The sequence below is a fragment of the Engraulis encrasicolus genome, chromosome 2, assembly GCF_034702125.1.
Source record: "Engraulis encrasicolus isolate BLACKSEA-1 chromosome 2, IST_EnEncr_1.0, whole genome shotgun sequence".
Taxonomy (NCBI): Eukaryota; Metazoa; Chordata; class Actinopteri; order Clupeiformes; family Engraulidae; genus Engraulis; species Engraulis encrasicolus.
In genome coordinates, this window is record NC_085858.1 from 28913144 (window position 1) to 28985232 (window position 72089).

Here is a 72089-nt window from a genome sequence, read left to right on the forward strand (position 1 = left end):
TCTTGTATTTAAGTGTCTTATTTGGGGTTCGTTTTTTATCAGCTATTTTCACACATATTTGCCTTTTTATTATGCCGACTTTTAAAAAAGCCTAAGCTCAGGGTACTGGGTTAGCCTAATAGGCTGGCGACCCGGGTTCGATTTTCCAGTCCTTCCCTGTTTCTCTCTCCCCACTTGTTTTCTAACTTCCCTTCACTATCTTGTCACAAAATAAAGGCACCAAAGCCCTAAAATGATCATAAAAACCAAACAAAAAACAAACGTGCACATTGAGGGAGAGGAGAAATGAAGGAGGGAGGGGGAGGAGAAATGAAGGAGCATAATACAGTATGAATGCAATATGTATTCAGTGCATGTACGTATGCAGGGGTGTGGGTGTCTGACCTTTGTGTTGCAAGGTAATGAATTATGAATTCATGGCAAACTTTTCTCAACTTAAAACAATCGGACTACTGTCCAATCAGATACAATGCCTCCCTTTGAGGAGAGATATACCACTTCCGTAGTTGCATCTGGAATGTCATTGTGTCACTGGGATTTCAAGTGGACTGTTATGTTGCACTTCTGCCACGAGATTGCCATGCTCCACCACAGCAGTAGATGTACCCATCGGTGTGTATGTGTGTTTGTGCATGCAGGGAAGTATACCGTGGGGGACAATTGGGTCAGTTATCCCATGCCCAGGGAGAGAGGGGCCCCAGAATTTGGTCCTCATTACATTGTATACTGAGTTTGGGGCCTTTTCAGAGGACTTTGTCACCGGCCTGACCAAAGCTGCCCGTGACCTGTGTGTATGTGCGTATCGCAGAGTTTTCAGTTTTCTGTGGAGTTTTCAGTTTAACCATACATTTCTTGTAGTACTTGCATGCCACTTACCATTCAGACACATTCATGACTTAAAGAGTTGAGTGTGGCTCTTTGGGTGATTCTGTCTCATACCCAATAAATCTACAAAGGCTGGTGGCAGAACATATTCTCTACCTTGCTCTAGATGAGCAGCATATCATAGGTGGTAATCCTGGCTGCAGCATGGCGTTGTGCCCGCGGCATGGGTCAGTGCTCCCACATGTATGGTAATTATCATATTTGTACTGATATTGTCGTCTGTATGATAAATAATGTGAATAAAAACCTACGATGTACGATAATTTCATTCAGCTTGGTGTTTACAACTGAACTCTTTGGCTATCAGGACCTGGATGAATGAGAATCTTCACAGACATCCTGAAAAAGGCAAGAAAGTGAAAGCCCAACTGGGAAACTCCAACTCCCATTGTCATTGTGACACAACACAGCACACAAGTGCATGCAACAAATATGGATTTATGCCTCACCTGTGCAAGGAGGCAGCCCCCAAGGGAGCAGTGTGGCGGGACAGTACCGTGCTCAGGGTACTTCAGTCATGGAGGAGGATGGGGGAGAGCACTGGTTAATGACTACCCCCACCAACCTGGCAGGTCGGGGGCCGAACTGGCAACCTTTGGGATACAAGTCTGATGCCCTAACCGCTTACCCATGACTGCCCACTGCTTACCCATGACTTACCCATCCTGTATAATCAGAGGCATGTTGATGTAGTATGTTTTTTGGTAACACTTTCTATGAAGCCCATATCTATAGCGCATTATGAGCGCATTTATAACAAATTATAATGCACATTGTAATTACTTGCAACGCATTACGACTACACACATGATGTTTCATGATGTTTTATGTTAACCGTAATGAATAACCATGAATCTAGCTTATAATGCTTTTATAAATCCAAGGGTGTTATGAGTGCTTGTGACTGGATATAAACTACAGGCTGCCTGATGAGGCTTACAGTACATTATGATGCATTATAGATGTGCATTATACAATACATTATAGATGCATCCATATGAACTTCACTTTACTTACAGCACACATTGACGACTTATGATCTGACACGAAACGTTATAGCATCTTATGAGCCCTTATGAGTTTATTATCCAGGTCTGCGCATAGAGGGGTATAGGAACTCATAATGTACTATAAGCCCCATCAGGCAGCCTGTATTTTATAGCCAGTCATGAGCACTCATAACACCCTTGGATTTATAAAGCATTATAAGCTAGATTCATGGTTATTCATAACTGTTAATATAAAGCATCATGAAGCATTATGAGTGTAGTCATAATACGTTGTAAGTAATTATAATGCACATTATAATTTGTTATAAATGTGCTTATAATGCGCTATAGATATAAGCTGTAGGTAAAGTGTTACCTGTTTTTTCATAGGTGTTCTGTGTTCACATAATGAAACTGCATAAAAAAAATAGAAAACTCTGCATCTCCAAGTGCGGGTCATTTCTGGCATATAAGCCGCAGCCACTCAAATCAAGAAAAAGAAAAGTAATTGTATATGGTGCACCTCCAAGTCGAATGTGTCCACATTGTGACATGGTACATTTACAAAACATTTTTCATTCTGTTCACTTTGTGCTTCTCACACGTAATAATCTATAGCCTACATTAGTCGCATTGTGGTACAAGCTGCAGGGTTCAGCGCATGAGAAGAAAGTAGAGGCTTATGGGTCGGAAATTATGCTATTGCCACCAAGCAAGTTATGGGATTGCCATGCTTAGTTTGTTGGTTCGCAAAATAGTTCGACAAGGCATGGACATATAGTATTGACAGTACAGTATTTATACATTTTGACTTTATATATGCAGAGTAGCTCAAGCTGATTCTCTTTTGGTGGTCATCTGGGTGTCCCTGACGGAGGGCTGCACTCTACGAGTGCTTCTCTCATTTAGAACAGTGCTCTGCAAACAAAATACTAACTATAATAACACAATAATAACAATATGATAATATCGCAATAACATAATAAATCAACAGCAGCATTTTCCTGAGCTGTCCTTTCACACACACACACGCACACACACGCACGCACGCGCGCGCACGCACGCACGCACGCACGCACGCACGCACGCACGCACACACACACACACACACACACACACACACACACACACACACACACACACACACACACACCACATCCAGGAGAAACACTGGGAGGGAAAATCAGGCCAATGCAGGAAGCAGATACGTTGTCATGCCGAAAAGTCGGTCATTGTTCCAGGTGGAGGAGTCTGCTTAAAAAACCCCAGCAGTGTCTCCCACTTTAAAATGTGCCATATGTACATAATTTATGGTAAGCAGTCATAACGTGGTCACTGGAGTAATGTGCTGCTGAAGACTGGGGAAGTATGATTCAGCAGCCCGCAAGAGTACAGCCTGAATATTAATGTTAAAAACTTTACTGTATACAAACTCTGCTCCTATTTGCATAGACCTCCAGCCGACAGGAACCATGGTGCACTGGCGATATATATATATATGTTTTGGGTGGTCTCAGGGTTGGTCTTGTGTTGCACCATAGGGGATAATTGTGCTTGAGCCAACATGCTTGAGGCGGGCTCTGTCCTCCCGTCACAGCACTCCATATCTATGTGTGTTTTTTTGTTTTGTTTTGTTTAATCTTGTCATATCAAATTATTGATACAACTTTGCCTATGGTGAAACCCCAGACTTAACATTTTAGGTTATTTTCTTGTTTTCCGGTCTTGGAGACCTCTGCAGTATCTTATATTGTATCTGACTGTAGTGCCAGCACAGTTTTCCTTATTTTGTCAGCCCCTCCTTGCCTTGATTGAATATCTTATTTGGCAGACAAAATGGTTCCCCCTGGATAAATTGTTAACCTTTTGTGTAAATACAAACATGTTTGGGATGATGCATGTTATCTTCAATTTTTTATTTAGTAGATGAACGGTACCATGTGTGTACTGTACTGTAATTGAAAATCACATTATGTTGAAGATAGCCTTTTTGAATTGCGGCCTTCCATTGAACTTGGTGATGTTTCATTTACCTGGAAAAAGCTGAATGAGTCACATCAACTGAGTTTGCGGGGAAGAAACACGAATGTACATAAAAAAACAAAAAAACAAAAAGACAACAAAATGGCCAAGCAAACAGGCAAAAGGATAATGGATGTAAGGACACTTTACTTATCGCATGCATCAGAGTGAACATGACAATGTGATAAAAACGAGTTACTTTCATTGAACATATAAATAAATAAATAAATATGTATATATATTTATATAATATATATATATAGATTCAGGTGTCTATGTCTGTTTGTATGTCTGTGTGTGTGTGCGTGTGTGCGTGTGTGCGTGTATGTGTGTGTGTGTGTGTGTGTGTGTGTGTATAAGAGAGAAACAGAGAAGGAGAGCAACAGAGAGTGTATATCCGCAGTATGAGATAAACAGTGATACTCTCCACCAATCAGCAACAGGGGTTTTGAGGTTCGGGGGTGTACCGCATTGTACACTTTCCATACAGACACAATGAGAAGACAGCTGTGGTTGGATAATGTGTGCAAGCAGTCAGTCATTCAGGCGAGGCGAGAGGCAGGGGGGCAGGGGGGCAGGGGGCAAGAGGGAGTAACACAAAGTGACACTGGTCGGTCTGGTCTGGGAAGGCTGGTGGTATTGCTATGAGTCTGGAGGGGGACAGCTAGTCCGGGGAACTCTCCTCCGACTCCCACTCAAAGTTTTGCCCAATCATTTGGTAGAACATCATGTTAAAGGGCTTGTAGAACTTGTGCAGTCTGTGTATGACATCCGGGTCTATCCTGGGGTGGATCCTGCCTTTCGATTTGCCCAGGCAGCGCGGGGCGCCACTGTCCTCCGGCTTCTTCAAGCACGGGAACCCCTTGGTCTTATTGAAATAGAAGTGCTTGTCCGAGATGATGCGCTTGAGGCCCAGGAAGTCCTGCACCTTGCCCATCTCCCCCGCCGGGTCCACGATGAGCCGCTCGCCGCTCACAAAGTGCATCTGGGCGAGCGGGAAGTAGTGCATCCAGGTCTCCAGGTGTAGTGCATAGATGCCGATGCGCAGCGCACTCCACGAGGCGTCCACCAGCCCCAGCGTTCGGTTCTTGAACGCCAGGACCTCGAACGAGGGGATCTCCGGCTTCTTGGACAGTGTCTGGGTGTAGTCGGATATAGCCCTGGTCACCGGGTTGCGGACAACAATGATCAGTTTAATGTCTTTCGCCATGGAGTATATCCGTTTAGGCACGTGGCTTGTTACAAAATAGCTTGGGGTCTTCTCCATGGTGAGCTGGCCTTCCAAGGTGGAGGGCATCAAGTCTCTGCAAAACACAAGGAAAGCTTGTTGAAGGTCAGTGGTTCTCAACCCTTTTTAAAGAAACGCTCCCTTAACCTCATCATAAGCCTATCAATGCCCCACTTACTATTAAAAAATAATGTCACCCCCACCCCCCCCATTTGCAACTGATTGCACCCCACCCCTCACTGTCAGCTATCTTCTTCCCAACGCCCCCTGAGGGCTCCCAAGTGTTCCCTTGTCGGCTGTAGAGCCCCCTTTTGGGAAACACTATTGAAGATAGTCGTGCTGAAAAATATAATAATATATAAAAAGTGAATTAAATAATCAAATAAATGATTAAGTTATATCCATGGCAACATATACCACTCATAATAGACACACTGTTTTAGCTACTAATATTTGTAAGTTGAAATAGTTTGTAAGTTGAAACAGACAAAATATACAGAAACAATTGCTGCAGAGGATTGTCTGACACACTATGAAAAATGTATCTTCATCAACTTTATTTCAGATTGTTCACAACTGGATGTTTTCGAGAACCTCTAAAAGCAGGATCTCAAATGACATTGGACATGACTGCATGAGTGTATTCATGACATGACAATGACTTATGACTGAGCAATTACTTTCATGATACCTCCGATAGGTGGATTTTTGCAACAAAGGAATGAGGGGCTGTCATTATCTCCTCCAGTCCAGCACACATCACTTTAATTAAGAAGTCCCTTGATCTCCAACACCCTGCTCTGTTTTTTTTTCTTTTTGTACTTGTCTGCCTCTTACCTTGAAGTAAAATAAGCTCCCAAACCTCTGAGAGCGAAATACTTTTTGTGGATTCAGCACGACATCATTTTGATATCAAAGAGGGGAGAGCGTGTTGGATTGTGTGTACACGAACAGCGCTAATGGCTATCGATTCAGGCTCCCACCCCCACCTTGTACACTAAGGGCGATATCTCAGTCATACTAATCCCTTCCACACTCTGGCCCCTTAGTCAAATGCACCAGGCTGAGCCGAGTTGCCATGCCGCACGGGGAGACAGGGGACACGCATGGCTGGACTGGGCTTAGAACCGGCCAGGGCATTTTTTCCTTTGGTATAGACCAGCCCAACACAGCCCCTGGTTTTCTACGATATTATAATTGGCCCAGTCTATTGTCCTTTGGACCTATCTTTGAAGGGCCGGTCTATAAGGGGGAAAAAAACCACAACAACAACAAAAAAAGGCTAAAAAAAATCAACGGCATCGGCCCACCAGGAAAATGCCCTGTATGCCAGATGACCAGTCTCGCCATGGGGACATGTAAGAAGAAGCCAGACAAACCCAAGTTCAGCAGAACAGTTTTAAGCACATAGGCCTACGTACTACATACCGTACCTACAAACCTCGTTGTGTTCCTTGAAAAACTATCACTTCGTACAACCACAACGACTGCTATAGCCGGTGATGGGACAGCAGCCTTTGGGTGGAGTGCAATGTCATTGAATCAGGCCCGCCCATTCTGAAAGCTCTATGTGTTTTTGACTATCAATAATAAAACATGAATGTGTGTGTTTGTGCTCGGTCCGTCCACCTGATTTCTTTTCTTGGCCCCACCCTTTTTAGATATATACCTATGTATTTTAGGGCTTTTAAAGCTTTTTGGGCCACTACTTGATAGTAAAGTGAAGACCAGACAAGCAATGATTGGGAGAGAGAGGGGAAGGGCTGCAAAATGACCCAGGCCATATTTGAACCTGGGTCCCCATGGGCATGCAAGCTCATATGGTTCCAGTGTCTAAGCATGCTGCGCCACAGCACTTACCCTGCCCCACCCATTTTATGATTTGTGCCAACCCCGAACTAGTCAACTGAAAATAACTGCATCTCAATAACCTCTTGTGTTCCTTGAAAAACTATTACTTCATACAACAACAGTAGACTAATGACTGCTGTAGCCAGTGATGGGTCTTTGGAAAACAGTAGCTCTGCTGCATGTTTCCCAGATGACTATTTACTGTATCGCATTTAGCAAACGCCTTAATCCACACCAATTTATGTATTTTTAGATACAGTGTTGCGGTCCCCATATGTTACAACATGAGGGGATTCACAGGAAAAGGACCTCCAGTCTAGCCGTGCAAACGGATATGAGTCATATATTCAACAGCACAGCTCTGTTGCCAGTATAATCATCTCAGTTAGCACCTGACGCTGGTACAAACAATGACTAAGAGTGTTTGTGTTGTTCTGGAGTCAATCTCACACAGTCAAAAGACGCATTGTCTGATGAACCATGGTTACAGAATATTAAAATCCCTGGATAGTGTTTTGTTGTTTGCTCCCCAAATGTAGCTACATGTAGTAAGGTAGAGAAAAAAACTCTAACCCTTTGTTATGTCTAAAGGGGGATGGGGGTGTTCTTGCAGTGAGGCAGTTCTTCGATCAGTCAATTTCACTGAATGAATCTGACAAGAAACGGAGGCCAAATGTAATGTAGCGATTCTTTCGAAAAGGGTTACGACTTCAGCTGCACACAGCACTTCACTGGTGAAGCTTTGTCCTATGCCAGGTATTGAGGAAATCAGATTTACAGCTGATCACAGCCATCCGAATGAGTCACATCCATTTGTCGCCGCCGCGTGTAACAGCTGTCAATCGATTCCACAAGATTGATTCCGTGGCAGGTTTTAGAGCCATTGGACAGCTGTTGTGACTCGCCACGGCTCTCAAAGTTCACACTGATGATGATGATGATGATGATGATGCAACACGTAGTGTAGTAAAGATGATGCCACTTCCAGCAGGTTGTATCTAGTAGATCAGGAGGGCAATATAAACACAATGTAAACACAAGTGCCCTTCTGGACTGACAAGACTTTATTTATCCAGTCATTTCTCAGGCTTCAACGCCAGCGTGGGATGGACCATAAACGTTGAAAACCAATATAAATTTTAACACTTACTTTTTACATGCCATTTCGCCCCGTGTTTGGCGCACTTGCCTGGTGACATTACTCAGTTCCATAAACTAGGTTTGCAGTCCTTCTGTCCAGGGCTACTATGCTGGGACCATAATCAGGCCCGGGCATTTTTGGCATTGACCAGCCCCTCACCCCCCCACCCCCCCATACAACAATTATGATGGCTCAGTCCACTGCACATTAAGGATTCACTGATGGGCTGCACCATCCAAATTGTGGACTGGTCTCTCAGGGAAATTTAAAAAAACAAACAAACAAACAAACAAACAAAATCATGCCCTGCATGCCAGATTAGCAGTTCAGCACAGTGGGAAAATGCCCTGTCTGCCAGATTAGCGTTTCAGCGCTGCCTCTGTCAGCATGGGCAGGCCTGTCAGCGGCCCATGTCCAAACCATGCCGTGGCTGGGAGCTGGCTTAACAGGTGGCCCTCTGGGTAGCTGATGTCTTAATTACTCCATGATGGTTATTGGGGAACATCTGGCATGAAATGGCAGCTAAAAATGTTATAATCATGTGCAGAGACTTTAATCTCTTCCATTAAGGTCCTAAAGCCGTTCCATCATCGCAACCATTTCTAATCCAAATGGCACTTTGTATTTCGCTGGCACAAATTGCTGAGATCCCATATACCCCCCACCCCTAACCCTGCCTGCCTTAACCAGGGATACTCTGATTGCAACTCACTCACACTGTCACTGACAGGATAGGATAGCGTCCATCACATTCTCAACAACAACATGTTTTTATTTTTGTTAGAGCTCCATTTGTAGATCTTTGTATTTTTTTGTATAAAATTGTCTTTTTTAAATATATGTAATTATTTGCATTTCTTAAAAAGACATAAGCCTATTCGTTTGCTTGTTTGATCCACTTCAAACGTTTTGTGACTTGAATTTTTTTTAAATGCTGTGTAAGTGTAACCATCAAAGTTGCGCTGATGAGCAGCAAGAAAAAATTAAAACAAAAATGTTTTCGAACTTAGTAGCCTATACTTGGACAGACTTTGAACCCTCCAAATTAATATTTGGCCCATGCAGTAGTCTTGACTGTAGCGGTTGTGGAGGTGTGGTGAGGGAGGATTGGGGAACCGCTCCAAGACAACTCCTGTGCTATTGATTTAGAGATACAGTGAAACTAAACAGCCTTGTTTTGCTGTAATACAAACATATCACATTTATCAAACAGACACAAACACAAAGCAGTGTTTTACCAAAATAATAAAAAATGCATTTTCATGAATTCCAATGCAGAAAACACACACACATACACGCACGCACTCATGCACACACGCACGCACACACACACACACACACACACACACACTCACGTAGGCAGACACACAGAGACACACATGTGCGCGCACACACACACACACACACACACACACACACACACACACACACACACACACACACACACACACACACACACACACACACACACACACACACACACAAACACACACACACGCATGCACACACACACACACACACACACACACACACACACACACACACACACACACACACACACACACACACACGCACAAACAAACGATTTGTCTGGCTTTATAAACACTTAAAAATGATCTAATAAAAACTGCCCTGTAACATGTATGACCTGTTTGTGATGCCATGGGTGTTTCTATGTTGTTGAACAGTCTGATGTTGGAACACTCATTGGAAAGTCCACCATGGGAGTTCATTAAGGTTGGAGCAGGCTTCACCCAACAAGTATTTCTTCTTTTGAGAGTGCTGACAAAAGTACTGTAACCACTGAGGAAGGCAGAACGCCGAAACGTGTCTGTGTAATAATAAAGACCCTATGCATGGTGCGTCCTTTTCTCATTTTTCAAAGTCCACCATGGGCAAGGCCAAGAGACTGAGAATTCCTCGAGCGCACTTACACCCGTGGATGCCGGTAGGCTACTTGTTCTGTTCTGTCTTGTGCTGTGAGTGAAATGTAGCGTACTGTATGACTGCACGCAGGGGCGCTGCCAGAAATTCTGGGCCCCATGAAAGATCGAATTTTGGGCCCCCTTAAGGGCCCCTCTCAGTGCTTGGGCCCCCTTAAGGGCCCCTATCAGAGCTTGGGCCCTTAGAATCTGTACCACTTTTCCCCCCCTAGCGGCCCCCATGACTGCACGCGTTGAATACAAATAATATAGAAGTCTTAAATAAAAGAAGATGGGAAGTACCCCACTGGGTAGTCATGCAGTGTTTCCTGCAGAACATTTGTTAGTCAAGGTGCTGTGGGGTAAGCCACTGACAAGGTAACGATCATCATTGGGAAGCCGATACTCTGCAGTGTCATATGATCAAAAACTGACGGAAAATAAATAGCTCATACAGGTTTTTGAATTCATAATACAAAATCTTGATCTTTTCAGGGGATCTTCTCAAGGGGGTAGATGATTGTTGTCCCTAACAACCCTGGGGTGCCTAACACTAAAGTGCTGGGGGAAACCCTGTAATGTGCTTGGTGTAGCAGAGGAAAGCCTGCACCATGGAGGCAGCTCAACTGTCACCCTCATCATCCTAGGCAGGATTTGTGAACTGTGCTTATGAAATCACATGGCACAGTGTTAATCCATATTAAACATTCACACCACTATATATGCACGCAAGCCATGGCTGTGATATCCCATGATGACTACGTCAGACTTCCTCCAAAAAAACCCCCATATCCCATATCCCATATCTTATGACTGTGACAGACTTCCTCCAAAAAAAAACCTGTCTGGCAATTTCTCTGTTATGTTTTATTAATGTGAAGCCCCCTGGTAGAAATGATGCAACTGGCAGTAGTCGGTTGGTTAAGCTACAAAATGTGTGACAAAATGTTCATATATATGTCCTTGTACTTACTCGGAAAACCAATCTTTTTTTTAAGGCTTCCACACCAGACTAACATTTGAATGCTGTTGCAATGCTCTTCCAATGAAATACTCTCGCCTACTACTTTTCATCACGCGAGCATATTTGACCTTGGAAGAAACCAGTTATTTTAGTGGATCACACACACCAACATCCGTAAGTAAGACAAAATGAATACAGATGCAATATGTATATTAACTAACTGCAAGGGCCTTTAATTTTTGATGCCAAATGAAAACACTATCTTTAAAGACCAAATGCCAGACATCTTATAATTTGAAAGATTTCCAAGCTCCAAGATTTTCTAGGCTACAATTCCCTGATGTGGGGGGTTTCCGAGCTCCATTTTGGAACCTCCAAGACACTCTAGAAGTATAACTTCTGAGGTTCTGTGATCAGACCAAAAGCTTCTTTGAGGTCACCCAGTGCGAAACTACATGTGTAAAACTTGAAACATCACTCACAGATACGTAACACTAAAGGAGAATCTGACACAAACACATTGCCCAAGCAGGATCATATTTTCACAGATGTGAAGATTAACAGCTGTAATCCTCACTATCGAGACTAGAGGAGGGCTTAAAATAACATGTCAACATTCACAGATCACACAAATCTCTAAAAATTAAATCTTCATCTCTGGAGGCCTGTCTTTCATGTCGGCTGCTATGGCCTTTAAATTTGCGTTTCTACAACTATCTCCCCTGAAGGGGAAATAACCCATTTTTTTTCAACTAATCTCAAATGTAAACTGGAATGTGTTTTACTACAGATACACTAATTGACCTCATGACACCCGCATATGTCATGTGTATGTTAAAATGTGTGTTAAGATACATCATGCATTTTTGTCTATTTTTGTTATGTCTAACTCTACAGATATGGCACAGCCGAGGGTTTAAATTTTAGGAGTCAAGTCCATAACTGCACGTGTAGGCCTACAGTATAGTGTAGTAGCCTCCTTCAGAAACCCATAAATGCAAAAACTCAAAATAACAATTGTTAGCCTCTTCAGGGTGTAAAATAACATTATTTTGACAAGGCACGCACTTTGTGAGTTTATAGTGCGGATTTGTAATGCCACAAAACTAGATTTTCTATCTTCCCATTTTTTCTGTCGTTAAGTGAACGTTCAGGATTCATCAAACTCTGCTGACAATTATGGCCTTTTTAAAAAATATATATAATTATCACCAAAGAACGCCTAGTACTTCATTGGATTCGTTCTATGCTATCCCCCATTTCCACATAAATCAGGCTCCACATGACCAAAATATATTTTCATCATCCTTGAGATTTTCATTTTTTTTCTTTAAAGGGACACTGTGCAGGAAATGGTCAAAAAAGGTACTGCAACTATGCTGCTCATTGAAACTGTGTCACCTATTGCCAAATTTGACCTTTTCATGATAGTTTACTAAGTAATAAAGTAATATTTTCTAGTATGGGCCAAGTACAGTCATTTTTGCAGCTAAAAATGACTATTTCTGGAAATTCAAAATGGCGGACCATGGAGAAGATCCCCCTTTTCATGTATGAAAAGAGCAATTTTTCCAGTCATAATGAATACTTAGAATTTCATGGTGGTGGTAAATATTCATGAAAAAGGTAACATTAGTGAATGGGTAGCATGAATTCTGGAAATAAACAACTAAAAATCTCACACAGTGTCCCTTTAAGTAAGTTGGTAAGAGAGAGAGAGAGAGAGAGAGAGAGAGAGAGAGAGAGAGAGAGAGAGAGAGAGAGAGAGAGAGAGAGATGGCGTGGGATATGGCGTGGGATATGGGGTGAGAGTGGGGCTAGGATTGGGAAGTGCGCTGGCCTTATTGGATACTGTTGGATGCTTTGTTCTCATGGGACTCATGCAGTGGCGTAGCTGGACTGAGTATATGCACACCATAAAAGGGCAGCAAGTGCCCACAGTCTTATTTAACACTTGCATGAGAAGTCCACATGTGGAGTCAACACACAAAATGCCAGCGTGGCCACATGTAGGACATGCGTATGGCAATATTGTAACCACTCGTGGAGGGAAAATGCTGTTTATTAAAGACAAACTCAAGTTCAGAAGCTCCATGAATGCTAAATAAGTGTATAGCATTTTGCTGCCTTTATTAGGACAGGACAGTGCGAGAGAGTAGAAACGAAAGCAGAGAGGTGTGACAGAGGTGTGGAAGGGTTGAGAAATGATTCAGGCTGGATTCTAACCTGGGTCCCCATGGGCCATGTTGCCTATATAATAGCACTTGCATATTAGCAGTGCTGTGCCACACCACCCCTTAATAGGTTCTCAGTTACCGGAGACTATGAGGTAACTCGAAGGGGATGTTGAGGTGGAAATGGATCCCCGGAGTCTGAACTCTGTGGGAATGACGCAGTAGCTAAGCCCAGCCCACCCCCTCCAAGCCCGAACCCACCTCAGCCCAGCCATCCTACGCCACCCCGTCCCACCTCTCCTCCACACACCCCACCCCACCCCACCCCAGCCCACCCCCTCCAAGCCCGAACCCACCCCACCTCAGCCCAGCCATCCTACCCCACCCCATTCCGGCCCACCTCTCCTCTCCTCAACCCACCTCACCTCACCCCAGCCCACCCCCTCCAAGCCCGAACCGACCCCACCTCACCTCAGCCACCCTACCCCACTCCATTCCGGCCCACCTCTCCTCTCCTCAACCCACCCCACCTCACCCCAGCCCACCCCCTCCAAGCCCGAACCGACCCCACCTCACCTCAGCCACCCTACCCCACTCCATTCCGGCCCACCTCTCCTCTCCTCAACCCACCTCACCTCAGCCCTGCCCAGCTTAGCTTAATTCAGTGCACTCTCTGCTCCAGGGCAGCTTGTCTGACAGTGATGGAGCACTAGGTATCTCCTCCAACCCAAAGCTGACTCTGCAACTACAAAGGTCAGACGCGGTGTGAAGATAGATTAACATTCGCCTCCGCCTTTCAACATCTTTGTTTGGGCGTTTAGTAGTTTGCATATGGACCCGCACCAACAGGCCGCTCTGCTCAGGCAGAGGATGACGCCATGTGCCGCATAGCAGCAGGTGGGGCGACGCGTTGGTCGTTGTACAATAAACACAATGCAATATACAACATGTATTTATATAGTGAAGTATCGCAACGATGAAGTTGTCTCAAAGCGCTTTCCAAATACACATACACACATAGGCCTACACATTCCTACGTTCCCACACATCCCACATTCCCACACCAGCTCTGGAGGCTGCCGCACCAATTGTCTGGGGTTCACGTGAGAAAGTGCACACTTGCACACACACTTACACGCACACACATACACACACACACACACACACACACACACACACACACACACACACACACACACACACACACACACACACACACACACACACAAAGACAGTAATAATACAAAGACCTAAGAAAAGATTACACTGGAAGCGACCACATTGTAGCTTAATTTCACAACACCAAGACCTAGCCTACTAGTGCAGGGAGACTGTGTAGTTTCTACTTATCTGAAAGGCGTTATCAAATGTGACCAGTCCATGGTGTTGCCACGCTCCACAAGACTTTCTCAGGGTGGACATCCAGGATTTTTTCACGTGTCATTTTTAGCACATTTATTTTTGGAGGGCATATTTGTCACACTTTTGTCAGTGTTGATTCAACACTTTGATCGCAGGGCCAACTAGAAAAGTGTTAAAGTTGACTCTATTGAATTAGCACTGCATAATTTACTGTGCATGTGTTCCACTGTTTCAAAGTTTCAACGTTTTGGTATTTGGGATGAAGCCTCAGATGTTTAAGGAGGCAGACAAGAGTCAAAACAGACTGTGAAGTTGCGACACCTCTCACGTCAGTGAAGTCTGGCTGCACAAGTCAGACACATTCCATAGATGCCCATGTCAAAAACGTCAAAGCTCACTGCAAAAATAAGTGAATTTACGGCCCTGGTAAGAAAAATAAAACACTGTTGGTATAGATACATTTTGGGTCCATAATAATGCTGCAGATTTTTTTCCTTTTTCTTTTTTAGGGCTTTTGTCTTTATTTTTGTCAGGACAGTGGAGGAGAGACAGGAAATGAGGGGGGAGAGAGAGACGGGGAAGGACTGGCAAATGACCCGGTCCGGAACAGAACCTGGGTTGCCGGCGCAGTAACCCAGTGCCCAACTGCCAGGTCACGGCAGGGCCCTTAGGATTTTTTTTTTAAGTAATGAGTTTCATCCCCAGATAATCTGCATTGACATTCATGGAATGAACACCCAGAACCTTCAATTTATGCGTGACATCACAGAGGGTCTGTCCAGTTCTATTATGTACAGACTGTGAATGGAATACAATGTAACAATAAAAACAGAGGAATCTAAAAACTGTCAGATAGCAGTTCTTTGGAGTTGCCTAGCAACAGGAAGGACATGCCTTGTGTTTATAGATAAAAGAAAAAAATGATCTACAAATACTTTGAAAAGCTTTGTACATGAACCATGGATGTTATACCAGCAAATGGGAACACATAATAAATATTCATGCAATTGGCATGTAATTTGTGCTACCGTTTCTTAGGAGTGCTTGGAGGATTCTGGAATTCTTAGCTAATTTCCCCGGTGCTTGCTTCCTGTGCACCGCTGAAGTGGGGTGAAGCCTTCTGCTGGCCTTCCTGCTTAATGGAAACGTGTCACTGACGCGCTGTCTTTCCATGTTTTTGGATGAGATATGTCAAATTGGAATGGGATGTGAAATAATGTGCATGGGGGAAAAAAATATGTGCGTGTAAATGATATGGGACTGCATCACGTCTGTCTTGGCCAGCCGCACTGACTGAGAAGATGAGATACAGAGTCCCAGTGGGACCTTGCTGGATAAATAAAGGTCAAATAATAGGAGGAAAAAAACAGCCAATTTGTCATTTTGTCAAATGATAATGTCCCCTATGGAATCACCTCACAAAAATGCCCATAGTTCCATATAGGCAGGGTAGTGCTCCCACAATGAGCTCTCATGCAGGTCTTACAGCCTGTGCGCCTCTCTCTGCCTTTCAAGTCAAGGGGGCCCCTATAGACAAAATGTCACGATTTGGGGTGTTTCCAAAGGGATGCGCCTGCGACTTGCATTGATTGTGTGAGCTTTAATGACATCTAACCAATTAGGAGGCAGCATAGGCCGTATTAGTTGCTGTATAACGACGGGCTATTTTCCAAATATTGATGGATGCTGTTCCCCAACTTCAGGCAAATCACACACATGTATGCGTGTGGACTAGTTGGGTTTTTTTTATTCACGTTTTTACTACCACTATAAACAAGTTGATGTTTTAATGACCTTTCCTACCCGAGATATTGGAAATTCACACCCCCGCGCCCTCCCTCCCTCCGTGCCCTTTTGTTTTATATTTACAATCATCACCAGCTGGCACTTGGTCTGCACTACAAATCGGCATTTATGGGCAGAATTAATACATCTTGATGGGACAAACGATGTTGTTGTTGATGTCTCTGCTTGTTTCTCACAAACGCCGGCCAGTTATTCCATGAACACAGATTTACTGTAAGGCTTAGTGCCTGTCGTAATGATGAAGAAAACACACCAGGAAGATAGACAGAGAGAGGCCAGTTCAGTATGCTGTCCATTAATATTAGGCCGGATTAGGAAGATGACCATTAATATATATATTTTTTAAACCACAATAAGAAGCTTCTACCTCATGATAAATAATAAGTTGATTTGATTTGATTTGATATCGTTCATTGACACTGCAAGGTTAAAATAAAGTAAAATGTTGCTACCTTGTACACACATCAAAAGGATAACGCAAAAAGCTCAAAGGAACTTATTTCTATTGTCGTCCTTGAAAAAGACGGAAGAAAGAAGAAATCAGAAGCAGACACAGTAAGATTCCCTCATACACCAGGCGTGGTCGCCTGCAGGTCCCTGACAATATCCATGTTGCACATCCATTGCACCTTCTTCAAGTGAGGAGATTGGCTGCATGGGGGTTCAATATGGTGTCTCCCATCCTTAATGTGCTCGCCATTCCTGAACTGTCCATTGTAAATTGCGCCACCCATAGACATCCAACACAGTGCAGTGTTTCTCATGCAGACCACTGCATGCCACAGCACTACAGGATAAAAACCCAGCACCACAAATTCATCAACAGCCCCACATACATGACAATCTGTGCATGCATAATGCTTATACATGCATTGCCACCACGTCCTGTTTTTTTGCCTGTTTACCTTAATGCTTCTTGGTCTGTGGAAAGCACTGCAGTGTGCTATGTGATGGTATGTAACAAGTACTAGCATTACCAGCATGTAAGTGTTCCTAACAGCACTTCATGTGGGTAATGTATGTTCAATCAATACACTGAATGTGCCGTCTTGCACATGCAGCTACACACAATCAGATAGATGAGAGCACTCTATTACAAGGTGTTTGCATAAGGGTGACATGAGTGCTTTATAAACATGACTGAATAAAATGGCATGGCACTTATCATAGCCTAAAGATTAATGACACTGCATTTATGATGAGGCCATGGTCATTAAGTTTCAAGCTTTCGTGTCTGTCCATGCTTTCCTGACTTCACTGAATGACACAAAATGAGAATAGCTCCAAGCACGAAATGAGAGCCATGTTGTGTTTATGACATGTCATATCATGTTTATAACACGTTCATGTCACAACACCATCAAACACTACACTGTTCCTGCGCTCTCTGGTTAACAGGATCTGGCACACAGTCTGAATCAAAGCCTTGGAGATGAATGCCTGGTTGGTGACTTGTAGTTTTACAAAAGCAGTATTGTGATTGATGAAAACGGGGGCCTTGATTTGTGTGAGAAATCTACACGATTTATTCGGGGAATACACTTGTTTGAATGCCTTGAATCAAAGTCCCGCTTTGTGGTTTGGGAATTTGCATTTGAATCGCAAGAGTTTTCCCCCAAATGTGCTTATGGCGCTTTCTCGCTCAGAGGTCACAGTTTTCACTGTCAGAATAATGTCCCAAACGACTCCATTTGCTGAATAATGAAGAAGGATAAACACCCTATCTCCCTCTCTCTCTCTCTCTCTCTCTCTCTCTCTCTCTCTCTCTCTCCCTCTCTCTCTCTCTCTCTCTCCCTCTCTCTCTCTGTGATGTTAGGCTTTCCCATTTGAAATGGTCGGCTACCAAACGGCATCTGTGTCATCTGTGTCTTTGTCACTTGTCATTACTAGAGCTTGGGCCTGTGGATCCTCTTTAGAGCTTATTCACCACTTAACAGTCACACAACTGTGCAGTTACAACTGCCACACACTGCTACAGTTCATGCACTTCACGCAATCTGGAAAAAAGACACTGAAGTACATGGTTATGAGTTTTTTTTTACCCTTTAAAATAAGCACGCTTCTTTTAGAAGGAAGAGACAAGAGTTTTTATCTCTCCTTTCTCTCAAGTATGAGTATGGTTTGAAGTTCAGTGGCACCATTCAATAACCTACAACTAAAATGAAAGTTACATATGTGATTTTGAAATGAGGAATGATAATAAGATGACATATTTCAATTCCTTTCATCTTCTTTTGGGTATTTCCCAAGTCTCCATCTATAAAACTCAGTTCAAGTGTGTCTAAAACTATGAAACAATATAAATGTGGATTTGCCAGAGAACCAACATATATCTTGTGGGCCACTGGGAGTAATTTTGTCCTGTATAGCCTAGTCATTGTGGCTCAACCCTGAGAAAATAATTGATATGGAAAAAAAAGAGTTATCCCATTCACTCCAAATCACATAGCCTAAAGCAATTGGATATGTGTCTATACAGCAGCAGCCCTGGCCATGGTCCTGAAAATATGAAATGCAAATTTTCCACTTCTTTTCAATGAATAGCCTATAATATTATGCCGTGCATAATTATGTTGTGTGGAACACCCAAAACAGTGGATAGAACACACTATACGTACCTGTACCAATCCAGCCCTTTCTCGTAATTCCGATCAAAAAAATGAGGCTCATTACCCACGGCTCTCACGTCGGGGTGAACCCTTAACGCCTCGAGGAGAGCTCGCGTGCCTCCCTTCTTCACTCCTATGATAATGGCCTGAGGCAGCTTCTTCTCCCCGTACTCTGGGGTACTGTTCACCGAGGCCCTGAAAACGCTCTCCGTAGTGCTGAAACCTTGGTGTTGCTGGTCCACAATTGCGGTGTGAACCATGGCGATGGTGTTGGTGGCAGCGGTGTTCGCTCTAACCCATTCCGCTGTCGTCTCCTCGATTTTAACATTATCTGCATTCGTCGTGAACACGGTGGGCTTCTCTGAGCTGGTGCGTTCTGTGAACTGGGGGAGAGTAGAATAAAGTTTCCCCCGTAATGTCATCAAAGTCGTTTCCTCTGTCACTGGTCTTCCTTGGTACACGTAGGTTTCTTGCGCGCGGAATTGCAGTGAGGTATAACAGCTCACCAAACTGTAGAAAAGGTAGGTAACAGAGAGGGACAGGGTGAACATGAATAAGATCTTCCGGGGTACTTTAGAGGTAAATACCGTTGTACTGGACCAAAATGCCATCTCTGATAGCAGCGATCCATTTAGAGAGGAAGCCACACATTTTTCCACTGCAAGTCTGGCATGGACCCTCGATAAACAACGTTTTGCCACAGCCAACGCAGCTCACAGCTTCGTGGAGCTAGTCCAGTCAAAGTAATACCCAATAAGCATCCTTAAAATTCTAAACGTATACCTCCCCGCTTTCTTCAGTATCGATTCCTTATTTCAGAGCTGACATCCTATGTCACAATCAATTCTTTGATTTACCGGGATGCAGTCTGGATTGATTCCAAATGAGCAGCTCCGTCATATAAAGGAAGGGTGTGATGGACGCCGTCTTGGCAATTTATTTTTTTTAAAAAGCAACGGTATCGCCTTTGAAGTGGTCTAGCACGTCTTCTTCCACGGTTACATCAGTGAGCGCGGTTCGAATGCAGCAGTAGGCAATCTCACTATGCTGTCCTTCACGGCGCTGCTTTCCCAAGAAAAAAAAACAAAGCCTAACGAAATCCGTATTTGGTCGTGTAATTCGGCATTAGAGTGCTATTATACTCCCAATAAACCAATGTCTGAATTCAAGAAGGGAAATTACTGGCCGATCGGCTTATTCCCATTCGTTAACTATCGGATGCTGACAATGTTCCATGCAGTCTCAACCCTTTTTCTTGATTGGTAGATTCGTTGTGCGCATCGGCACATGAGCTACCCTCCCTTTCTGTCTCTGGCACCACTGAATAGTTTATTTTGAAATGTTTGGCCACTCTATCTATCTATCTATCTATCTATCTATCTATCTATCTATCTATCTATCTATCTATCTATCTATCTATCTATCTATCTATCTATCTATCTATCTATCTATCTATGATCATTTGCAGTTAGACTACTCCAGTTTTACAGTCTGTGAATGGCTTTGAATTTTTTAGTCTGCCTATTATAAATTTGCTGTTATCAGAATGGCAATGAGGTTGTAACGTAGCCTAGCCCATTACTAGGCCTACATGTCTGCGTAATGTCGTTGCGTAAAGTGAAAGTCTTTTCAAACACAGGCGGAACAGTGCACATTATGCGAGGATTCTCTCTCTCTCTCTCTCTCTCTCTCTCTCTCTCTCTCTCTCTCTCTCTCTCTCTCTCTCTCTCTCTCTCAACATGCACCTTATGGTCCACACATTCAGAATGAGCAAATAATGAAAGTGTTGCATTTCTGTTCCCACTAATAGCGGTGTCAAGTTCAGGGTGACCCCACAATATGGCAAGGATTAGCCCATTAACAGTTTTTAAGTAGGCCTGGCCTATGTGACAAGCACATCAAGTCAGACATTCAGGTTTATAGTCTTTGCACAGTGCACAGGCCATGCGTAAAAATAGCTTGAATCCGTCAATGGAATTCCGTTATCCAAGGTAATGAAAATGTATAATGGTGTTTCATAGACTGTATTGCGCTACACTTCAGCTCACAGGCTTGGCTTTATGGGGTGGTGAAAAAAGCAGTCCATATGGGGTTTGATATTAAACACCGCGTTCTATTTATCCAATAACAATTTAGCAAAATTATTACAGATATTCTCAAGCAACACCTGCCAGGCATGAAATATCGCTTAATTGCCATAACACTCACAATAAATCAGACGTGTATAAAACAGGTGTCATTCACACGTGATTTATCACCGCTGCCACACTTAACTGAGACTCAGCAGTTAATCACATAGGCCTACTGTTACAGTACAGCAGCACATCCCCCTTGTGGGGAAAGAGATGCTACTGCACGCTACAGCACAGCTATATCATTTTCCCTCCACTTTCCACTTGACCGGGTGAGTATGTCTTGAATAGCTGGTAGGCTATATTATCCACACTGTATGCCGAGCAGCATGATCCTGTTTAACCCGTTAAGGCATGGCCCCTGTTATAAATTTGCTTTTACCTGAATGGCAATGAGCAAGTCATGTATTATTATGGGGCAGGTGTGTCAAAATGGTTCCAAATCATAACAAAGCCATGGGCCAAATTCAATATTTAATAATAAAAAATAACTACAATTGAACATCCACACATAATACTTCAAGGAAAATGTCTTAATCAATCATTCCATCATGTACTATGGTGCATAACATGTGCCTGCACTTAATGTGTTGTATGAGTGTGTGAGATGTTACCTGGGCCCACTCATATTCCTGACACACACAATGTTGTGTTCAATGTTATTAATGGTGTATGTGGGCCAACTGTAATACAGATCTGAAATGATCTCATGGGCCAAATAAAATGGGTTTGACATCCTAACGGCCCAGGGTAATGTGATTAGTAGTTATAATTGGCTACTATGGTCTAAAAATGGTCTAAAGTCTTTTCAACAACTATTTCAGCGTTACATTGGAACGGCATGCATTATGGGACTACCGGAATACCAAATGTATACTGAATACGTAGGCTGAATCATCTGAAATATCATGCCCTGAATGATCTCACCAAACAGCTGAGCAGTCAGTTGGCGTCAGCTGAGCTCTCTGTCTTTCCCAGTGGACTTTGCCTGGAATTGGCCTACACAACAAGCTTCGCTCTGCCACCTGAACCAAGGTATTCCGAGGTACCCTGAGCATGGTATCGTCCCATCGCACTGCTCCCTTGGGGCGCCGTTTGGGACTCCCCCCTGGCACGGATGAGGCATAAATGCAATTTGTAGTTTGTAGTGCAGTTGTAACGGAGGCCAACTAGCAGAGTGTGGTGTGTAACATTAGTAAATCTCCCTCCCAAAGCCTCAATACAGTGCGGTAGCAATGGGCTATAGGACCGGCCCTTTAGCTCAGCGGTAGGCCTATTGTACTGTGCCTCCCATTGCAGAACCGATGCGTTGACGAGGTAGCGAGTTCGCGGCCCCGAGGGAGACAAACTGCACGGGAACATCTCTGTTACACAGTGAGCATTGTGTGCTGTTGACTGCTCACAATGACAATCAGAGTTCCCGAGGTCTGTTTTCACTTTCACTTTCGCTTTTCACTTTATTACAAGGGAGAGAGCCTTATGTTGAAATTCTGTTACAATAAGGACATACATGGACTACATCCGGTGTGATAAAGCCCAAATACTGTTACCACTGACCGTAGTTGCAATATTATTGCAGCTGTTGTAAGGTTAAACATACTATATAATGTATAGTAGTATTATATTACCATATTATGTATAATATAAAATGGACACCCGAATGTCAAAGTGGCCCAATGATTGTCAAAGGGGGACTGGTCTCTACCATGCCAAAATACAGATTTTTTTCTGTTTGAATGGAGCCAATGGATGAGCTGTGGGCTTAGTGCAGCAGTACTGGTGGAAAGCAATAGAGCCGGAAAACCAATGCTAATCACAGTGGGCCTGCAGAGTATTAAAATATGATGAGGGTGTAGGCCCAAAATCATGACGCTGAGACACCACCATTTCCTGTCATTCTGCCAATTTGGCCATTTAGGCCAGTGGTTCCCAACCAGGGGTACATGAACCACTAGGAGTGCACAAGCACAATGCAGGGGGTATGCGGAAAATTGTAATAAAAAATCTATGCAGTTTACGGTCACGTTAGAACATAGAGGAGGCGACAGGCATAGGTGTGGGGGTACTTATGGTATGACAAAAAGGCTTGGGGGGGTGGGGGGGGGGAGGGGGTACGCAGATCTACAAGTTGGGAAGCACTGCTTTATAGGCCACAGTCACAGGCCTTGGCCCTTATTTCCCAGACCAACCCAAAGAGCCTGCTTTATATTAGACAATCCTGGTCTCAGAAAGTTAAAAAAAAGCGCCTGAACCGCATGGATATTGAAGCCTGGGTACTTATCACCACAGGCAATCATGCTTAATTACGCGATTTGCCTGATAATTTGTGTTCACATTGAGAGAGGCTGTTTCAGAAAATAATTGGATATGTGGCAGGGATTTGTACATCCGGAAGCCGGGAGTGACACCCCTACTGCAGTCAATAGAACATGCACTTTAAGTGCGTGTGTTTGTGTTTGTGTTTGTGTGTGTGTGTGTGTGTGTGTGTGTGTGTATGTGTGTTTGTGTTTGTGTGTGTGTGTGTGTGTGTGTGTGTGTCTGCATTAGAACTTTGAAATCTCTGGGCTCAGAGAATGTCCCCCACCTCGTTCATCGTGAGTCAGTGGCCTCAATCAAAAAATATCTGTGTGTGTGTGCTGCGCGCACACTTGTGTGTGTTTCTTTTACCGCAAAGTGGGCAATTTATAACCATCATGTGTTTCTTTCATTTAAAGCCGCTTCAGTGGCTGCAGATCACCACAGCTGGCTTCATAACACTGAATGCACCCTTTGTGTCTACTACACCGAGATGCGGAGCGGTCAAATAAATACACGGACGGCTGTTACTCTGCGTTGACACACTTTAGAATCTTAATTAGAAACAGAATTGTTGAACAACAAGTACTAACACGCTGTGTAGTTATCAACGGTTTTAACACACTTTCTTCATCAATATTTTGTCTTTTTTTGTTATTTTCTAGATGACATGCCGAAGACGGGGGGTGGTCCCTATGTACAATCAGCTCCAAAGCCCCCCCAGCCATATATCTTCATAAATCGGACTGTGTGTGGGCCCCCTATATAAATGGGGGCCTGGTAACTCAGTCACACTTGTGACTTTACCCCCCTGAACGACACCCCTGGCTGAAGATATCCAGACTGAAAGAACTGATTCTAATCTACCCCTGACACAGTCCATTCAACTCACAGCTGGAGAGTGCCCGTCAGTTTAAAACACGTTGTGCTATTGGTTGACCATGAGCTCCATACAAATTATCCAGTGATTAATTTAAAAACAATTATTGAAGGGAAAAAAATGCCATTTTGCCATTTCCCAGAAATGAAACAATGGGTTGGCCCATCAAAACACTGATGGGTCTACAGTAGACTGTCCAAAACACATTGACTGGCTGTTATACTGGCTGTTCCGAGACAAGAGGCTGAATGAACCTCCTGCTACAATGGGGAGCCACACAGCCCCTCTACAGCCCACTTGTGACCACTATATTTCAATTATCAGCTAATGAAAACGATTTGTTTGTTCTTTAATTAACATTTCATGGGCACCCTGAAGCCTCACTTTGCAAGACTACTTTTTACACAGTGTCTATTGTATTTGTTTGGAAGCTATGGCCTAATGGTTAGTTGGTTTTGGGATCAGGGTTGTAGGCTCAAATCCCAAACCTTACCAGAAGGAAGAATGTGTTAAGTCCATATTCACATCCATGGCTGCAGTGCATTTGAAGTAAGACAACTAACCATACATGGCTCCAGGTACCTAATGAAAGTGAAAGCGAAAAAGCCCAACTGGGAAACTCCAACTCTCATTGTCATTGTGACACAGCATTCCACAGCACACAAGTGAACACTGCACACAACAAATTGCATTTATGCCTCAGCCGTGCAAGGGGGCAACCCCCAATGGCGCCGAAAGAGAGCAGTGCGGTGGGACGGTACCATGCGCAGGGTACCTCAGTCATGGAGGAGGAGAGCACTGGTTAATTGCTTCCCCCACCAACCTGCTGGGTCGGGAGTCGAACCGGTAACCTTTAGGCTACAAGTTTGACGCCCTAATCGCTTATCCATGACTGTCCTAATGGATATATTTCAGCTGTATGCACCAACTAGATCACTAAGATCAATGGAAAAGACTAGTTCCAAAGGTCAAAACAAAGAGTGGAGGTTAGAAGCAGCCTTTAGTTCACAGAGGCAGCCAGAGTTCACTGGACTAACTGGCACAGCACTTAACTGGTTTCCTTCATATCTATCCAACCGTCAAGAATATGTCACTCTCAAAGACTCCCGCTCCACCACAGTTACAATCAGCCACGGCGTTCCGCAAGGTTCAGTGCTTGGCCCCCTTCTCTTCACCATCTACATGCTCCCCCTTGGTCGTATCATCCGCTCCCATGGTCTTAGTTTCCATTAGGCATGGTACGGTTTGCGTTGCAAACCGGGACTGTACGGTTTGCATGTCACGGAACGGGGTAGTGGGCAACCGCACGGTGCCCACGGTTTCAAAAAAAAAAAAAAATAGAGTGACCACCGGCGGACGACGCTATTAAAATCCTACTACTTTTACAAGCATAAAACACAAAGACTACGTAGGATATTGAGTGTGGAAAGACTGATTTCTATCAGCCAACTGAAAGACATAATGTAACAGCATGCGCCAGCTGACTAGGCTACAGTAGCCTACAAGCAAATGCAGGTCGGTGAGCAGCGTCACCCAGCTCCCCCCTCTCTCTCCACGTTAGCGCAAGTGACTGTTCCCAGCCTTTATGCTGACCATTTTAAATTAAATGATCATGAATTTACAAACAATGACAGATAAGCAGAACAAAGTAGACTATGACTTACGTTACAGTAGCCTAGTGTAGGCTATATCCACGTGGCATTGAATGGGGATTCCGGACGGCAAAATGCGAGATAATTGAACATATCCATCAGATTCACTGTGCTGAGTGACCTTAACTGCAATCAACTGTAGGCCTAATTATATGTAGCTAGTTAAACTCTGATGGACGGAAGGGGACTTTGTGCTGTTGCCTAGTTAACATTGATGTTTAACACTATAACAAAAATAAAATTTGACTGTTTTAAAAGGCTCAGCTTCACAGGAGTTTTGTGAAACATTCTTGTGCATACACTTCTAAAAAAACGATCTTTTAAAAGTATTTGTTACCTTAACTTTCACATTTTAACATAACATAACCCTATCACTTGTTCACTTAAAATTGAATTTGACTTCTGATTTTACTTCTATGCTTCTCACGGCCGGCAGTTTCATGATAGGAAGCAACTCATTAATAAGCGCAAAGCTCGCAGAAAGCGGTATCAAAATAAAAGTACAATTCGTTCTCAGTGTGTCATTAACCAAAATAGTCATACTACACTGACCTAATGGTCCCATTACCTACAGGAGTGTAGCTGTTTTATTTTTACACGTCAAATGTGTTATAGCATGTAATATTTGAATATTTGTCAACTTAAAAGTTAGGACTTAGTTCTCCCTTTTTGTGAAATAAATGGAAGCATGTTAAAATCATTGATATCTTTCCTCTTTCAGTTGGGTTAAATGAAGTCAAATTCAACATACCCATGATAAGCTTACATTTTCATTCAAATTTTTATTTAACACATTTTATTTATTTTTTTAAAACAGAACCGTACAAAACCGAAAACCGTTACCTTGAAACCGTGATATGGACCGAACCGTGACATTTGTGAACCGTACCACCCCTAGTTTCCACTGCTATGCCGATGATTCAGTTATACATCAGCACTAAAGCTTCTCCTCTACCCCCACCCCACAGTTATATTGTTGATTTGATTGGGCTGCCGCAGGCGAATACGCTCCTCATTTGCATAACATTAAACTTGGTTTAATGATTTCGCTTCGCTTCGCTCCTGTTCGCTTGCCTTCGCCTCTCTCACGGTAGGGACACATAGAGGCGAATTTGGCCAAGCGAAGCAAACTTTGCCATTCATTCCTATGAGAGAGGCGAAAGCAAGCGAAAGCATGCGAACTGGAGCGAAGCGAAATTATTAAACAAAGTTAAATGTTATGCAAAGGAGGAGAGAATTTGCCTGCAATGTGTCCCTACCGTCATAGGAATGAATGGCGAAGTTAGCTTTGCTTGGCCAAATTTGCGTCTATGTGTCCCTACCGTTAGACACATATCTTCCTGGAGGCTTATGGCTGCTAGTTCCACAAGCACATTCACTTACATGCACTCACACACACACTCACGCACTGACGCACACACACACTCACACTTTCCTACACGATACCTTGTGAAGCGACCTTGGGTGTTTTGAAAGGCGCTATATAAAACGAAAGTATTATTATTATTATTATTATTATTATTTAGGTACCATGGTGCAAAGGTTTGGAAACAGCTTCCTTTTGATATAAAATATGTACACTATATGATAGTTTTAAATCCAGACTCAGGATGTAGCTGATGCCTTCCCTTGGCAGCGATTAACAGTTTGTTTGATTTTAATGTTTTTAATCTTCTTTAATTCTAGTTATTTAATATCTTATTTCAATTTTCATTGATTCTAAAATGAGATGTTTTGTTAAGCACATTGAATGGCATCTGTGTATGAAATGTATAGGCCCTATGCAAATAAACTTGCCTTGCCTTGCCAGGGACTATAGGCTTAAGTAACTAATGGGCTACCCTGAACCTGTAAATTGTTTTGAATTAAAACATCAGGGGCCTATACTACAAAGCTGGTTCAGGTGTAAATCAGTTAATTTAAGAAGTAAATCATCTAATAGAAGAGCCTGGAGTCCTCATTTTCTTAAGAACATGAAGACTCCAGGCTCGTCTATTAGATGATTTACCGCTTAACTTAACCTGGTTTACTCCTGAAACAGCTTTATAGTATAGGCTGACCAAAATATCTGACCAAAGGTAGCAGGGGTATTCAATTAAAAGTCACTGAGGGCCAGTTTTTCGAATTCCTTCCAGTAAAGGGGCCGTAGAATCCGCAAAACAGTGAGCAGCACATTGTCCAAGGTTAGGGTGCGAAACAATCGGAGAACTTTCAGGACAGAACAGATATACGCTTCTCTATTTCTAGTAGCCATATGATGGTCTTTTTTTATCAGGCTGCTTACGAGAAGATTTCACTCATAGAGAGAGATATCCCCAACCTGAAGTGTTAGTGATTGCAATTTATGCACAGCCACAGATAGCACATGTTCTCATTTTGTTCAGACCTCGTGGGGGGCCAGAACCATGCCACCCAAGGGCCGCCCGCATCTGGCCCCAGGGCCTCCATTTGAATAGCCCTGCAGTAGACAGAGACAAGCAAGTGTACCAAAGAAATGCCATGCGATGTCATAGGCCCAAGAGTGGAGTGAAAAGTAGACCTTACAGCATCTTCAGCATCATCATCAGCATCATCTTAACAAAAACATTATCATCACTATTGTTGTTGTTGTTGTTGTTATTGTTGCTGCTGCAATATGCCTAAATCACCACCAGCTCCTAGATTCCCATAGACCTGCACGAGCGATGCACCGTCAAATCAGTATCCATATGGGGGTGCCAACCGTGGAGTGGGCAGTGGGCAGTCTTTCTAGATGCCAGCAAAGAGCCTGGTTGGTACCAGCTTCTGACAGTCAAATAGCTGCTGCCTGTGACTGTTGTCAATGCGGCCTGGCGCATGCGCAATGTGTTACCTTACCGGACAGAAGCTGCTGTTGTGGAACTGCTGTGGCTGCTCTACTGCAGACACCAGACACACGCATCCGCGTTGACGTTGAGCGTAGGAAAACTGTACTAGGGGCCAAGCAGCTAAACGCATGCCCTCCCCTTCCTTTCACAGCAAAATGTCGTCAGACTCCGATGTGCCGATGGATCCAGAAATGGCATTTCTCGACGACGAAGACCTAGAAAGGTAACACTACATATTAATTCAAGTGGCGAAGGGAATCTACATTGTACATTTGCCACATGTTATGCTATCGCTTAGCCTGTAAAGTAGCGAAGTCTTGATGGCCTTGTGTTAGCTGGAGACACCCTTTTGGATTGTCGGCCAAAAGTATAAGTAATCAGTTCAGCCAGCTGACGAAAGGATGTCGTGTTGATTGCATTGGGTGTCTGAAGCAACGTATGTGCCTTGTGTTGGCGAATGTGAGAACCGTTTAGATGGCGTTTTGTCCCCTTAACTTGCAAATCTGTAGCGACACATTTCTGGGTTAGCTACCTGCTGGTGGCTAACCAGCTAAATAGCTAACTAGCCAGCTAGCCAAGTTTAGGGATCAAGTGGTCTTGCTACACATGTGATTGTCAAAAGTGCCAATGCGGGCCGATATGGAGAGCACACGAAAACTTCAATTACTTAAAATTGCCTTATATAATTACCCGATGGCGTTCTGATGACTGGTTGTTGCTATTGACAACTCAAGGTTCATTCTTTTGATCCATAGACACCAGCCAGTGGCCTTGTGATAGTTGATGTCTGCATTAAAATTGGCAGGCACGTCTTCTCTGTTGATCTGTCTCAGTTATGCTAGTAATAATCACCAACTTAAAATAAGTATGCCAGTGTTGCTAGCGCCATAATAGCAGGCCTGAATGATGGTCCAATGCAGCTTGATAAATTAGGGCATGAGGATAGTGCCAGAGGGTCACAGTGTGCGTCTTAACTCTTTTCCACAGACGATAACGGGACTATATTTTCCGCTTTATTGACTAATGCATGGTTTAATTCCTAACTTTTATAACCGTGACTACCCACAGTGAAAGGTTTGGCCATCTATGCATGTTATGTATCTACGATATGTAGGGCCTATACTACAGCTACAATGACCGGTCTACTATGTTTTAGGTGGGTGTATGTAAGAAAAATAACCATTAATGTCATTAAATCCACAGATGTCATTATAAACAGCTCATTGTTTTGAGGAAATTGTTCTGATGATGGGTCAAGACAGGGGCTTTGCTAGTGCCACCTTGGACTGTGAGGGCTGGGAACTCCTGAACAGTTTTTGACAGTGTGTTCCCAATCATTCCATTGAAATAATGGTTAATGATACAATAATGGTAGGAACTTATTACACAGTGGCAGTAAATAGGAAGGAACGAATGAGTGTTCCACTAAAATAGAATGGGCTTTAGCTGCTACATCATCAAAGCCTAAGCTTGCACACAGTACATTTTCCCTTTGCCCAAAATGGCATGCGAGTTGTGTGTTAGGAGCCTTGGTTGTATGTCACCCGTTAAGAACAGCTTGATGTCACATTTATGAAGAATTTCTAAACAGTATTACGGGAGTTGTAAAGCCATAACGTAGTGTTTGTTTTATCCAAGACATTGGCTACGCTTACATGGCGTTTTTCATTCTGAATGAATAATTCCGAATTAAATAATTCGGTCAAATTAACTTTGATCTTTCATTTCATTCCGAATTGTGAAGTGTTTTCTTGACGTTTTCAAAGCAGAATTAACCTTTATTCAGAATTAAAGTGTGTTAATTCGGAATTCATTGTCTCATGTAAACATAGTGATTGTGCGCTCCCATCACACAGGGATATCAGTTCCTCTCAGGGCTCAATATTCACGCCACCCAACGGCATTTAGTGATTTATCAGTGGTTTTCACATGGCCATGGTATAGTGCTGCTGCAGCATGGTGCCCTCACCTCACATAACCTGAGAGGATTCCTCCCCTTCTCCATGCGGACACACTCCCACAGTCCACTCCACACCCAGGCAGAATGACCCACAGACACACATCTTTATCGCGTCATGTGACTGCTCTGATCTTTGCAAACTCAACTCACAAAATTTATATAAATGTTATTAAAAATGTCTGAATATTATCAGTAGGCAGGTGATCACTGCAGCCCTATAGTTTTGTCCATTCTATTTAGCCGGTGTGTGTGTGTGTGTGCACACACATACTTTAATCCGTTCTAAGCCACTGTCTACACTACAGCTGGCTACCGGTTATAAGTCATACTGCACATGATGCTTTTTGACCGTGTCCACTAAAAATTATAGCCCAGTGTTGTTACAGCAACTTCACTACTGCCCAGACCGCCTTATTGTGAACTTAACAGGCTGGGACAGTGAGTTTGACGAGGCTTTAGTTTCTGCAAGTAGGCTACCAGGCTACTACTACCCCTGTTATGTCTAAGATGCATGATGATAATGATGATAATGGTGATTAGATTACTTGGCCGTGCATTCAGTTCATTTGATGTGTATTTTCAAGATTTAGGCTATGGGTTGCAAAGGCAAACTAGGGCACACTTTGAAGGAGTAGCATAGCCTAGTGTAAAGGCCCTGGTATAGCCTGCTGCTGCTGTAGAAAGGGTCAGTGCAGTGACGGGTTTGCACTGTCATCCGTGTGACCTACATCTGGTCATGTGAATAGATGGACTGACTGGCGGAGTGGAGTGGAGTGCTTGTTCACTGCTCGCCGCTGGCCGGAAAGTTTATCTGGTGGTGGTACAGCAAATCTTTCCGCATGGTCTCACTCCCGTACAGTACACACACTCATTCAAGTGAGAGCCTGAGCGGTCAGGTATATCCGGCTCCCTACCTCATCAGACAGCAGGGGATGTCAATGTGACTGACTAAATGATCCACATCCCAAGTGGACCAGGAAGAGATGCATCACGAGTGGATGCATCGTGAGATATTTTAGCCCGTTTTGTGTTCACAAGACTGTCCATCGGAAATACAAAACGACTTGACCCCTGAAAGATTTGTCAGTCAAGTTGTACTTCCTTGTCAAAAATGTGTGTTAAAAAGCGTTAGTAAGCTTATAGGCGATCCAGTTGAACTAAAATGAATTTCAAACATTCAAACCTGTCACAATTTTGGTGTGTTTTCTCCCATTGTGTTCATTTGACAACAGTTATGGCAGCATAGGGCATTAATGACAGCTGGTGAAACTATGTCGCTTGGTTGCAATTTGGAGCTTTTTAGTCCATAGTGCGTAAGGTCGGTGGGCAGATTAGAAGAAAGGCACCCAGTGGAAATGTGTGTAAACTCTATTATTCTGGTCTTCAAAACACATATTATGCTGTAAGTACAATACTTCCAAGTAAAGTACATCATTATTTAATCATTACTTTGGTTTGTTTTTAGAGGAAATACGTCAGTCAGCCTAATGTAATTTTGTGATTCACAGATGATTCAGCACACGTGTGCGGTATAGAATAACAGGACGTCTATTAGTGGCAAAACAATGCCCTCTGTTTACTGAGGGGAGGGTATACGAAGTGTAGAGTACTATCCACTGGCATCCACTGAAAACCAAATATTGCAAATATGTTTAGTTACTTTGACAACCTAAAAATATTCACTCTATGTACAAGTAAACACTGGTAATGGTATCCACTGATAAGCCATGCTTGCAAATATGTACAGTGAGTTTGTCAGTCTGACAGTGGTCCCCTACCTTTCTGGGTCCGAGGGCTACTGAGGGCTACCCGAGGGCTACTTGTTTGTTCAAAATCCTCCAAAGTCTTGACATCAGTCTCAAATCTCACTATGATTGAATGATAATTTGCTTTTAGGTTACAAAGAAATAGCCTCATATTTCAATTAACTGTGTGACTAAATCTTGTTGTCGTCGTCACTATTTATGAACATCCTTGGTGGGCACCGCAGAAGCTACTAGAGGGCTACCTGGCGCCCACAGGCACCGTGGTGGTGGCGCCTGGTTTATGTAGTATGTTGTTGTCCCATCACATGCACCACCACTCACTGTTTGTGTTGTTTTGTTATCGTCACAGGGAAGCGGAGGTTTTTAAAGAACAAGGCAATGCCTACTACGTAAAGAAGGACTACTCGGAAGCTTTCAACTACTACACAAAAGCCATTGGTGAGTTTGCCTGTTTCTCTTGCACGCGCTCTCTCTCTCTCACTCTCACTCTCACTCTGTCTCGCTCATTCTCTCTCGCTCAATCTCTCTCTTTTTTGTTACTTTTTTGGCTATTTCCCCTAATTACCTTTTCCCCCTGTGTTTGCCGCTCTCCTGGTCTGAATGCCAATGGTAAGGCCTGGCCTCAGGGAGATGGTTGAACCTGAATAAAAGACCAAAAAGGTCTAATGGGCTTAGACGGATATTGATCTGATATAAAAGGGCTTACATGTGTTTCACAGAAGAACTACACAGATTCTAGTCTCTTCATTAGTACAATTATTCTCTACAGAGAAGACGAGCCGGCACTGAGGGTCACTCAAACGCACACATTGCATAACGTACGACGCACTGAAATGCCAGCTTTGAACTGACGCGATCTACAATAGGGATATGATAGTGGTTTAACATAGACTTTTGGTGTAAAAAGTAAAAGTGCTTCTTGTTAAGTCGTTTCCATATGGGGTGAACAAAATTTATCTGATTTATTGTTGGTTAAGTTAGAGGTTTTCTACATAGCCCTCTCTTGGTTAATGACTTGGTATGCTGTTTACCTACCACAAATAAATACGCATTGGGCCACAAACTTTTCCTTCTGAGTGCTAGTTCATGGGCCAGAACCAGAAAAAAAGTCATAATCGCTTGAAAAAGAAGACTTCTTTTTTAAAAAAAATCTATAGTCATTAGTAAGTCGGAAGTGTATATTTGGTTACAATATTACTTTTGAGCTGTGCGTTCCATATTATAGTAAAAATCTTTTTACAAATCCAGCTTGATTTAAGATTATTTTACATGTCACGTACAGCATGGCATTAGCCTCCTTCACAACAGCAGCAAATAACTGCTGATTGTTGCCCTAAAATAGCACGCCGCGTGTCCTCCCTCACACTGGGCGAGAGAGGCTCGGGTATCGACGAGCCCCCAAAATAACTCCTCTGCAAAGGTAGCCTTACACGTGGGGCCAGTGCTGCCGCTGCCACTGCTGCCGCTGCCTTTCGGGTGGGACAGGGTGACACGGGCTGGCAGACGGGGGCTGTGGCGTAAAGGAAAGGAAAGGAACGGAAGTGGGGTGGGACTTTTTTATGAACTGTGTAACCTGAGTACAGCCCACCAGCGGGAGTTATAGAAATCAACACAGGCACAAACTCGTACAGGAAGCAGTTGGTTAGAGAGAGCACCGGCATCACGGGGAAGGTGGGAGGCGGGGAGTGGAGATGAGAGGAGGAAGAGGGGGAGGAGCATGAAGTCAGACTTCACAACTGAATGTTATGATATTTTGGAAACACAGTAACTTGGTGAGGAGACACCGTGGAAAGGATCTTCAAGAATCGTCCACAAAGACCTTATTGATGTCTTGAATTCAATGTTCACAATTAAGTAAATTGACGCAAACCCAAGCCTTTATTTTAACATTACCAAGACACAATATTTGAAAAAATTTTCATTTAATAAAGTGAAAGTAAAATCAAAGTCCCGTCTTTGTAATTGTGACCCAGTGTGTCCACAGCTAAATTGCGTCTGTGGGCTACACGCTATAATCTCTAGAACAGGGCTATTCAAATGGTGGCCCTGGGGTCAGATGCGGCCCTTGGACAGCAAGGCTCTGGCCCCCCACAAGCCCCTTTTATAATACGCAATTGTTTTTCGGAATTTAGAGATAAAAATACGGGTTCCGTATCGAGCTGAAACGGGACACGGAACCTTAAAATGCAGGAAATTCCATTTAAGAAATGCAGAACCCCAGACCCCACACATTAATGACGTGTCCCGTATTTTTTAAATCGACAGTCGGCAACAAAAATACATACGTACATTTCGGCCGCTTTACTGGGAGGAATTTGAAAAACTGGCCCTCGTTGACATTTAATTGAATGACCCTGCTCTAGAACTTACTAGATGCAATATGATGCAATACCCCCCCCCCCCCCAAAAAAAAATCTCACAATAATAGAAGTATCTGCATTGAAACAGGCCTTTTGAAGTCAAGGACATATCTCACACACTAGCTGTTTGCTCAATGTCACTTTGGCTACAATCCAGCCAAACCATCAGCAGACACCTGACAATCTTGTTTGACAAAAGTGACTTTGGTGATTGGGACCCGCCTACTGATCAATTAAATATGCCCACGGCTGATCACACTGACTTCTTTATCACCAATTGGGATCGATTTCAGTGTTGATTGTCATGTTCTGTGATTAAATAATATATAACTCGACAAACATAACTTAATTCAACTAAGAATATGTATATATATTTTAAATGATGACTGTAACAGCAACTCTAATAACAACTGTAATAACGTTCCTTCCTCTGTGTTTGTTTATTTGTTTGTTTGTTTTTTTAACAGACATGTGCCCAAAGAATGCAAGTTACTACGGTAACCGAGCGGCGACCCTGATGATGCTGAGTCGCTACAGGGAGGCGCTGGAGGACTCCCAACAGGCCGTGCGGCTGGACGACACCTTCGTTAAGGTCAGCTGCTAAATGCTGTGCTTTTATACAGTATTAATGGGATTCAGCATGTTTACATGGTACACAGTGTTCCCCTGAGCTATTTACTGTGTGGCTGGACAACCCCTTCGTTAAGGACATCTCATGAGCCATGCTCTTACAATATTTATATATATAATTTATATAATATGGTTAATTACAGGGTGCAAAGTTCCTGTAAGCTATTTGCTCTACTTGACTCTGGCTTTCATCTAAGTCTGAAGTGTAAAGTGCTTGTGTGCTGTAAATACAGGTGTTTCACTGCAATGAAAGGGCCCAAATGTGTGGGTCTCCAATGGTTCTGCATGTTTATGCACTCTTCATAAAGGTCCAAGAAGGTTTAGTTTAGTAGAACGTACAACAACGTATAGCTACTTTGGTGTTTTTTTTATATATATTGGGGGTGGTGTTATACCCAGGGGTGCACATAACTTTTTTAGGCCGTTACTCATATGCGCACCAGCAAATATGTTTTGGTACGCACCTCATCCGCGGTGAAAAAAAAAAAAAAAAAAACGTCCGTTTGGAATATGGTGGGAGGAAGCTGACTAAATTAAGAAGTGGAGCTGGCCGGGAACTGCGTGCAAGAAGCCACGCGCATGGATGCATGCTTTCAGTTTTTAACTTCTATCCATCGGAGTTGCCAATGAGAATGACGGGGGTGCGCGTCCATTCTGGGAGTTAACAGACGGCACAATTCCATAATGATGGAGGGAGGAGGAGAGAGCCAGGAGCTCAAATCGGTCGAGCTCGCGCTGACTGTCGTTAGATTTACAGTTGATAAGCGAGTGACATGTTTATTTTTAGGCATTCATGAGAAAACGGGACACATCGCGTCCCTTACCTGTTCAACTCGGAACGCATGCTTTCACTACCACAAATGTAGTGCCAGTCCCTTGAACTGCGGAATCGTTCAAGGAACTGGCACTACATTTCTGTCCGCTCATCATTATTAGCCTCACTTGGAGCCACTTCTCGGAAAGTTTTGTTTTTTAAATCTCTGACTCAATTTTCTTTGCTGTTGACGAAACTCCAAAGAAACTGATTAGGCTACTGTTGTCTGTTTCTTTTTGGACATGTTTGACCATTCACCAACATCAACAGTCTGTTGAGATAGTCAGTACGCAAGTGCGCTGTAGTGACCGAGGTGGCAGTACGCATTGCTAATTTTTGGTGCGCATGCGCACCTGCGTACCAGTTATGTGCACCCCTGGTTATACCTTTATTTGACAGGACAGTTTGAGATGGTGACAGAAAGCGAATGGGAGAGATTGGGGAGGATCGGGAAATGACCCGGGGGCAGAATCGAACCCCGGCCCCCGGCGTGACGGCACAGTGCCCTACCATTTTATCCACGGCAGGACCAACTACTTTGGTGTTTCTGTGCATCTTACCTGCTAACTTTGAACGTTCTCTTGAATGAGCATTGACGTGCCTGTCCTCACTTGCCTTGCCTTGCGTTGTCTCCACAACATAATGTAACGCTGTTGTCCCTGTGTGTGACAGGGTCACCTCCGTGAGGGCAAATGCCACTTGTCACTCGGAAATGCCATGGCAGCCAGCCGCTGTTTCCAGAAGGTGCTGGAGCTGGAGTCCGATAACGGCCAGGCTCAGCAAGAGGTGAGTCACGCATCCCGTCAGCCCAGGAAGGCAGGCTCCCCCTAATGTTACTTTAAGGGTTGGCTTCAACTTCCTCCAGCCACACCTTCATACCTAATGATTTGACGCACACACAAGCACACTGCACTTTCTGCACTAAACCCAAACATACACACACTGACACACAACTCATACACACACACACACACACACACACACACACACACACACACACACACACACACACACACACAGACTGCTGCTGGTGTACTTGATAGACCCTTTTTAATGTTTATTTATTTATTTATTTATTTTTTTTCTTCAATGCTACTATTACTATGTCAGAACGCTACAAAGGACTTTTAGGGGAAAAAAAGCACAACAAAATACCTCCTCTTAATGTATGTTCTCTACAAGTCTTCTGTTGTCCAGTCCTGCACTTTAAATGTCTGTATGAGCACTGTCTATGTCCATACTGTCTTATGTCCATGTATGAGTACTGTCTATGTCTATACTGTCTATGTCCTTACCTAGATTAGTCTATGTCTGCATGGGAAAGCAAGAAACGTAATTTCAAATTCTTTGTATGACCAGTGCATGTAAAGAAATTGACAATAAAACCAACTTGACTTGACTTGACTTGATAATTATTAGGTTTAGATGCAACGTCATTCATGTACTCCTACACTTTGTGCGAATTTGCGTTTCCCCGAGACGCCACGTTTTGAAACACAATTTCAAAGGCAATGTGTTTGGATAATTGTTTGGAGACATTACTCAACGACGTGCCACACCTTGGTCATGATGTAACATTCCATGACTAAGATATGGTTACGTAGACATTAAATGGAAATGGCCCTGACTTGCAGTGTTGCAGGGATTTGCATGTTTGGACAGGAAGTGGCAACCATGTAATCAAATATAGACCCAAGACATATCATCTATGGCTACAGTGGTGCTTTTCAGAGAATTGTGAACACTGATGGTGGGGCTAGAGTCACAAAACGTTTGTATCCCACATTGTCTTTGGCTTTTATCCTTAATTTCTGCTTTTTCAACACATTTTTTCCTGAATTGCATCCAGCCTCTGTGTGCGACTCCATTTCTCCTTCCAGAGAAGAAAAGAGAACATTTTAAATTGTGATGGATGATGTAATTACAGTCATTTTACTAGTTCAGGATGACGGTCCCTGTATTGTCTGTTTCTGCAGATAAAAAATGCAGATTCCATTTTGGAGTACGAGAGGATGGCTGAGATCGGCTTCGACAAACGAGACTTCAGAATGGTATGGTCTGTTTCATCATAATTTCAGGTTCCTTTTGAGTGGTACTCTCCTTCAACTTGCTTTTCTTATCTTATTTAATTCACTATTATCTTATTCATTCTATTATTGTTGTGTGTTTGCCCTTTTTTAGGGTCTTACTATTTATTCTTACTCGTATCTTTTGTTTGTATATTTTGATGTTGAGCGTGCACTTGTGTCTGATGTCAATAAGGAATTGTATCGAAATAAATAATTCCTGTGATCCTCATCGTTTCTTTCCCCATTTCTCTGTTGTGGGTTTGCAGGTAGTGTTCTGCATGGATCGGGCGCTGGAGTCTGCTGCGGCGTGTCACAGATTCAAGATTCTGAAGGCGGAGTGTTTGGCCCTGCTCGGCCGCTACCCAGAGGCCCAGTCTGTTGCCAGGTAACCGCAGCGCATGGAGGCAGATAAGGATGCTCAAGCAGTGATGTGTTTTGTTATGACAACCGCCCTGGCGACCAGTTGTAGCAATGGAGGGGGGCTTTTCTTTCCCCTCCACTTGATTTTGGTGATCTCTGGATAAGTGAACAAGTCCCGACACACCTGAAATACTAAATGGGGGGAAAAAACGTAAGAACGTGGTCATGATGGGTTTTTTTTCGATCAGGAATGTGAAGATGATAATATGGAGCCTTGAGATTGCTGAATTTATATTGAGTATTGCATTTTTGTGAATTGCTGAATCGATTCTCTGATATTTTACTACTCGATGCGTCTGTTTGCTTCCTCCAAACATCATCTGTCATACTTCCGCTATTCTTGGTATTCTTTTTTTTGTATTATTTTGGGGCCTTTTATGCCTTCATCTGATAGGATAGTATGAGATGATGACAAGAAATGACCTCAGTCCGGAATCAAACCCCGGCGGGTGCCCTGCCCATTTGAGACACGGCTGGAGCCGTGCCTCTGCTATTCACGGTTATTGAAGGAGTTGTTAAAGTGTGTGTGTGTGTCTCCATCCTTTTTGTTCTCAGTGACATCTTGCGTATGGACTCGACCAATGGCGATGCCCTGTACGTGCGTGGCTTGTGTCTCTACTATGAAGACTGTATTGACAAGGCTGTGCAGTTCTTCGTCCAGGCCCTGCGCATGGCACCAGACCACGAGAAAGCCAGACTGGCCTGCAGGGTATGCCATTCACATTTCATTATTAAATTTGATTATTAGACTTTACAGAAACACTCCTCAGCCAGTAAGCTGCTTTGGGTATCGGCATGTGATGATAAAATGTCACCAAGTTTTACTATTAAATCTGGATTTTGTCATATTTGTGAGACTGGAAGTGGAAATAAATTCCTATATATATATATGGGCACATTATTTTATGTTTTATCCTTTAGTCATGACGTCATCAGTTGAGCCCCCACCAGCAACTGCAGCATAAAAGCTTTGTTTTGGTCAAAGAGATGAGAAGTTCTATGTGGCACGGGTCTTCTCACTTCCATTTTCAAAACTGAACGAACAGCACAGTTAATCTCCACCCTCTTACTTTTTATTATTATTGTCACTTACTGGAATTACAGTCATATTCTGCAACACAGTATTTTACAACCCCCGCACTTCCGTTCATAAGAAAGACCTTTGATCAGTTGTATGCCACACTGCCCTGGCATACATCCATCCCAGGACTGCATGAATGAAGAACAGAAAGATGTGTTTTGAACATGATTAGATTATAGTTTCCAGCTGCCGTTATGAAGTGACATACAAATTGTGACATAAATGGCTATGGTGGTGGGTATTGGCAAAGGGTCGCGGTTCAGTGCGCATCACGATACGCCACGGTGCATTGTGATTTATGTACTGTTGCCATACATTGTGGTGTTTACTTGGCATTGTACTTACATCAGTAAATATGGAAAAATGCAGATTATTTGTCGAATACATTTTATTTAAGGGTTTTGGCATCTGGGAGAGATCTCCATGACAACAGAAATATTACCTGCTCTCTACTGAACAAAATGAGTCAGTGATCAATTCAATTTTATTATTTTTTAATCATCGATTGTCATTAATCGGTGCTGTATATCGTGAAAATAAGTACTGTGATGCATTGTCACGACGATTTTTTTGCACACCCCTAATCGCTACATTATACTGTCCAGCCACTGTTCTCAAGTCGAGATGTATTTCTCCACACGTGCAGCCATGTGTGTCCAAATTTGTACAACGTACTACCCATGAGGCACAACGAGACTAATGGTGGAAGTGACATCACATGAGAGCTCTGCTCTTCAAGAAACTCCTGGTTGGGGAGTGCTGGGTCTTGAGTTAATGGAGTTTTAAATGCGCCCACTGACAAACGAGAGCTATTAAGGGGAGCCGTCCGCCTGCTTTCGTTTATCTTCTTCTCCACTGTACATCTTGCAGTACGTTTGTCCCAAATACACACTGGTGTGTCTGTGGAGCCATTTGGGAAAATAAATGCCAAAGCAATTATTTGCAGCGTTATGGTATTTATCTTGTGAATGAGGGTGGAATGGAGGCTAGTAGCTAGTGAGTACTTAGAAAAAATGTCACGGACCTAATTACTTACATACTAAGAGGGAAGAGAAGTGATTGCTCCCTGATGAAGACTCTGAAGGTCAAAATGCGTTGGTCAGTCTGTTGTTTGCCTTTTAATGAGTCAAAACATGAACCCGCAATGCCACTGTCTTTTCTTTCTCTCTTTTGTTATTTATACTGTATTTCTTTTTTTGTGTATGTTGAATTGCAGAACGCGAAAGCCCTGAAGGCCAAGAAGGAGGAGGGCAACAAGGCGTTTAAGGAAGGCAACTACACTGAAGCCTACGATCTCTACACTGAGGCGCTCACCATCGACCCCAACAACATCAAAACCAATGCCAAACTCTACTGTAACCGTGCCACTGTCGGATCAAAGGTAAGGCGGACACACACTCACACACACACACACACGCCTTTCGCCTGCTCGCCTCATCCACTGTTTCGCTTTATTCGGGGTTCTCAGGCTGGCTTAGGCAGGCGGAAACATCGGTCCCTTTGTCATGCTAATCAACAAAATAAAATAAATAAATGAATTAATTAAAAAGTAATCAATAGTGCGGCTTTTCTACTGCGAATGTGCTGATCCAGTTGCTCGCGGCAGAAGAGACCTGTTATTTTATTCAAAACAATTTGGAGTTCAGTGCCCTTCAACAAACAGCAGGGGTCTCATAGTCATGGAGGTCCCAGAACACCAACTTATCAAAACGCCAAACTCTGTGTGTGTGTGTTTTTGTTTTTTTGTACTTTTGTTAATTTATTGCACACTGAGTCAGTCAGTGCATGTTTTATAGAAACTATTGCATGTGTCACCAGATGATGATAGCGAAATGTTAAGTCTCACTGCACTGCTTGTATGGCAGAAAGACCTACTTGTCTTGTACTAAAAAAACCCACAAGTATTGTCACATGTGAATACTGTATTAATTATGTTTCGCATTTTGCAGTTAAGTAAACTGGAGCAAGCCATAGATGATTGTACCAAGGCCATCAAGCTGGACGAGACCTACATCAAGGCTTACTTGAGGAGAGCACAGTGGTAGGCAGACACTTGTAGTCATCACATTGATATCACAGCATATTATTGTCATCCTGACAGTTCCTTTATTTATATTACATTGGCACCCGCACATTACCGCTAATTGAAAACAGGTCTATCAGACGGCTGAGAAGATGCATTATGTTGTTGTCAGTATACACAGCCCAATTTATTGGGGATGGCAAGGCACGACAGGGTTGCTTCAGGACTTCATGTTCCACAGTTAAGTCCCTTGTTCGGTTGCACTGACAGATTGTCATGAATATTCAAAGCATAGCTTAGTAGACTGATTTTTGTACAGGTAATGTAATAACACAAACATTGGGAGTTGGTGTTAAAGGCTCTACAGGAGAGGAAAGGGGGGTAGGAGTGTGTGTCAGCACAACCTCCTGAAACCCATTTTGCCTGGAGTACTTGAACTCACTTTGACTCGACCCCATCTAACCTCTGAGTAAAGGACAGAGCTCTGAATGCCCCAGTCACTTATGGATGAAAAAAAAACGCATCTATTTTGGTATTTTTGGTCAGTGTTAACACGGCTTGCTGGCCTAACCAACATCCACTCTGTGACACACTTTTTGGAATAGCAGTCGACGCTCAACCAAAGCCATAAAAACAATGTCCAAATCCAAATGGTTCAAAGGGTGGGCATGTATTTCAAAAACAATAGTTAAAATCTTGTGCAGAAGTACATGTTTCTTAACCCATTGTGTCCTGGAGCGACATATACGCTGCATTCAGATTCTTGAGGTTTTAGTTGTTTTATTACAAATCTGGGTATGTTGGTATGTTATGTTATGAATGTTATTCTTTCTATTCACTCTATTCTATTTATTCACTCTAGAACAAAATGAAGGTTCTAGCTTTTAAATGCAACTTATTTCATGTTTTTATGTGCTTCGGAGGCTGAGATATTTAGGTTTTAATAGGGAGAGGGCACCCTTTCCCAAAAAGGGCTTAGGCTAAAATGGGTTAAAGGCTGGATATTTCTTTCTTTGACAATTGTGCTTGTTCCAGTATCATTCTAACTTAAAATTAATGAAAGAATCTGTCCTTTTTTTCTTTCAGTTATATGGACTCCGAGATGTACGAGGAGGCTGTGAGGGACTATGAGAAGGTTTATCAGACAGAGAAGACAAAAGGTTAGTTTCTTCTCTCAAGGTCTCACTTATTTGACTACATTCAACTTTATCATTTCACATATGAACAACTGCCATGTTTAGTTGTAACATGTTAAAACAAATCTTGTGTTCTTTTGTATTTATTGCAGTCTTTTGTTGTTTTGAAAGTGAAGGTGCAAACCATTAACAAAATAGTTGACTTTGATCCAATGAGCTCCCATATAAGTTGTTTGAAGTGATGTTTCAAGCCTCTTGGCTTTCCCAGATTCGTAGCTGTGAAATGCTTTTTTATGTTACTAATTGAGCAGCTTGGTGTCGGAGTGCCATTTTATGCATTCTTGCATTCTTCCAGGCTTTAAACATATGTACAGTACCAGTAATGGCTTTAGGAACTACAGTCTCTGGAGCCGTGTGGGTTTAGGTGCCTTGCTCGTGGGCAGCTCAGCCATGGAGTGAGATGGGGGGAATGGGAGGGTGGGATTTGAACCCACGACACTATCATCTAAAGCCCATCTCCTTAACTACTAGGTCACGGCTGCCCCTACGTTACATTCTCAAGTGTACTTAACTACTTGTTGTGTTCTGTCTGTCCTTTTCCAGATCATAAGCACCTGTTAAAAAATGCTCAGCTGGAACTGAAGAAAAGCAAGCGAAAAGATTATTACAAGGTGCTGGGTGTCGACAAACACGCCACAGAGGACGAGATCAAGAAGGCCTACCGGAAACGCGCACTCATGCACCACCCAGGTAACTAACTTGCCAGCTCAGCACTCTCTCCGTTGTTAAACCAGACAGCGGACATTAAATCAATATTAAGTAGTTTACATCTTAAGCCGCCCTGGCTGCAAGTTGAAAGTGGTGTTGTCTAAGTTCATTAAGTCTGTTCTTCAGCACTTGCTTACTGCTGCTGTGTAACCCATGCACTGAAGCAAAGTGTTTTCAGAAGTTACTCTTAACCTTGTTGCCAGTTGATGAACCACAAACCTCTTTAGAAACATGATATTAAGAGTAACTAGAAATGCACTCAGAGTGAACACCTCAGTCAAATGTTCTATCAAACAGCTTCCTTGGCAATGTTGCACCCTATTTATTTTTCAAATCCTTCCGCCTTCTTTTTGTGGAGTTAGAAACTTGAAGGTCGAATGTCTTCCCACTATGGAGAAGAATCTTAAAAAAAAATAAAAAATCCAGGTTTTGGATCCTGATCCCGATCACCACCAAAATTAAATCACTTGTTCCTTTTGTCATTTCCAACAACTCCACAAAGTTTCATCCAAATCCGTTCATGACTTTTTGAGTTATCCTGCTGACAGACACAGAAAGACAACGCTACCGAAATCATAACCTCCTTGGTGGGAGGTAAAAAAATATATATATATTTTTTAAATTCAGTCCAGCTTGAAGTGGTAGATGCATACTGTCTTATTTGTGGACGGTAAGAACTTCTAGTGTAGCAGAATGGCAATGTGTGTATGTTTTCTGTCCGTTTTAATGTTCAGCTTTTCACCATCAGCAGTGTCTCTGTAGACCGCCACAGTACTGACCAATCGATCTCTTTATTTTGTCATCATTACCTCCGCCAAGGAGGTAATATTTTCGGTCGCGTTGGTTTGTCTGTCTGTCTGTCTGTCTGTCTGTCTGTCTGTCTGTCTGTCTGTCTGTCTGTCTGTCTGTCTGTCTGTCAGCAGCATAACTCAAAAACTTGATCAGATTTGGCTGAAACTTGGTGGAGTTGTTAGATATGACCCAAGGAACAAGTGATTAAATTCTGATGGTAATCCGGATCACGAACCGGAACCAGGACCTTTTTTAAGATTCTTCACCATTGCTAGCCTTGAAATCTAGACGCCCCTAGTGACAGCAAATTGAATTGCAGGCGAATTTTGACATTCCAGTTTCTAACACAAAAAGAAGGCAGAAATACTTAAAATAAAAATAGGTTGCAACATAGTCACATGTTCTATCAAACAGCTTCCTTGGCGGAGGTCTGCACTCTCAGAGTGCATCTAGTTGTAAATGTAAAGCTCCCATTTTCACCTTCACATGTATCCCTGTAGAGTAGACAGTCGCGGTGAGAAACCACAGTGCACATGTTTTATCAGAAGCTGTCTACACGTATGTGATGTGGATGTTTTTGAAAACTCATTGGTTTTGGCCTCTTGTTCACACGTAAATAGAGTTTTAGAATGTGCATTTCAAAACTCAGATTTTTTTTTTGGAAACATGCCATTTAAGGGGCTAAAACGCACCTGTCACAATGAAGTTTTTATTTTCATCCATAGGTCATGTTTCCATGCAAACAGATATCTAATATCCGCCTTAACAAATATCTGCATTCATATAACCAGCACCTCAGTTCTAATTTCCTGTTTCTGTGCCCGTTTCCGTGTAGATCGTCACAGTAGTGCGACCCAGGAGGTGCAGAAGGAGGAGGAGAAGAAGTTCAAGGAGGTGGGGGAGGCCTTCACCATACTCTCCGACCCCAAGAAGAAGTCCCGCTACGACAACGGCCACGACCTGGAGGAGGACGGCATGGGAGGTCAGTAGACGGCACTATATTGCGCTGCACTGTATTACGCTAACCTTAAATTACACTATATGACGCTTGCATAACATTACATGACATGGAGGAGGACGGTATGGGAGGTCAGTAGACATTACACTACATTACACTATACTACACTTGCCTTACATACACTATATGACGCTAACAAGTTGATCAATCTATTCGTGCATACATAACATGCAAGTACAAAGTCTGTGCGTCACTTGAGCGTATGAGCATGTTTGTGAGAAGGCCATTAGATATAGGCATGTTAGAGCAATAGGAGTTAGGCTATTTTTCATGCCTGCTTGGCATACCCAGGTTGCCAGCCGTAGTTCCATTATGAACCAGAGCATGGCGCCATTTAGCCACTTCTCCCATTCCCCAACATCAGTTTGTTATGCCTATATCATCCATCTACGGCTGATCTATGGTCCTCAATATTTCCAATGGTAACTGAATATTTTTTGTCTATTCACTGTTTTTCAGATGTTGATGCTAACAACATATTCAAAGCATTCTTTGGAGGACCAGGAGGTTTTAGTTTTGAAGGTGAGTTTCAGTGCATGCATGTATCATCACAGTATAGGTGTGACAATTGTAGAAGCATTTTTTAATCTATTTAAGTCAAGTCATGTAAACTTAATTGTTAAAAAAAATCTTATTTTTGTGTTTTTATCCTTTCTTGTCTTATCTTATTTTTTGGTTTTAACGATGTCTCCCTATGTTTTCTCACTTACTGGCTCAGCATCCGGTCCTGGGAATTTCTTTTTCCAGTTCGGCTAATGAAGAAGCCAAACTGGAGCCCCACCTTGCTGTCCTTCATCCTGATATTACGTTTCTATGGACTGTCTCACAGCAGCACACGACAACAACAACAACAGCAGCCCTTAAACGCTCATGTAAAGCCAAACATCTCAACACACACATCCTCCAGGAGAAATTCATACATGCAAAACGCCAACAACACAACACACACCCAAACACACGCACTCTCTGATAACACACACACTCTGACACATACACACATACACACACTTGTATGTGTGTGTGTGAAGTTTTCGACCTTGGAAAAGCCGTCACAGTAATCATGGATTTCTGTAACTCATCCTCATTCCATATCAGATCTGTGAGAACGTTAGCTAGAGTGGCATATGTTATCTATTTATGATCCATTTTTTGTTTTGTTTTTTTGTTTGTTTTTTGGTAACTATATGCATCCCTTAATGAACGTTCATGAAAAATATTGCCATTGTTTCTGCTTTTGTTTTTATTTTTTTTGGATTGTGTGAGTGTAAGTGTGTTTTATAGTGTCCTCACACACACACATGTGTTTTGTTTAAAAGGTTTGTGGTTTCGGTGGTTGTGAGGCGCATCAGGAGGTTAAAGTGGTTCTGGGAGGTTCCCATTTCCTCTCTCCTCCGCCTCTGAACAGAGGACGATGCCCGAGCACCCGGCGATACCAAGTCATGTAAAATGTGGACTGTACAGCTTAGTTAAGACGATGAAATAAATAGGTTCAAACCGTGTTTTAAAATAAGTAATCGATTCGTATACACCTAATTTAAGTTGACTGACTTCACTCCCTCATTTTCTTTGCTGCTGGCCATTGTACCTCTTGCGTACTAGGCCAACAGCGATGGTCCTGCAAGCTCCCCCGGGCTAGTTCCAGTTGCTCCAGCTCCACGGCACACCATCTTGTAGATCACATGGTATTAATACTTTCCCCCTGTTAAACCGACATACTGAAGTGCTGGTATACTGAACGTTATTAATAAGGGCATTAGTGGGCAAAATGATACCACCCCTTCTAAAACGTCAGTGTTTTCTATATGCAAGAGATGGTTATTGTGGCTGTTGAGGTGCATGGCTGCATTGCAATGTAGTTGCACCTCCTCTTGTGGCATCTTGGCACTGTTGACACTGGCTCAATAATTTTTTTCTTTTGTTTTTAAATACACTACCCCCATGATTGATTGGGTAAGCATTAGGGACAATTGCAAACTTTCAGACCATTTATAATCCTCTATGGCTATCTTAATATTGACACAGAAGCTAGAATGAATGTGTTCTACCGGTTTTGCTACCTTTTTCAGACATGGTTCTTTCTGCAGGCATTTAGTCATATTAAACACCACAGGCTTGTGCTGAGTTCCATTTTTGTAAATTGACCACAAAAACAATAGTCATAACCACCCAGCTACACCTCACAGTGTCTCGCCGAGTTCTTCTCTTCTCATGACATTGGTGAAGCCAGGTCACGATATGGAGAGAAAAAAAGTCCTTCTAAGCAACAGCGTTCATCAGATGTAAGCAGTTCAAAGTGATGGGGTGTGTGTGGACTACCACACAAACACTCAAACTTAAGTGCAGTGTACTATATTGTTGTATACTGATTGGTTTCTATTATAAGTTTATCATTTTATTATTTTATTAGTGTATATATACAGTGCACAACCAATCAGAATGTTTCTACTCTGACTTTTTATGTTGTAGAACAAAAATGGGACATGCTGTAAGACACCTATGGGGTTATGTTAACACGCCAGCCTTTTCAGCCCTTGCTATTGGTTTGTGTCATGTGACTTCCCTGAAGCCATCTTGGAAAAGATCTCCCAGAGCCAGTGGGTAGTTGGCCTTTCTTCGCATATTCCCCGGGCCGGCAGCTAATGCAAGATCTGCGTGTACATGTTTATGGCCTGGCTCCCCTCCCCTTAGACTATATGGTTTTCATTGCCCCCCACCCCCTTTAGAAGCCCTGTATTTTTTTCATTGGGCCCCCCTCCCTTTAGAAGCCCTGTATGGTTTTCATTGGGTCCTCCCTGGCGGCTGGACCCCAGAAAGCCTTCCCGTTCATCCCAGATAATGGGTGGATCTCCACGCTCGCTGCTTTTGCAGCTTTTTATTAAATGTATTAGTCGTTAAAAAAGCATACTTCGATACTAGGAACTGCTGCTGATGGTACCATGAGGATGGTAAGAGTGTACAAGGCACTCACAATGTTGAAAGGCGAGCTTGAAAGAACATCATTCATGAGACATAATTTGTTTTTTTTGTTTGTTTGCTACAACCCTTAATGTCCCATGTGCGCTTGTTTTTGCAAAGAAGACTGCACTTTTTTTGAAGGATACCAGAAAAAAAATGTGAACCTGTAGAGAAACTGGAAGTGTTTTTGATGAAATCCAGTCTGTCCCTTCGACAAACCTGCCACATGCCTCCCTTTTGTGCACAGTTACAGACCTAACACATGACTGAACCAGTGTTTGATTGGCTCAAACATGAAGGATTAACGGCTAAAACATTTTTGTGTGCTGCGATTATATGGAGGTCAAATGCCAAATTTGATGCTCTTTGATGCAAATGTGAAAAAAATATCTTTCCAGGTCTTGAAGAGGGGTCACAAAAGACGCCATCAAACACTTCTATTTAGTTCATGCTTTACACTGGTAGGCCTACTAGGTAGAGGACACACCCATCACTCATGGACTAGATAGCTTACTTGAGTGATAACTTCCTGGTTTTAAGTTTTAAATGCATATAATATTAAGTCTTCAGGCCAGTCTGCATTTGCTTTACGACACCGTTCAGACGGTAGCCTATATCTAGAGGGAATGCGTTCATTTCTTATGAAGGATGTTTGAAATTGCTCAGCAATCCTATCCATTTCCCCCTTTTTTCACGTTTTGGCAAGCTTACGGAAGCTAGGGACAGAACATACTCTTCATACTTAACAGTAACAGTGCTGTACTGCAGTCTGGTGACAATTTATGAATGCATGTGTGTTACTCTACAGAAAGACAAATACATGTTTTGTTACACTCTTACTTGACCGGTGAATGTATGGAACATTCACAATGGCTTTATTAAGGTTTTCTCAGTGCGTTCATCACACAGAAAGACGTCTCAACGTTCATACACAAACCTTACATACATGTGTAAGGAGGAATGATAAGTTATCAAAAATAAAAGTCCAATGTATCAAAGAAGCATCGCCATTTGTATTTTATTTATTTATGATTATTTTGATCCATACTTGTTAACAGAATGTCTAGACTGGCAAGTTTCTAGAGACAGTGGATGAAAAGAAGAGAAGATGCGCAACATTTCATTTTTATACTGTCATGTAATTATTAATGCATGAAAATCACCAGTGAATTAATTTCGCTAAGATTATAGCCAGTGATGGTCCTATGTATATATCACAGCCATAACCGTGGACTTGCTCGCCCAGTTCCATGCAACCTGATCAGGTAGCATGTCAGTATGTACAGTAAATTAATAAAATTGGCGCTGCGAACTATGTATTGGGTGTTGATTGAGGCCTCTGTAATTTGGGCTTATGAAAGGGTATGGACCATGAGCATCTCCTCAAACATTATGAATGTGTTAAGAGGAACCTTGTGTTGTGAAAGTGCATACATCCACCCCTCAAGTAGTTAAGTTCATTTGTTAATCACCTGAGTTATTCTAGTGGCACAGGTATCTCAAACGTGAAGTCTGTGAGTGCGTTTTAATATGAGACCTTGCCTCCTCCACTTGCTTCTCGTCATGATGACATCACTGACAACAGCATTATATTTCAATATCTTGCAAAAGCTCAATTATAAAGTCTTTTTCTCATTTGCAATTGGGATGGTGAATGAAAAACAGTCCCTCAAAAGTTGTTGTGGCGAGGCTGACAGCTGGGAAACTTTATCGTTTTCTCCACGGAGGAGGGGTCAGGAGGCGGGACGAGGAGACAAGCACAAGTGGAGGAGGCAAGGTCACATATTGGGATGCACTCCCTAACTTCAGAAATCTATCCTGGGCCTTGTATATTATAGCTACATGTTTGATAACTGTAAATTGAACCTTTGCAGTAATAGTCTCTCCTTTCGAGGTCTGGACGGGTAATCTGGCACACAAATGCCTCTTTTCCACTGACGGTTTTCTGGTAGGCCTACAGCTCGACACAGCGCGACTCAGCTGACACTTTTTGCTCTTCGATTGAGCTGTGTCGTGCCCAATTGAAAAGCAAAAAGTGGCGGCCGAGTCGCGCGTTGTTGAGCTGTAGGCCTACCAGAAAACCGGCATTGGAAAAGAGGCAAAAGTAACTCCCCGTGGGCAGACGGTCCTTGTGTGTCCCCAATTTAGAAGGGGCCATGCAAAAATGTCCGGGACTTTTTTCTTATACCAGTCCAGCAATGCTGCTTTCTGAATGTCTACCCATTATTGGGCCTCTATGTTGTTAGAAAGACATTTGCCGTAGGCAAAAATGCAACAGATCGGCCCAGCCGTGGCTTAGTTGGCTGGACACTGGACTGCTTTGCGGGCGACATGGGTTCGATTCCCAGCGCGGGTCATTTCCAAGCTCTGATGGTTGTTTCTCTGCTGTTTCTCTTATGGTAATGGTGGGCCAGGAAACTGTGCGTGTAGTGTGCGTGTGCGTCAGGGCTTGACACTGGCACCTGCCAACCGGCCAAATGCTGGTAAAACTTGGCTGTGGCTGGTAACAATTTCACTGTCACTAGCCAATTTGGCAGGTAGCTTATTCTATGCCTATGGCATGACCTATTCGGCACTTTGCCCCTTGTGTATCAATTGTTTAGGCCTATTTAAGTTCAAGAAAAAGCTCAGTTACTCAGTTTCTATTTGTTTGTTTTATTTCCATGTAGAAACCCATGCACTCATCTTCTTTCTTTAAGCACCTCATCTTCTGAGGTTAGATATATAGTGTCATGATAAAAAACAAAAACAAATTTGTGGCTAGTAAAATAGCTGGATGGCTAGTGACTCAGGAAAACCACTAGCCACAGTGGCCGGCAAGCGAAAAAGTTAATGTCAAGCCCTGGTGTGCGTGCGTACATGCATGTGCGTGTGAGAGTGTTTTCTTTGTTTTATCTCACTGATCATACCTACCTTCCTAGTCTGACTCAGTGACCTTTATGCAGCATGAATGAAGGTAATGAGAGGATACATACCTGATGATCGCTCATTAGTGTACTGCGGTCGGAACTCGGAACAGAGGTTAAAAACACTCTGCGCTTGGCTACACATGGCAAGTTAATTTGGGTAGTGTTTTTGAAACAAAAAGCATGCAGTTCATGTTCAACCACCTGCTTCACAGAAGTAGACGCATAGAAACATGCAGATGAAACCAGAATAATAGCATGAAAATGAAAGGAAAGGGTGGGGAGTGGTGTGAGTCATCACGTTAATGTGCTGTACACGGCTAAGTTTCCACTCATCAGTGTTTCTCAACGGGGTTCTCCGGCCCCTGGAGGGTGTGTTGAAAATGAGACAGGTGGGGGGGGTGGTTTAAATACTAAGGGGGCCATTGAGGTCAAAGGGGTGTTAGGCTTATGACGACGTAAAGGGGGTGTTCATTCAAAAAAAGTTCGAGAACCACCTCTATACGTGAAGGTAATGAAAACACACTTGATGATCTCTCAAGGCCCATTATAACAGTGTAGTGTGGAGCAGAGGTTAAAAACACTGTCCTTGGCAAGGTGAAGCATGTAATGGCAAGTTTATTTGTAAAGGGCTTTTCAAACCCAATTCAATGTGCTTTATAAAAGTAGAGGCATTAAAACACAGCAGATAAAACCAGAATGGAAGCATTAAAACTTAAGGATGGGGGTTGCCATGGCACCAGGGCCGGATTTACGCACAGGCTAGATATGGCTGCAGCTTAGGGGCCCCCACCTGCCAGGGGGCCCCTTATTGGTCAAAAAAAAAAAGCAGAATTGCGACAAGATGAAATATTGGAAAATGAACCGTGTTGTGTCGTGTTGAGTACAGTTGGAAGACATGTTGTCCTTAATTCCTACCTAGTAACTCTGACACTGTCTATGTCAATTTATCACAGAAGTTGCCTTCTCAGTGGAGTCCCCACAGCAACTTGTAGCCTAGGGGCCCCAGGCCATCTTAATCCGGCCCTGCATGGCACATCACGTTAACACATAAGGTGCCCATGGGGATCCAGTTTAGAGTCTGGCCTTGAATTTTCGGAGTGAGGAGTGCGCACACTTAAAATCCTTTTTGTTGGCGCAGCCGTGGCGTAGTCGGCTGGGCACTGGACTGTAGAGCAGGGGACCCGGCTTTCGATTCCCTAACCGGGTCATTTCCTGATCCTCGGCCCCCTCTCTCTCCCACTCATTTTCTGTCCAACTCTTCACTGTCCTGTCGAAATTAAGTTGACACAACCACAAAAAGGATTTTGTGTGGACTTGTGTGGACAGCCTTTGTCCTGCATCTTGTCCTGGGATGTGCACAATCTTCGCCTTCAACTAGAGTCTGGCCTTGACCATTTCGAAGTCAAAGTGTTCTTAATTGTCAAAAATCTATGTAGGCCTAACAAAGGTTAGCACAGAAGTTTGACATTGTGTTTGACCAGTCTCAATGTGCAGTTAAACTAAATATAAGACACTGACAATTACAAAAAAAAAACACACACACACACACACACACACACACACACACACACACACACACACACACACACACACACACACACACACACACACACACACACACACACACACACACACACACACAATATGCAGTGAAAACTAACATACATGCTACATGAGTTTACAGTCATTTCCCATTCCTCCCCTAACTTATCCTCCCACTCATTTCCTGTCATCTCTTGCTTATCCCTTACTACCTAATATACTGTAAGCACAAAATGACCTAAAAAAATGAAAGGATATCTTCCACACCGCGCTCTTCCGTCTTGTTGGTGCGTCTCTGAAGTCATCAAGTAATAAAGGAAATAGATCGCACTCAGTTTTTTCTTCTTTCTTTTTCTTTTTCTTTTTCTTTTTATTTACACATTGCAGGGGTCATACTGACATTTCGGCTGCTAGAGCCTTCTTCAGTGTTGCCTGATGAAGGCTGATGAAGCCTCTAGCCTCTGTCTGACCCCTGCAATGTGTGAATAAAAAGAAAGAAGGCAAAAAAGAAAAAGAAAGAAGAAATAACTGGGTGCAATCTGTTTCCTTTATTGCTTGAAAAAGTAAAGGATAAAAATGAAAGTATCCAATCCACTGCAGTCTTCCTGTGGTGGTGTGTGTTCAGTGGCTGATCCTGACATGGCAGCCTCGGTATCACCAGACTATGGGCCTTTCTCAAAACCAAGTGCAGTGCACTTCCAAGTGTATCAGCCTAATTAGTCACGCCCAGTGATTGGATACTCTTTGGTGAACTCTACGGAATATCCAATCACTGGGTGTGACTAATGAAGAGTATCCAATCACTGGGCATGACTAATTAGGCTGATACACTTGGAAGTGCACTGCACTAGGTTTTGAGAAAGACCCAGAATCACAAGCGAGATACTATAGGGTTCTTTCCAATCTCCAGACTCCCGTCCTCCACCTGTGCTTGTGGCCTCACACTCACCTCCGTGGAGAAAACAATAAAGTTTCCCCGCTGTCAGCCTAGCCACAACCACCTTTGGGGGACTTTTCCCCATTCAACATCCCGACTGCAAATGAGATAATGACCTTTCAATGGCGCTGTTGTGAGATATTGAATTAAACTTCTGTCCTCAATGACGTCTTGTGGCGTGATCACGAGGCCACAAGCACTTGGGGAGGACAGGAGTCAAGATGTTGGAAAGAATCCATAATCTGGGAACTAGTGCTGTAACGATATTGTATCGAACCGAGATATCGTGATACACAGACTCACGATACTGTATCGTGATACAAGGAGGCAGTATCGGGATACACCCTTTCCAAGTTTTGACGCCCATCAGTCCAGAAAACTACCACATGATATGATGTAATGGTGCTTCCAAGCTTCAAATCATCATCATCATTATTGTATTTAAACTTTTTATCATTTCTAGCCTCTAGTAACCTATTCTACCTACAATCGGTCATAGTTTTATTAACAATTTTATTTTATAGAATTGGCAAATGTGAAATCGTGGGATGTATCGAACCGTAGGTCAAAAATCGTGATACGAACCGAATCGTGAGTTAAGTGTATCGTTACAGCCCTACTGGGAACCATATATTCATTATTTTGTAGGGGAGGTCAATCTTAACTATTTAAAACACCATCTAAAGCTGAATGCAAAGCTGTTTTCGCATGTGGAGTCTACATGGTGGATCTGTGAACAAACCGCAAGCTTTCATTTGTCTAATAACGTGTTTTGCGCTTACTCTTCATTCTGTGTTTGGGTTCCCAAACTCAGGCAAAGATTTCAGCGAGGGTTTCCATCATGTAGGGACGAGTGCACAAAGCAGCATGGGTATTCCCAGACCACAGACACGATAATGGAAGCCAGGGGACTGCTGCCTTCTCCCACGGGGCAAGAAGCCCAGGGGCCTATACACTAAGAAGATGGTTCAGGAGTAAACCAGGTTAAGATAAGAGGTAAATCATCTAATAGAAGATGAGGACTCCAGGCTCTTCTATTAGATGATTTAACATAATCTGGTTTACTCCTGCACCAGCTTCTTGCAATGGGATCAGATGAATGGATGGATGGATGGATATACTGTCTGGATATCCCCTGCTGAGCCGACTGCTTTAACGCTAATCAACTACTCAGAGATGGATTAGGGGGAATGGAGACGATTTGGCCCGGCCTCCCTCCCCTCCCCCTGGAGACCTCTGGGCCCAGCAGCTGTAGACATAATCATTAATCCACCCCGCCACTCAGGGAAGCTAACAAGGGGGGGACAAAGGGCTCACTTGTCCAAGGCCCAAGGAGAGAGGCAGCCCAGAATTGGATTCTCAGTGGATTGTACGTATGTATTGGGTTTGGGGCCCTTTCAGATGTCTTTGTCCCGGGCCCAGCCAAAGCTGTCAGCGTCCCTGCCACCACTGCATGCCTACTAGAGACAAATCATTGACATTAACCCCTTAGTGCAGAGTGTCTAATATACAACCTTAATGTCTCCAGCATTGTAATGACCAAGTCTTCCCCTCTATTGTGTGGTGGCCCTGTGGTGAGGACAATTTTTTTACAATGTACAACACACATAGGGCTGCACAATTATGGGGGGAAAAAATCATAATCACGATTATTTTGGTCAAAATCGTTATCACGATTATTAATCACGATTATTGTTTTTTTGCTGATTTTTTTGAAAATTATAGCAAGATGAAATATAACCAAGAATGAATTATATACAGGATGAGCAAAATAAAAAGTGATTGTAATAATTATGTAAAGGCAATAGCATGAAACTTAGATGGACAGATTTCTGGCCAGAAACACCAGCCTGTCTGTATGTTCTGGCTTCAAGGACGCTCTCAAAGGTAGGTCACTATTGCCACTATTAAATCACTATTGAAATCACGACTTCGATTTCACTATTTTATCACGATTTTCGATTAATTGTGCAGCCCTAAACACACATTAGCAAGTTCGAAAACAACATTTACATTTAGAATACACGCTTACACCTTAAAAACAAATCATAGCAATGTTGTTAAGATGTAATAGTTGAGTCTTTTTCATCAAAGAGTGAATGGCGGGCCTCATCTGCACGAAGAGGATACAGAATAAACGATAAGGGACCACACGGGTTTCTCCCTGACCCCTTGGGACCTGTGAGCCCCTGGGTCTGGCCACGGCCCCGTCTGGCCCATGCATTTGTCCACCACCACCACTACTACTACTACTACGGTACCTACAGTATTGGCTTCTTTGAAGTGACTGTCTGTCTGAAAGCATACTGTATCATCCTGGAAATACTGATGGCTTGCTTGCTGCAGTGACCGATGTCCCGGTGAGGTTGTCCAAGAACGTCAATATTTCAAGACTAGAACGGATTCCTTTAAGCCAGACTCTGAGCCCTCTTGTCATTGAAAACAAGCCCTGGGACAATAGACTGGGAGTGCAGCACTCAAGTCTATTCTGACTGCAGTTACCACAGTGCAAAAAATGAAATCTTATCCAGCGTATTTTTCTTGTTTGAAGCACACAAAAAAATCTGATCAAGAACAAATGACTTGCCAATTTCCTAAATCAAGTGTAAATAGTCTAAAATTTTAAGATTTCAGTTTTCAGTTTTGCTCTCACATCTGGCATACAGGCTATGGGGAGGGGCGAGGCGGGCATGTGGGGGGGGGGAGGGTCTTGCTGGTAATGTGGTACCAAAGATTCTTTAAGTATATAGAGATATGCCACTGTAATAGGTTGCTATGGGCACCTAACGTGACCAGGTTCCGGTCTGCCTAAAGGAGCGTGTCATAATGCTCCTAGCATTGAATAGAACAGTCCTTAGGTCTGCCTAGGTCTGCCTAAAGGGGGATTTCCCCCCTCCCCCTTGCAATAATAGAACCCGGAAACAATGGGCCAATGGAACCTCTCTCTCTACTCTCTCTGGTGGTACCTTCTCCCAGTGCTGGACTGGTCAGCAGGTTTACAGGACATTTCCTGGTGGGCTGATGATGCAGTTGTTCCCGTTTTTCCTTAAACATACAGTTGTGCTCATATGTTTACATACCCCAGCAGAATAAACGCTTTCTCTGCGATTTCTCACAAAATATGAAGGATTACACAAAACCTGCATTCATGATGCCATGCACCCTAACAAGCTTCCCAGGGCCTTTGGAAGCGAAACAGCCCCACAGCATCACTGACCCACCCCCATACTTCACAGTGGGTATGAGGTGCTTTTCAGCATGCGCATCTTTCGTGGCACGCCAGACCCACTTAGAGTGTTTGTTGCCAAAAAGCTCAATCTTGGTCTCATCTGACCAAAGCACACGGTCCCAGTTGAAGCCCCAATACCGCTGGGCGAACTCCAGACGTTTGCGTTTATGATTGTGGGTGAGGAAAGGTTTTCTCCGTGCATGCCTCCCAAACAGCTTGTTGGCGTGTAGACAGCACCTGATGGTTGATTTGGAGACTTTGTGACCCCAGGATGCTACCATTTGTTGTAATTCTGTAACAGTGAGCTTTGGAGATATTTTGATTTCTCTTACCATCCTCCTCACTGTGCGTGGTGGCAAAATAAACTTGGGTCCTCGTCCAGGCTTGTTTACCACTGTTCCAGTTGTTTTGAACTTCTTAATTATTCCTCTCACAGTAGATATGGGCAGCTGCAGTTGAGTGGCAATCTTCTTGTAGCCTCTGCCTGACCTGTGAAGGTCGACGCACATCTGCCTCACTTGTATGCTGTGTTCCTTTGTCTTTCCCATGTTTAAGAGTGGATAAGAGAAATGGCCTCGGTGTCACGTCATATTTATACCCCAGGGAAACAGGAAGTGATGAATTACTAATTAAATGTTCCTACATACTCTGGTAAACTTTGTAAACTACTGTAGAAATGACAGAAATACTTCAATTATATTTATTTCCTGGGAATTGTTAAGGGTGCCAATAATTGTGGAACAGGTGATTTAATGAAAAATAATTATTTTTTAGTCAGGGATTTTTTTTATTTTCCTACAATTCATTTGAGTTGAAGGCTACATTTTCCTAAAATTTTCAGTGTGACAGTATTCTTCTGCAATAAACACTGAATTTATTTTAAGGCTTTTAACACATCTCAACCAGGGGTGCCAATAATTATGGAGGGCACTGTATATGCTGATAATTCACAAATGTTATGTTATTCATGCATACATGTATTTTCCACAAACATCAAAGTATTCACTGTGACTGGAAAAATGTCACTTTTCATAGCCTGATAAACCTAACCTGGTTCTCACACAGATGGTGCCGCTGGTTTACTAGGCTACACTTTTCATACATAAAAGGTGGCTCTTCTCCATGTCCGCCATTTTTAATTTCCAGTAATAGACATCTTCAACTGCAAAACTTACAGTATACTTTGGTCGTCAGAGCAATAAATATTAGTTTCATACTTAGTGAATATTTATCAAAATATCAAATTTGGGAATGGGCTGCATAGTTGCAATGGGCAGCATAGTTGTAATGCCTACTAGTGCCACCATCCTACATGCTCAACTTTTAAGGACCGGCCCACAATTTAAAGCAGGTGGCCCATTGTTCCAGCTTCAGAAAAGACAGTTGTCTGAGGCAATGTGGATAAAGTATGCATATGCCTGTGTATGTGTGACGGGGCCAAAGATGCCTGGGCTGTTGTTTTGTGTCAGTGCGGGCCTCAACTGAACATGTGATGGTGTCGTATGAATGGATACTGGACTCCTTGGGTCACCACCTACTGAGCTGAAGGCTTTACCAGTTAGGCTGCTTACAGCCCTAATGCACAAACTAGCCGGCTGAGCGCACTTTGTACTAATGCACTGCTGTGCGGAGACTTCCTAGTGGAGTTACCAGGGTTACCAAGGCCCCCAAGAAAAGCGCTGTGTGTGTGCGTGTGTGTGGGTGCGTGCTTGTGTGTGCCTGTGCGTGTGCGTGCGTGCGTGCGTGCGTGCGTGTGTGCGTGCGTGCGTCTGTGTGTGTGTGTGCGTGCGTGTGTCTGTGCGTCTGTGCGGCTGTGTCTGTGCGTGTGTCTGTGCGTCTGTGTGTGTGCGTGCGTCTGTGCGTGTGCGTGCGTGCGTGCGTGCGTGCGTGCGTGCGTGCGTGCGTGCGTGTGTCTGTGCGTCTGTGTGTGTGGGTTTGGGGGGAGTGTTGAGGCTAGTCATCATGACTCCTTTACATCTTAATACAATTTCCTAATCAACATACACTTGGTATGTCTTGCAAACTAATGCCACACGGATGTTGGTGGTTAGTTAATTAAGCGGGCTTGCGGAGCAAGAGCAGAGCTCTTGCAGAGCAAGGCCCGATTATAGTAATCTCTAAGTCCTGTTTCTTATTATTAGTGGAGCAGCTACAAGGCCAATATGGCAAGAATCGTGCAAATTATGATACAAGCATGAAATTTGGCAGGTATGTGCCAAAGACCCTTACAATCAAATCTACCCGATTTGCCACTTGAAATGGCGGCCATTTTCCAAGATGGCCGCCAAAAAATACCCCAAAAGTTGATTTATTGCAAAGAATTGACATATAAAATTATGATACAAGCATGAAATTCAACACGTTTGTGCTCAAGACCAGCATAAATAAATCTACCTGATTTGCCACTTGAAATGGTGGCCATTTTCCAAGATGGCCGCCAAAGAAAACCTCAGAAATTGTTTTTTTTTTCACAGAAATGACCAAACAAATTGTGATACAAGCATGAAATTCGACATGTTTGTACAGAAGACCAATGAAATTAAATCCACCTGATTTGCCACTCAAAATGGCGGCCATTTTCCAAGATGGCCGCTAAAAAGACCCCAGAAATTGGTTTATTGCACCAAATCGACCTAGCAAATTATGATACACACATGAAATTCGGCATATATGTGGTCAAGACTAATACAATCAAATCCACCTGATTTGCCACTTGAAATTGCGGCCATTTTCCAAGATGGCCGTCAAAAAGACCCCAGAAATTGATTTATTGCTCCAAATTGACCAAGCAAATTATGATACACACATGAAATTCAGCATATATGATCAAGAGCAATACAATCAAATCCAACTGATTTGCTACTTGAAATGGTGGCCATTTTCCAAGATGGCGTCTGTTGTATAGAATTGCAAATGTGGTCCAAATTGTTCATTATCCTTAATTCAGATGATGAGGTGATACAGATGTGTCTCCAATGTCAAATAAGCCCTTATAACATACTAATAATATGTTGATAACATTCCAATAACGCCAGTTATGCACCCCCACCCCCCAACAAAAAATGACTGCTAATGACATGCTAATAATGCAATGACAATGTGGTAATAATATGCTAATTCATGGTTTTATCGATGTTGCTCTTATATAATGTGGTGATGTTGCTCTAATGTGGCGGTAGCATGGTAATAGCTAATAATGCCAGTTCTTGATGCCAAGGGAGGGTGGTGCGTGATGATACTACTAGAAAAATCCAAAATAAATAAAATGTAAAGAAAGCTGTTGAGGCATCAATATAGCTACATCCTGATGAGAAACAACAGCCTAAGTGAACAATCACATAGAATCCCAGATTCATGAACACAACAACACTGGTTTATTCATCAGTGCAGTTTTACCCAATGGCCTAATGGAATAACTTATGAGGACTTATACTTTATACTGTTTTATGGACATGTATACAGTTATAACCCCTTTGCAAAGACCCTAGATCTTTATCTTGAAGTCTTTATTTGTTACTTAAGGCTCTCTTTTATGTCTTAGCAATGCTGTTATGATGTAGTTGAGTCTTTCCAGCAAAGTGTGAACGGGTCTTTTTGAGGAGGTTAGGAGTCTATGGCTGAATCTCACTTCACCCCCTTGAGGGCTGTGTATACTCTCTTTGCCGCCTGTCGCACAGAGGTCAACGCAGACCGTTTAGATTTTTGCTTGATCTGGTCTGCGCTGTGAGAGGATTCAAACTGCCTTCAATACAAGGAGCAAACTATACGTGTCTGTTGCCTTGTAGCTACACAGCTACACAGACTCAACGACAATGGAAATGAAACATACCTTTTTTTTTGATTGCACTATCCACCACGGTAGTTTGGAACAAGGAAGTGGGTCATTGTCGAGAACAGGTCGCACAAAGCAGAATGAACTATGGAAACACTATTTACTGTCCCGATATAACTTCAGCATCGTAACTTGCAAGTGCACGTGTTGTCTTTGGTTCGTGTAAATAAATGAAGCTACAAAGCATGAGGAACTTATTTAATGAACATATAGTCCGTAGCCCAGTGAAGGTTAGAACAAGGAAGTAGCTGTTTGTTCTCGAGCACAGAGCAGCCTGGTCGAGAGGACCAATCACAGCGGCTCTTGCTGCCGTTAACCGCGTAGCTGTCTGCGGGCAGTCACATTTTCAGGTGCACACCAAGTGACGGCAGAGGTGGTAAAAATAACTGCGTGGCTGTCTGCATCATCGCACAGACAACTTTGATTCTGAGCATAAACCAGGCTTTAGCCCTATGCCTTTCTCCTTACCCTCCATTTTGCACGTTCATAGGCGTAGGGCTGTCCGAATTCACGTTAAGACAGAGGGGTAGGGGTAAGGGGCTTTCTACCCCTTCAAATAGAGATTTTCCAGAGGAAGACTTCAAACGGAGGGGTAAGACCTATTTCCCCCAAATGCATTGTGAATGTCTTTAAAAAAGGTCGGCATCCACAAAAGCATGCATGCATGAAAAAAATGCTATTAATGTCTACTTAATGCATGGAAGTCGTGAAGGAATTGCGAGGGTCATGCAACACCGTTGTCCGAGTGATTACAAGTCATATTGTTGGTTTAACCATCGAGAGGCTGTTTTTTGAATGCTATGGGTGTCATGCCGGGATTGTTGAAGGGTGTCTCAATTCGTAGGGGTTGCGTTTCAAGGTTTGAAGGGACGAGGGGCAAGGGGAAGGCATAGGGGTGTTCAAACTTCACAGTGTGCAAAATGAGTGTTGTACAAATGACAGTGCAGTTTAACTTTAGAAGGAATTCAATGACAGACAGTGCATCTAGGCATTTGTGTCCAAAATTCATTTTCTATTGGTTACTGCTTCTCAATGGGGGCTCTACAGCCCCCCAGGGGGTATTGGGGAGTCCTGGGGGGTGTTGAGAAGGATAAAGCTAGCTGAGAGGAGGTAGTACTCGCAATGCATTCAGGGAAATCTGTCGAAGCCCTCCGTCCGTGGAGTGAGGTGTTGGAAAATCTCCGCGCGGAGGGGATGAAAGCCCTTCGCCAAACCCCTACCCATCTGTCTGAACATGAATCGGGATGCCACTACGCTAACACGTGGACGCGCAAAACGGAGGCAAAGGGGATCGGCGTAGGGCTAAGGGGTGTAATGGGATTCACCCTTAGTTGTCAATGGGGGGAATTAGTCTATTCTATTATTTGATAATAAGGGGGGGGGGAGTTGGGAGGCTTGTTATGAGGTCAAGGGGGCATTTGTTCACAAAAGGTTGAGAACCACTGCCATAGCTATTCTAGCCCCCTATAGTGTATAGTGCTTTTATCAATTTCTTCACTGTGTAGGATAATGCCCCCTGAAATACACTAACACCTCCTGCCATATTACCGTAAATTTCCAAGTGGCCAGCAAGTCAGGAAGATTTGATTATATTGCTCTATAGCACAAACAAACAAAATTAGAAGCTTTTAGCGTAATTTTCTTGCTGGATTCCGCGCTAAATTCAATCTTTTTGGAGCCCATATTGTGAAATGGCTACCATTTCAAGTGGTAAATCAGGTACATTTTATTGTATTGTTTGTTAGCACATTTACACAACATTTCATACTTGTATAATAACTTACTTGGTCAACTGTGTGCAAAATTCAATATCTATGGTATGGTAATCTACGGTATTTTTGGCGGCCATCTTGAAAAATGGCCACCATTTCAAGAGGCAAATCAGGTGGATTTGATTACATTGATCTTGTGCACATTTATGTCGAACTTCATGCCTACATCGTAATTTGATTGATCAATTGTGTGCAATAAATCAATTTCTGAGATCTTGGCGGCCATCTTGGAAAATGGCCGCAATTTCAAGTGGCAAATCAGATAGCTTTAATTACATTGGTCTTGAGCTCATGCTTGTCGAATTTCATGCTTGTATCATAATTTGCTAAGCCAATTCTATGCAATTCATCAATTACTGAGGTATTTTTGGCGGCCATCTTGGAAAATGGCCGCCATTTAAAGTGGCAAATCAGGTGGATTTGATTTCATTGGTCTTGAGCACATACATGTTGAATGTCATGCTTGTATTATGATTTGCTTTGTCAATTCTGTGCAATAAATCAATTTCTGAGATCTTCTTTGGCGGCCATCTTGGAAAATGGCCACCATTTTAAGTGGCAAATCAGGTAGATTTAATTGTGTTGGTCCTGAGCACATACATGTTCAATATCATGCATGTATCATAATTTTATATGTCAATTCTATGCAATAAATCAATATCTGGGCTCTTTTTTGGCGGCCATCTTGGAAAATGGCCGCCATTTCACGTGGCAAATCGGGTAGATTTGATTGTATTGATCTTAAGCACATACATGCCGAATTTCACGCTTGTATCATAATTTGCACGATTTTTCCTGTAGCCGCTCCACTATATATCTTGGTCTTGTGCAGGGGCAGTAAAAATAGAAAATGGATCTCCTCCTAGGCCTTTCAAGATAGAGACACCGTTCAAACACTAAAACGACCGGCTTGGCTTGGAGATCGCGTATCGTTATAGGCTTCTCCGTGTCTCTTGTCGTTTTCCCGTTTTTGGCGATTTTGTTAAAGCCTGGGTCTCCATTGAAAACTATGGTGGAACCTTCATGAACCAAAGTTCCGCCACTCTAGAGATTAGAGTGTAGGAGGCTTTTTCGGTCATAAAACATCAACACTTTCACCTAGAAGTTTAGTTGACGCGTTGTTAGCAAGCTCTATGGGATGTCTCCAAATTGTGAAAGTTTCATCTCCCAACTCCCAATACTTTTTAAATGGCAGGTTTGTAAAAAAAACAGGCCTGGCTCTATGGAGAATCCCATTCTTTCGAAAAGTGCATTTTTCAAGAGATCAGCGCATGTCCCACACGGAGGTCCATTTGTGCCTGAACCCTTTCACCTATAAACTTCATTCAAAGACTGTTAGAGAGATCACAAGCATGACTCCGATCTGTGAAAAGGACACGTGCCAACTGCTTTTAGTTTTTTTACAACGATGTTGTAAAGACAAAAAACTCATTCTCATTTTCTCCCCAGTTTAGAGCTCAATACTAACTGTCTTTCAGTCAATCACAACAGGTGCAGCCAGTGAAGGATTCCATTTCAACTGTCACTGTCTCAAGATTCCATTCTTAACGAGCAGGTGCGAGCAAGCATTCTAGAAGTCTATTGTTCAGCTCTGCAATGCAATGTAATATAGTCTTGCTGGACTATGCATGACAATTAGCTGCTTGGCTTAGTGGTAATGCATGCTGCTGCATTAGAGATATGGAGGTTGAGGGTTCGAAACCCACCCGAAGCCATGTTGATTTTCTAAATTATATCATATGCAGCGTTCCTTGGCCGACTTAAAATGCCATGTATATCATTTAGTATGGATGGCAAATGTGCTGAATTACAGATATTGAGGTTGGGGGTTCGAAACCCAGTCAAAGCCATGTTGATTTTCAAAATTACATCATATGCAGTGTTCCTTGGCCAACTTAAAATGCCATGTATGTCATTTAGTATGCATGGCAAATGTACTGGATTACAGATATGGAGGTTGGGGGTTCGAATCCCAGTCAAAGCCATGTTGATTTTTAAAATTATGTCATATGCAGTGTTCCTTGGCCAACTTAAAATGCCATGTATGTCATTTAGTATGCATGGCAAATGTGCTGAATTAGGGATATGGGGGTTGGAGGTTCGAACCCCAGTCGAAGCCATGTTGATTTTCAAAATGATATCATATGCAGTGTTCCTTAGCCAACTTCAAATATCATGTATTGTATGTCATTTAATATCAATGGCAAAGGGGTTGGATTACAGATATGGAGGTTGTGAGTTCTAATCCCGCTCGAAGCCATGTTGATTTTCAAAATTATATCATATGCAGTGTTCCTTAGCCAACTTAAAATACCATGCATGTCATTTAGTATATCCCCAAAACACAGAGCTACAACACTTTCAAGATGGCTGAATCCAAGATGGCTGAATTGTTTGGCCCATAACTTCTGACTGGGTGGATGGAGTTTTTCCAAGATTTCTTTTAGCTTTGTTTTCTCAATAGTACTTTGCTTCATCTCTGCCCCAAAAGGCAAGCCCGCTTCCAGCATTTTCTGTGAGAATGCATTTCTAGTTTGCTTCAGTAGCCTTTTCATGGAGATTGGATCATTGGTGACTCATCACTCACTCACTGTTTGCTGAAAAAGCTGAAAGGTGCACTGTGCATGAAATTGTCAAAAAAGGTACTGCAACTATGCTGCTCGTTGAAACTAGGTTGCCTATTGCCAAATTTGATCTTTTCATGAAAGTTTATGAAGTAATAAAATATTTTCTAGTATGGTCCAAGTACAGTCATTTTTGCAGCTAAAAATGTCTATTTCTGGAAATTCAAAATGGCTAACCATGGAGAAGATCCCCCTTTTCATGTATGAAAAGTGCAATTTTTCCAGTCGTAATTAATACTTAGAATTTGATGGTGGTGGTAAGTATTCATGAAAATGGTAACATTAGTGAATGGGTAGCATACAACTACAAATAAACAACTAAAAATCTTACACAGTGCACCTTTTACTAGCTTAACTACTATACCATAGCATCACTATGCTATTACATTGTCGAGAGTAACAGACAAAGGCATGGTCAATACCACTTTGGTGACAATGAGGTTGTAACAGGTTCTGCATCAAAGGACTAATGCCTTATTTTGTCTCCTTGCTTGCAAATGCCATGTACAGTACAGTACTCATGGCCGCTCAATGACAGCTTTGGCCGGGCCCGAGTCACATGAAAGAACCCCCACGCAATATGCAATGTAATGGGCACCCAATTCAGGGCCCTCCCCTCTCCCTGGGCCTGGGACAACTGCCCCTTAGTCCCCGTCAGCTTCCCTCACAGTACTGTATCTGGGGAGGACATGTACTGTGCTGTGGGGTGCCGACAGCTTCTGTGCTATACAGCAGTGCAGTGTAATGATGATGCAGACAGCCGGCCAGTTAGTACGTCCTCAGTCAATATTGAAAGGGAGTTGTGGTGGCGCTAGTGCTGGTGGAGTTACTCATTGTATTATCCGTTATTAAATATAAATATCATTTACTGATCAACACACGTGTTGCTAACCGATGCCACATTATTATTGTGGGTTAATTCATTGGGTTAATGAAAGCGTCTCCTTGCTTGCCTGTGGTGTGTATCTGATGATGATGACATGTTCTACTGCACTGGCCTCCTGCTGTGGCTTGCTGGCAGCAGCTGTGCTATGCAGTAGTACTGCTGCACACTGTCAGACTTCCCACAGACAGTCAGACGCTCTCAGTCAGGTCTCTGTGCAAAGAGCACATCTTGGGCTCCAGCGCTCATGGGCTATTCAATTTGTCCATAAAATGAACATGATATTTTGTATTATATTTTGATATGTTGTGGCGAAAAGCGTATTGAGTTTGAATGGTTAATTTTGGGTTGTTGTTTTTTTTAGCCCCTTAATGCACGCCGTACCTCCGGTGGCACGCTGTAATAGACATTGAAAGTTAACTAGTATAGTACTACACTACTATGACATTACGACTTGGTCATTGCCATCCTGGTAACAGCTAATTTGTAATGCCGTGTCTTAAGGGGTTAAAACCATGCCGCAATATATTCAGATGCATGATATGTGGGTTTAGTTACACTCACTACTGTACGTATAATAGTGCAGGAGCCATTCAGGATGCTCGGAATGAGGTATTGCATGTGTGCAGCAAGTCAATATGCTGTATGCAGTAGTAATGCTGCTCACTGTCAGACTTCCCACAGACAGTCAGACGCTCTCAGTCAGGTCTCTGTGCAAAGTGCACATCTTGGGCTCCAGCGCTCATGGGCTCTTAAATGTGTTCATAAAATGAACATGATATTGTTGTGGCCAAAAGCTTATTTAGTTTGAATGGTTAATTGTGGGTTGTTTTTGTTATTGTTTTTAAACTATGCCGCAAAATATTCAGGTGCATGATATGTGGGTTTAGTTACACTCACTACTGTACGTATAATAATGCAGGAGCGATTCAGGATGCTCGGAACGAGGTATTGCATCAAGTGTGCAGCAAGTCAATATGCTGAGAGCGGAGTACAGTATGTGTGCAGTGAGTCAGTCAGGATGCTGTCAGTAAGGTGTGTGTGCAAAGTGCACATGCTGGGTTCCGGCCGTCAGACTCTCAGGCTCTCATCAGGCTCTTACATATGCAGAGACGGAGACAGATAGAGGCAGAGGAGATGTCACTGTGCCCTGACAGGCGTGGGGGAATGTACAGCAATTAAAAAAAAAAAAAACCCTCAAAGAACAGCAGATACTATACATTCATGTTCACTTTTCACTTGTACTAACATGCACTACTGCATACTCAAAATGCCCCTCATTATGAAAAGAAGGGAATTCCCCAGCAACCACAGGTTCTCTTCAAATCACTATTCTTTTCATTATTTATGTTCCTAAGTGTCAAAATCACTTTCAGAAACACGGACACCATGCCATTGTACCTTCATAAGGGCCAACAATCCTATCCTAGCCAATCCAGCCCAGATAATATCATTGTTGTCCCATATATAACACCCATGTTCAACAGAAAGGTCACACCACAGGGCTGAGGCTATAGCTTGGGGCTTCAGCTCCACACTAACAGGGGCGTGAGACAGGCAGGGGTGGATTCATTTAGGCTGTTTTTCAACCGCTGTGCCGTGCGTGTGGCACACTGGTGCTGTGAGAGATCACTGTGTGCCTTAGAGAATTACTATCACAATTTTTCTACAACCACCACAGGTTATTTGTTATATGACTATAAAAGACAGGTTTCTCTGTGTTCCATATTCAAGGTACTTTGACAAGAATGTAGGCTTTCTACACTGCCAAAAAAGGTTGAAAATCGTGTACTTTGGCTAAAGGAAGGTTGAAAAACACATGTACTTTGGCTAAAAAAAGGTTGAAAAACACGTACTTTGGTTAAAAAAAGGTTGAAAAACACATGTACTTTGGCTTACTGCCCAGGAGCACCACATGTCCCAAGAGGCCTCAACCTATCCCAATTCCCCTCCTATGTATAAGGTACCAGGTGGCATTGTGTTAGCTAACCCCTCTCCAGAGACCATTACTTGTATAAGAGATATTGTACAGATGTTGTTTATTACGACCCCACACCCCCAACACAGGGTCCAAGACCACATGCTGCCCCCAGGGCAAGTCCAGTCCTTAATCCCTCCCTGGAGATGCCAAGGCCTCCCCCGTGACTTGGGTGCCTTTGAGCAATGCCGTCACAAGCCACCACTCCCTCTATTTGCAGCACACACCTGCCCACTGCCACGGGCATCAACCGTAAGCCATGCCAATCATCTTTCACATTTTCACAACAGACTTCTAAATAAAAGGGAGAAAATCTGCACACTTGCGCAAAATAGCTTTACTGGGACCACAAGCTTTCGGTCTGTTAAACTAAATCCTGCACCCTCTCAACAGATGAGCAGTGGCCCTTCAATACTACATGTTCACAACAGATAAAGCACTTTCGATGCATATTGGGCCTTTTGACTTATTGGCATTCTTCTATGTGTCTGTGATAAATCTATTTAACTGTGTGGGGTGGGAATTGCACTGTATATTGAAATAGAAACAATGCACATAATTGTGTGTTACATATAGCAAATTAAGTTCAAAATTGTATAGTGTATTTTACGTCAGCAGAGAAAACATTTGGTTGCCGGCCGGGGCCCCATGCACACCTCAAGACGCCCTTGCGGTTTCCAATGGACTGTCCCCACCCACCCTGGTGGCGGGGCTGTGAAAAGCTGTCATGCTCACCCTTCCTTATAAGGTGGTCCTGTCCTAGTATGTCAAAAACAAAGTCAAAGTCAGTTGCATTGTCAATTTATTCACATTTACTGCAAAGAAAACAAAATCACATTTCTCACTGCCCAATCCATACACAAAATGAGGTCAAACAAGGTGGTCCTGTCCTAGTATGTCAAAAACAAAGTCAAAGTCAGTTGCATTGTCAATTTATTCACATTTACTGCAAAGAAAACAAAATCACATTTCTCACTGCCCAATCCATACACAAAATGAGGTCAAACATGAACGTGCATGACAGGACTACATTTATTCATATAAGGTGGTATGTTCTTATCTAGTATATCAAAACAATAGCTGGCTACACATTGTGATTGTGATTGTGATTGTGTGCCCGCTTGTGTGACAAGTTCTATGAAACAAGATTTTGATGTTGTCGTGTGCCCTCTGTGCTGTGCTGTGATGTGATGTAGGCTGTGTACCAGTGTGGCAAAAGTAACCTAAGGGCAGGCCCCCTGACAGCTTTTGCTGGCCCCAGGACAAGGTCACCTGAAAGGGCTCCCTACCCAATACATACAATGTAATAGGGACCCAATGCTGGGCCCCCTATCTCCTTGGGCCCGGGACAACATACCCCTTTGACCCCCCTGTCGGCAGGCCTGCCTAGAGTAGAGTAGAGTAGAGTAGAGTGAAATTTATTAATTCGAGGGAAATTCAGATGTCTAGTAGCATACACACATAAAAATTCATTCACACATTTAAACATTCATCCATTAAGCCATTGTAAAGGATCTGGCCAAGGATCCTTTCATTGTTCCCCAGAAAAGTTACAGGTACTCAGCCGGACACGTTGTAAAGATACTGTCTTCTGTATTTATTGCGTGCAGGATATCATCCTCCATAGAGCGAACACTGACAGTTCGTAAAGTAAACAAACATACACAAAGTTGTGTTTAACAGTAGGCCAGGGCCGCGTTAACCCTCGCCGGGGCCCGGTGCAGACGCAATCCGGGGCCCCTACACCACATTACAATGAGCCATAGCTTATTTAAAACGCATGAAACAACCCAGGCTACATGTTCTACTCCAACACAAAAAAGGGTGCGCGGACCCCCCTGTTGAGTTCACCAGTCGTAACGCAAGCCATTGGAAGGCTATCCAGCTGACAGGGAGGAGATTCTGTGCACTAGAATCTACCGTTTAGCAGAGTAAACGTCGGCTCAGCTAGAACTACCAAACAGAAGCACAACCAAAAGTCTCTTATTTTTGCTACGTTGCTGCCGACCAATTTGTAGAATCGAAACCGTCGTGGGAACACGTGTTAATTAATGTAACTTCCAATGGCCTTGGAAAGACTGGCTGTCTGTCAAAGGAAAGTAGCCTACTCAGCTGTCGCTTGACGCGAGGAAGGGGAATCCCCTTAGCAGCGAACCACAGCAAAGTGAAGCTGTCACGAAATCCCCTCAAAATGTACCATACCAATTAAGAAGTCAGCGGTTTTCATCTAGATGGTGCATTACAATGCAATAGTGTGCAATCATTACGGTGCAAACTCGTAGGCCAAATGTTTAGATGTGGATGTGGATGTATCACGCAAGTCTTTTTTCCCCTCCCAGATAAGAGCCACTTGCTAACTGAACAATCCGCGAGTGGTACCCAGGCATGTTTTAACTGAACACAAAGCCGAACGCAAAGATATACGCTGACAGAGCATCGACATTAGACCTATTACAGTGCTTTAGGGAAATGGCCATAACATTGCTTTAGGAAAATGCGACTAGCCTATATCATTTTAGTGTTTGCTAGCTTGCCCTGTTGTTGTCAGACTGTCAGAACTTTGAGTGCTGGTTGGTGCACTTGCTACGTAGCATTATTGTGAACACTTTTTAAAAAACACCTCAGAAGTGGTCCTCGCCGCGCCATGCAAGACTTTTGTTTCGCGAATGCAGTTGGGTGCGTGATTTATTTCCCCATGTTTTAACAATAGAATAAGATAAAGTTAGGTCGGTGTGCTGTGCTCTGTTTGCTTAGCTTAGGCCTACATGATTGCACAAGTCCATGATCGCTATGCAACAATTATTACAAAAAGCGATTATAACACTGACATTACAAAAATGGATAACGTTGCCAACCTTCTCTTCAATGCGTTAATCCATGCCGGGCTGAAGTTTATCCGTACAATCTGAAGCAAGTGCTGACGCCGAGTTTCTCACATCTTTTTTAGACAGTAGCCCATCATCAAACTATAAAATTATTGACCACCGTTTTCACTGGTGGCACGCAATTAGAAGCATCTGACTGAAAAGATAAGTTCCGACCTCCGATTCCTGCGTGCATGCAGAGGCGATTCTAGGCTCAGTAGGGGGGCCGAGCGAAAATTAAAAAGAAAGAACACTTGTAACAAAATCGCCACTACTGTTCCCCAGCTACAGTCTTGGGGGGGCCAAGCTGCCTGTCTAGCCTGGTGACAAGATATGCATATGCGCCTCTGCTTGCCTACGGATGGCGAAATGCGTCAAAAGTACAATTGATTGTCTCAAAATATCGTTTCATATTTTCCAATCTCTCTGATCTCACGACGTCCGGGGCCCCCTCTAGTGGCGGGGCCCGGTGCTGCAGCACCGGTTGCACCATAGGATAACGCGGCCCTGCAGTAGGCCTACGGCTATTGCAACGACACATCCATCCCGCAAACTGTATACATAGAGAAGGGCACCTAAGGGCACCTACTTACTTTCAATATTGATATTAGTATTTGCTGCGTGTGAGAGTGTCAGACTTCCCCTGTGAAACCTCCTCTGCACTGTACGTGAGGAACCTGATGACTCCTTGGCAACACAACAGCCTGCTGCAGCACTTACAGAGGAGACAGGTGGCACACCAATGACTACTGTATGTTCACAGAATCTGAACGAAAATCTTTTTTAGCTATCTGCTTGTCTGTTGTGACATGATCTACCTCTACCCCAATAATATAGACTATGACTACTTGTTACATTAGCCTGGTGAAAAGGCTTTTAGCTCTGTTGTCATTGAAAGTTTGCAGTTGAGCAGAGCATTGGGACGACAGCCAACAACAAAGACCACAGAAAGTGACAAATGTCAAGCAA

At 43.1% G+C, this 72089-nt stretch overlaps 2 protein-coding genes across 2 annotated transcripts; one reads left to right on the forward strand and one right to left on the reverse strand.

Moving 5' to 3' along the window:
- Window positions 1–4463: 4463 nt before the first annotated feature.
- On the reverse strand, window positions 4464–19564 carry hs3st4 (heparan sulfate (glucosamine) 3-O-sulfotransferase 4). The gene is made up of 2 exons (XM_063185779.1): window positions 18963–19564; window positions 4464–5200 (listed from the first exon to the last, which is right to left on the reverse strand). Exons 1-2 carry the CDS (start codon window positions 19562–19564, stop codon window positions 4561–4563), a joined length of 1242 nt encoding a protein of 413 aa, XP_063041849.1. The 3' UTR covers window positions 4464–4560.
- A 9212-nt stretch (window positions 19565–28776) lies between these two features.
- Window positions 28777–47105, forward strand: dnajc7 (DnaJ (Hsp40) homolog, subfamily C, member 7). Its single transcript, XM_063185770.1, has 14 exons — window positions 28777–28981; window positions 32834–32922; window positions 35312–35436; window positions 36961–37074; window positions 38265–38339; window positions 38624–38742; window positions 39333–39486; window positions 41075–41239; window positions 41808–41899; window positions 42968–43041; window positions 43621–43767; window positions 45413–45559; window positions 46055–46116; window positions 46307–47105. The coding sequence occupies exons 1-14, from the start codon at window positions 28887–28889 to the stop codon at window positions 46349–46351; spliced, it is 1503 nt and encodes a 500-aa protein (XP_063041840.1). The 5' UTR covers window positions 28777–28886; the 3' UTR covers window positions 46352–47105.
- The last annotated feature ends 24984 nt before the right edge of the window (window positions 47106–72089 follow it).

Bases quoted from the DNA above. Each gene is read 5' to 3' on its own strand.
- hs3st4 (XM_063185779.1), bottom strand. From the start codon at position 19,564: ATGGCATTTTGGTCCAGTACAACGGTATTTACCTCTAAAGTACCCCGG. The intron at 5,201-18,962 runs GTACGTATAGTG...TGTGTTTTGCAG, and splicing joins AAAGGGCTGGATTGGTACAG to AGACTTGATGCCCTCCACCT.
- dnajc7 (XM_063185770.1), top strand. From the start codon at position 28,887: ATGCCCTCCCCTTCCTTTCACAGCAAAATGTCGTCAGACTCCGATGTG. The intron at 43,042-43,620 runs GTTAGTTTCTTC...GTCCTTTTCCAG, and splicing joins TCAGACAGAGAAGACAAAAG to ATCATAAGCACCTGTTAAAA. The intron at 45,560-46,054 runs GTCAGTAGACGG...ACTGTTTTTCAG, and splicing joins GGAGGAGGACGGCATGGGAG to ATGTTGATGCTAACAACATA.